We start from the raw sequence: 72,089 nt of genomic DNA, 5'->3' as shown, positions 1-72,089 counted from the left end.
TCCCCGGCGGAGATCGCGGCGGTGCGTTGCGCGGCGGGGCAGAGGAGGGGGATGACGGGGTGGGTCCACCGGTCAGCGGGCGAGCGGCCGAGAACGTGGGCGCGGGCTGCGGGGCGAGCGGAACTGGGCCGCGGTGGAACTGCTGGGCCGGCGCCTCGTGGTCGCGGTTCGGCGCGGGCTCGGGGAAGCGGTTGGCCACGCGGGGGAGGGGTTCGGCCTGCTGGCCAGGTGAGCAGGAGCCGGGCTTGCGCGAGAATGGGCCAAGGTCGGGCTGAGAACCTTCTTTTCTTTTTCCTATTCTATTTTCTATTTCTATTCTAAACCAACTCAACTATTGAATTCAAATGAATTTGAATTCAAAAACTTAACCACACAACCAAAATAAAAGATGCTCCAGCATGAATGCAACAACAAAGTTTTTAAACTATGGTATATTTTAGTTATTTAAGAGCACAAATTTAATTTAAATGCCATCTAAGCACAATAAACCTTAGAAAATTAAATAAAGCCAATTAAATTTATTAATAAATGAAGAAATTTAAATTAGGGTGTTACAGACCCTACCCCCTTAAAGAAATCTCGTCCCGAGATTTAGCTGGGCTGGCTAGCAAAGAGATCTGGATAGGTCTTCTTCAACTCATCTTCTCGCTCCCATGTAGCCTCAGCTTCACTGTGATGACTCCACTGAACTCTGCACATCTTGATGCGCTTGTTCCGAGTAACCCTCTCTGACGTCTCCAGAATCTTCACCGGATGCTCAGTATAAGTCAGATCCTCCTGGACATCGACTCCATCCAGGGGTGCCTGCTCCTCGGGTACTCGCAGACATCTCTTCAGCTGAGATATATGGAAAACATCATGAACTCTTGAGAGGCTGAGAGGTAACTCCAAGGCGATAAGCAACTTCGCCTTTCCGCTCTAGCACCTTGAATGGCCCCACATATCGAGGTGCTAACTTCCCTTTGACATTAAATCTGCGGATTCCTCTCATCGGAGACACCTTCAGATACACATAATCACCGACACTGAAAGTCAGGTCTCTCCGTTTGCCATCAGCATAGCTCTTTTGCCTGCTCTATGCAATCCTCAGATTTTCTCGCACAGCCTGAACCATCTGCTCTGCATCATCTATGATCTCAGGGCCAAAGAGCTGCTTCTCGCCAATCTGATCCCAATAGAGAGGAGTCCTGCACTTTCTGCCATACAATGCCTCAAAGGGAGACTTCTTCAGACTGGCCTGATAGCTGTTGTTATATGAGAACTCAGCAAAAGACAGGCACTTATCCCAACTAGTACCGTACTGAATGGCACAAGCTCTCAGCATATCTTCCAACACTTGGTTGGTTCTCTCTGTCTGCCCATCTGTCTGAGGGTGATAAGCCGTACTGAAACGCAGCTTCGTATCCAACGAATCATGAAGCTGCTCCCAGAACCGAGAAGTGAACTGAGACCCTCTGTCAGATATGATCTTCTTGGGCACACCATGCAAGCAGACAATCCGAGATATGTACAACTCTGCAAGTCTAGCACCGGAGTAAGTAGTGTTCACTGGAATGAAGTGAGCAACTTTCGTCAATCGATCCACTACTACCCAAATGGAGTTGTACCCTTTCTGAGTACGAGGCAATCCAACAATGATGTCCATCGTGATTTCCTCCCATTTCCACTCTGGAATCTTCAGAGGCTGCAATAGACCTGCCGGCCTCTGATGCTCAGCCTTGACACGCTGACAGGTGTCACAAATAGCCACGTACTCTGCCACTGAACGCTTCATCCCATACCACCAGAAACGTTCCTTCAGATCATAATACATCTTCGTGCTGCCCGGATGAATAGAATAAGCTGTATCATGGGCCTCACTCAGAATCAACTTCCGGAGATCATGCACATCAGGCACGCAGATCCGGTTCTTGTACCACAAAGTACCCTGATCATCCTCTCTAAAATGTGGGGCCTTGCCCTTCTTGAGCAACTCACGAATCGCCTGCAGCTTCTCATCATCTTTCTGATGCTGCCTGATCTCTGCCTCTAGAGTCGGTACTGCCTCAAAAGCTGCACTGGAGGTATGATGCAAGAAACCCAGACTCAACTGCTCGAACTCCTCGCATAACTCTGGAGGCATCTGGAAAGCCACGGCCATGTTGACATAACTCCTTCTGCTCAAAGCATCTGCTACAACATTGGCCTTGCCCGGATGATAGTGAATCTCCAGATCATAATCCTTGACCAACTCTAGCCATCTTCTCTGCCGCATATTCAGCTCATTCTGTGTGAAAATGTACTTGAGGCTCTTGTGATCAGTGTAGATATCACACCGCTGCCCATACAAGTAATGCCTCCAAATCTTCAGAGCATGCACAACTGCGGCTAACTCAAGATCATGAGTAGGATAGTTCAGCTCATGGCGACGTAACTGCCGTGAAGCATAAGCAATCACTCTGCCCTCCTGCATCAGAACACACCCAAGACCATCCTTCGAAGCATCACAATATACCGTGAACCTCTTCGTCTGGTCTGGCAGAGTCAGGACTGGCACCGTAGTCAACCTTTTCTTCAGCTCATCAAAGGCCATCTGACGCTCATCAGTCCATACAAAAGCCACATTCTTCTCTAGCAAAGAAGTCAAAGGCTTCGCGATCTTGGAGAAATTCTCAATGAACCTCCGATAATATCCAGCTAAGCCCAAGAAAGACCTGACTTCCTTCACTGTCTGCGGTGTCTCCCACTCGAGCACATCCTTCACCTTGCTCGGATCAACAGCAATGCCTCCCTGAGAGATAACATGACCGAGGAATGGAACCTCGTCAATCCAGAACTCGCACTTGCTGAACTTGGCATACAGCTGATGCTCTCTCAATCTCTGCAACACGAGCCTCAGATGCTCCTCATGCTCTTCTTCTGTCTTGGAGAAGATCAGAATATCATCAATGAAAATCACCACGAAGACATCCAGATAATCCATGAAGACCATGTTCATCAGATGCATGAAGAAAGCCGGGGCATTAGTCAAGCCGAAGGACATGACTGTATACTCATATAGCCCGTACTTCCAGGTGAATGCCGTCTTCGGAATATCCCCAGGACGGATCCTCAGCTGAAAATATCCCGAACGAAGATCAATCTTCGAGAATATACGAGCACCTCGAAGCAAATCGAAGAGATCCTCAATACGGGGCAATGGATGCTTGTTCTTGATAGTAACTGCATTCAGCTCCCGATAATCGACACACATCCTCTTCGAGCCATCCTTCTTATCTACCAGCAATAATGGAAAAGCCCAAGGAGAGAAGCTGCGACGGATATAGCCCTTGGCTAGCAACTCATCAATAGTCTTCTTTACTTCTTCATGCTCTATAGGCGCCATACGGTAGGGCCGCTTTGCAATAGGAGCTGTGCCAGGCAATAGATCAATACAAAACTCAATGGCGCGTTCAGGCGGCATACCTGGCAGATCATCCGGAAAGACATCCGGGAATTCAGACACCACGCGAATACCGTCCGTGGGTCTAGCCTCCATCTGATGAAGAAATCCAGAAGGCTCTACTGCACTGATAACAACCTCTTGGCCACTGGAAGCTGATAGCAAGACTGTCCTCTGAGCACAATCTATCCGAACTCCCCATTTGGCCAGAGTCTCCATTCCCAGAATGACATCAATGCCCTTGGTGTCTAGCACCATCAGATCAGTACAGAACTCTACTCCCCTCAAAGAAACACTGACTCTCGGGCAGTAAGTGTGAGACCTCAACTGTCCTCCCGGTGAAGATACTAACAGGCACCTCTTTAATGTGCTAGTATGAATACCATGATGCTCGACAAAAGACTGAGTAATGAAGGAATGCGTAGCACCAGTATCAAAAAGCACTGTAGCTGGATATGAATTAACCATGAACGTACCAATAACCACGTTGGGAGCCTCGGCCGCTGACTCGGCCGTCACGTGGTTCACCCTGCCCTGTGCTGGCGCCCTGGGCTGAGCTGGGCGTCCCTGCTGTCCCGCCTGCGCCTTCCGGGGGCAAGCGTTGGCGTAGTGCCCCGGCTGGCCGCAGTGAAAGCAGGTGCGAGGAGGTCCCTGAGCCTGCTGTCCGGTAGGAGCTGCCGGACGTGGAGCCTGCGGTGCCGGTGGAGCCGGTGGGGCACGAGTCGGAGGTGCCGGTAACCTCGGGCCCTGACCTGCCTGCTGCTGTCGAGGCGGGTACTGCTGCGGTGGCCTCTGCTGGTACTGCTGAGGAGGTCGGTACTGCTGCTGGTACTGCTGAGGCTGCTGGAGTCGTGGACGAGTGTTGCTGCCGGAAGCAACGGGGACAATCTTCCTCTTCTTGTCCTCCATCTCCAAGTGCTTGCGCTCAGTGTTGAGCGCACTGTCAACCAGATGGTTGAAGTCGTCGAAGCGGAGGTTGAGCAGCGCGTACTGGAGGTAGTCCTCAAGGCCCTCCATGAAGTGCTCCTGCTTCTTGCGGTCATCCGCAACCTCGGCAGGGGCGTAGCGAGCGAGCTGAAGAAAGCGATCACGATACTCCGTGACCGACATAGTCCCCTGAATTCACAAAGACAGATAGATATCGGAAGATTAACTCAAGATTTATAAGGATAGAACAAGGGGGCATTAGCTCAAAAGAAAACGCTGAACGATTATTTTTAAGATTACCTGCTTCAGTGCAAGGAACTCCTTCTGCTTCATCTTCATAACGCCCGCAGGGACGTTGTGGCTGCGAAAGCGCTCCCTGAACTGGAGCCAAGTGAGAGACTCGCGGTCATGGACCGGGTGGGACTCCCACCAGTCCAAAGCTGCCCCTCGCAGCTGTCCTGCTGCGTACAAGACGCGCTCACGATCATCGCACTGGGCGATGTCCAGCTGACGCTCCACTGCACGGAGCCAGTCGTCGGCCTGAAGAGGGTCGGACGTGTGAGAGAACGTCGGCGGGTGACCCCTCAGGAACTCAGCACGCCTGTCGCGAGGCTGCGGCGGTGGAGGAGGCGGAGGCTGAGTGTGAGCGTGCTGAAGAGCCTGAACAGTGTTGTTCAGGGTAGCCATCATCTGCATCTGGAGCTGAAAGTACTGCTCCGGAGTCAAAGGCGGCGGCATCGGGATCCCAGTACCCTGGTTGTTCTGACCCTGCTGCTGGCCAGAACCGGAACCGGTGCTCCTGGTGTTCACCATCTGATTTGAACAAAAGATTTCACGAGTAAGGATATTGCAAGAATAAACTCAGATGGATATGATAACTCTTTGCGGAAAAAGACTCAGCCATGATAAAGCAGACAAGATAGAGTTGACTATTTTACCCCCAACGATCTAACTCATTTTATTAATTAGTTAACTTTAACATCAGAGTGATTTTCTTTAAACAAATTTATACTACAAAACTATGCAATCATTCCAAAAATCCAAATCAAGCATGTAGCATAATAACAAGCAGACAATTTTCACGACTTAGCCGAGTTTAGCAAAAGACTCGACTAACACAACGCGTCGCGGAACGTGCTATCGTTTTATTATAAAAAGGTCACCTAGCTATACTCAAGGTGGTCAGATGACTGATTCAGGCCAAAATCTACGAAACTATTCTCCAGAGAGAGAAATCAAGGCAAGAAGGGTAAAAAGTCAAAGAAGTCAAGGGGTATAATAGTAAAATAGTTGCAGCAGGCAAGGATTAGAGAGAAGAAGTCCTAAAACTCGGTCAGTTCTATCTAGGCTTCATCCTACAGTCGATATGGCTCTGATACCACTCTGTAACACCCGGTTTATAAAAGAGCATAAAGCGAGCAATCATATACGTGCCAGGATCAAGTCACACGTATATACAACAGAATGAATAGTATATCACAGCACATATCACGAATAAGACATAATAAAACGAATACGAATGTTAATTATTACAATAATGACATAAAAGTCTGATACAGCGGAAGCGAAGTACAAAATACGAAAAAGCTCTCCGAAGCTGAAGCAGGGCGCCACAGGGACGTCGACTGGGAGACGAAGCACCTAGAAGTCCTCGTAGTCCTGGTAGCGCTGGACGAACTCCCTCGTGTCGGCAGGAACTGAGCAGCAATAGCGTAGCCAAGAGGAAAAAGTAGAGAAGAGGCAAGGGTGAGTACACAACTTGTACTCAACAAGTATAACACAAACTATGAGGCTCTAGGCTGGCTGACTCAACTGCATTAGCTTTTAAGTGTTGGCAAAATTTTATTAAAGCTATTTACTACGAGTTGATGAATTTACCATTAACCCAGTTACATAGTAATTAATCAGGATTAATTAAGAAACTACTGGGAACCAAACCGAAACCAAGCCACCAAGGTAACCCCGAGAAGCACCTCCCTCGTCGGAAGGAGATAACTCCACTAATCAAAAGGAGGATCTGGGCCGCTCATAACCGTGAGCACGGCTAGTATACCAGTTTTACACTCTGCAGAGGTTGCACATCTTTACCCACAAGTCATGAGCTACGCCAGTTGTTCATCACACTTCCTTAGGTGAGATGGCCAGCGACTCACTACGAGGCCTTTAAAAAGAATCTCGTTGGTAAGGCGTAACCGCGAGAGTTAGGTCGGCGACGATGGGGCCCACCTCCGGGGGTACAAGCACAGGAGCGCAATCCAAGCACAGACCAAGCCGGAGGAGCAGGGACCATTGAAGCTTACTACTCTTGCCCCGCAGGTAAGTTACTCCAAACCAAAAAGATCTAATTATTACGCCAAGTCTATCCCATTCTAGCCTTGTGGTAGCGCTGTTGTCCCAGGTTGTCGCTCTATGAACCGGTCCTTATGGAGAGTGGCCAACCAAGCACTAAGCACCGTGCTGGCCCCCTAAACCATGTTTCTACAAAAACCATCTTTTAACGAGACGTGAGCCACTCAAGCCACACAGAGTGCCACTCTCAGAATTAAGTTCAAGTAAACCATTAATCAATTTAATTAAAAAGGACCAAAGTGTGTTATAGCGCAGCAACCTAGCACAACTAACCAAAAATGCAACCCAAAGGTATATTTAAAGGATATAAACTGGCTAGGAAATCCTTAAAGGCATACAGTATTAAAATGCAGTATGGAAATGTATTTAAAAGTGATGGGTTGATCATGTTATACTTGCCTTCCTCGTACTGCTCCTGCTGCTGCTCAAAGTGCTCAGAAGACGGCTTGCTCCGGGTACTGGTACTGGGGCTCCTCAACTGGATCAGCGTCTACTCACGAACACATGGCCAAAACAAAGCACGAAAATAAGCATACAAACAAACATTAACAAAAGCTAAGAAACAGTACATCAATACATAAAAACAGCAAGAAAAACTAAGCTAAAACTATTCTACTCGTTACAACGATCGCGTGGGTATAAAGAACGCTAAAAACGGAGCTAAAACGCGTAAACTAGGCCAAAAACAAGTTCTAGGGGCTTATTTGTAAGGAAAACAGGGTTCCAGGGCTTTTCTGCTAAAACCGAGGACTAAAACGTAAATAAAGGTTAGATCCAGGGGCTAACTCGTAAAAACGGCAGCAAAGGACGGCGGGTTCTATTTTTAAAAAGGTCAGGGGGGTCTGTGCAAAGTTTTGGGCCGATCCGTAATTACTTTTCAAAAGAAAAGGACCGTGGGTTGATATCTAAGAAAGGGAGGGGCTCTTTAACAAAAACACTGACCGAACCGGTATCTTGGATCTAGGCCCGTTGGATCTGGATCGGGCGGTCAGGATCTGATGCGGCTCCGTTCTAATCGTGACCACAGGCTCAGGATCGGATGGATCAGACTGATTGGGGGCACCGGCGGCGGCGGAACTCGCCGGAGCAGGGTCTCCGCGGCGGAGGGGTCGCCGGAGACGGCAGATCTGGGTCGCCCGGGCTTGGTTTTGGACGGGTTTTGGACTGGAAGCACGAGTGCGGGATGGGTAATCCACTCGGACACTCGGAACAAAGGATCCGGGCTCGGATGGGGCTCGCGGCAGTGCAGAGCGGCGGTGGCGGGGGACCTCGCCGGAGCGGAGCGTGCGGGCCGGACTGGGGGAAAAAAAAACTACTGCCAAAGCGTGCGCGTGCATGTGTTGAGTGAGTGCAAACCCGAACCCGCGTCGCGGGGCGGCCGCTGTGCGCTGCAGAGGATCTCGCCACGGCGGCGCATGGCACGCGCGGCGGAGGAACGCCGGTGGCCGTGTACTGGCGGCAAGGGTACGCTGCGGCCACGATTAACTAGCGTAACAGGAGCAGGGGAGCGCGTGGGTGCTCACCGAGCTTTTGAACCGAAGAAGAAAGGTCGGCGCAGGGCTCGACGGAGAAGACCGGCGGCGAGGTGGGCGCAGACGTCGTGGTCCAGCCGGCGCAGGGCTCCCCAGGATTCCTGGTCGCCCCGAATCGGATCAACAGGGCCCTGCGGAGACGATGCTGGGGATCAGAGGTGCAGAAGCCGCCGCCGGCGAGCGAATTGAGGCGGCGGCGCTCGTTTACCTGTGGTGGGTCGCGGCGATTCCGAGCCGAGAGGAACTGGAGCTAGGGTTTTGGTGAGGCGCGTGGTGGAAGGAAAGGAGGAGGGCCCGGGGTTGACTTATAGGGCGGCGGGGAAGAGTCTGGGCGTGCGCGCCCGTGACTGTCGCGGCGAAATCCCCGGCGGGGATCGCGGCGGTGCGTTGCGCGGCGGGGCAGAGGAGGGGGATGACGGGGTGGGTCCACCGGTCAGCGGGCGAGCGGCCGAGAACGTGGGCGCGGGCTGCGGGGCGAGCGGAACTGGGCCGCGGTGGAACTGCTGGGCCGGCGCCTCGTGGTCGCGGTTCGGCGCAGGCTCGGGGAAGCGGTGGGCCACGCGGGGGAGGGGTTCGGCCTGCTGGCCAGGTGAGCAGGAGCCGGGCTTGCGCGAGAATGGGCCAAGGTCGGGCTGAGAACCTTCTTTTCTTTTTCCTATTCTATTTTCTATTTCTATTCTAAACCAACTCAACTATTGAATTCAAATGAATTTGAATTCAAAAACTTAACCACACAACCAAAATAAAAGATGCTCCAGCATGAATGCAACAACAAAGTTTTTAAACTATGGTATATTTTAGTTATTTAAGAGCACAAATTTAATTTAAATGCCATCTAAGCACAATAAACCTTAGAAAATTAAATAAAGCCAATTAAATTTATTAATAAATGAAGAAATTTAAATTAGGGTGTTACAGTATGTGTGGATACAAAACTTGTTCCTTTAATATTCTTAAACTTTCATGCTCAACTGGTCACAAAAATGTAGAGTAAAGACACACTCATATTCTTTTGAGCACATAGTTTAATTTAAAAAGACTTTTTGCTAATTCAAAATTTAAACATTCAAATAAACAAGAGTTCTATTTCTAGTAATAAGGAAGTTAAAAATAACTTTCAAACTAATGCACTTATGCATAGGAAAATAAATATACATGTTCACCATGTCATGTTAAACAAAAGCCTAGTTGAAGCCTAGGAGTAAAAGTGCCAAAATTCACATGGAATGATAAGTACTTTAAATGACAGTTTTTAAAATAATTAAATAACTCTCAAACCATTGCTCTAATGAAAAAGTGCATAACACAAAAGTTGTAGTTCTCGAAAAACTGAGCAAAAGTTGTATTCAACACTTTTTCATTTGAGGCCAAGAAGAGGGAAAAAATTCGAAATTACAGAAATGGGTTTTGGAACTTTGGTCTAATTACGAAACTACCACTGACCATCTTCCTCCCCTGCCTCCCTGCTCCTTGCCCACAGCGGCGCCGTATGCCGGCGCGGCCACCTGGACAGCCACACGTCGCACCCCGACCCAAACCGCCCTCGTGCGCCCCTGGTATTGCCCCCAAACCACCTTCTCTAGCGCCCCTGAGCTCGCCACGCCCCCTTTCCTCTCCTGCGCGCGCCACGAGGATGGCCGCCGCGCCACGCGCCGAGTCCGCGTCCTCCCCTAGCTTCGCGCCCTGCCCCGGCTACTCCCTCCCCAGCTCGTCCTCCCCCTCTTCCACACCTATTAAAAGGCCGAGCAGAGCCCTTTCTCACGCGCGAGCCAAGCACGGCGGTCGCCATTGCCGTTCACCTCGCCCTCACGCCGAGCTACCTACTCGGCCTCCTCTCAACCCAAATTGACCCTCCAGTTAGCTTCAGCTCGTTCCCAGGAAGCTCCCAGGCCCAGCCACCCTGACCCATCCTCGCCGGAGCGCTGCCGCGCCGAGCGGCCATCATCGCCGGCTGCCCTGCTCCATTGAACCGCCGCCTCCGGGCACCTCCCCGCGCCCTAAGACCACCCATAGGTGCGCGCCGGTCTCCTCATCATTTTCCCCCATGTTCCCTCGCCACCGGCGACTCTCCTCGCCGGGAAACGCCGCGCCCTTCCCTGCTCTATTCTGAACCGTCCGCCAGGGACCTCGTTTGAGAAGAACCAAATCCTCCAGGGACTAATATGCAAAATGTGCTTAAACTTCAAAATAGTGAACTTCAAAAATGCCTAGAAAATCGTATAAAAATCAGAAAAATGCAAACTAAAATGTTTTTGAATCCTTGGAACAAGCTATGCAAGTTTTGTTACATGCACATGTTCATAATCTGCCTACATTTTAATCTACGAAAATGATTAGATTAAATGGGCTATGTTTGTTCTAGGTGTTGTGCTCAGTAACCATAGCTGGTTTTTGGCTAGGTGATGTCTTGCAATGTTTGTAGTACCTGGTAAAAATTTGAATGACTTGTGACACCATTAACTAGGTTAAAATTCTAGGATTCCTAAATCTACTAGTATTGCTCATGTATTAATGCTGGTAGAAATAATAAGGTTCTGTGTATGAAACTTTTTCCTTGTATGGATGTCACTAAAACATTACTGTTTCTCAAGTTTGAGAAATTATTGAACTAATTAACTATATATTTGATTTAATGATTGATAAGTAGGCTTTATTTGTGGTATATAGTTCCTATGCATAGAAAAATCTAGGTTTACTTATGGAACTTTGGTTTAGTATTTAAACCATACCTGCAAAGTTTGAGCACCATTTACTGAATATTCTTACAGTTATAATCCATGTTTGAGATATCATGCTTAGTTTTCTATTTTTGTTCTGGAAGAAATCTATCATATCTGGTCTTCATCTTTGGATATGTTAGTAGATAGAATGAGAACTAGCTATGGTAAAAGTTTCACATGCGGTACTGGTCGTATTAAAGTCCAAGTGAATATGCATGTTCATATCTAGTTTAATGCATGAGTAATTCATCTTCTAGAAATAATGCCTGAAAAGTTTACTGAAGTATGTTTAGCCCAAGTTTAGGCTCTGTTAAATGTTTGAGAACCATATCCCTAGTATAACTCTCTGTAGAATTAATCTTATTTAATAGCTTGCTAAATTTGTTCATTTTGTCACCTCTGATGTATAAGTATATAAAATCTGGAAACATTACGGTACTGAGTAGATGCTTTGTAGACGCTCCCGTAAAATTTGTAGCACCAGAACCCATGTCAAACTTTCTGTGCAAAAAGGTGAAGCAACTAGAGTAATCTACTTACATGCTTTGTTATGGTTAATTGCTTTATGATTAGATATTGAAATTTATGCCATATATGCTAGAGTACCTGATCTGTCTCACATTAATTTTTCATCACTAGCTCATGAGTAAATTGGTTGCTATGAAATAGTGAAAGCATGCTAGGTTTTAATATTGAAAATGAAAACAAACAACACAGCTCTTTTATGAAGTAAAGTGAATTTAAGAACTACTCTATAAACGATTGCCCAGAAAATAAAGTTAACTAAGATCACCACAAGAAACACATGCTATACTGGACTACAACTTTATAGTGAAGGAAAGAAATATGTTTATATCATGTTGTAACAATATCATTTCTGCATGCATATAGAAACGGTAAATCTACTCGACAGTGATTACGAGTTGGTGCCCGCGAATACTACCACTCCGGAGAGTGTTTCTCTTATTTATACTGACTTGAATCAAGACCCAAACCAATGTTCGGAAGAGCCCAAGGCTACCTTTGAACAGTGCCCAAGAAGGCAAGCCCCGGTGTTAATCCCATTATTTTACGCATTTTATTCATCTAACTATTTGTATATGTTGTAATAATTTTATTGCGCATTTACGTTTTCTAGGAGTTGATCGAAAACCTTAGGTGCATGATCCCTAGGTACCTATGTTTGTCATCCGGATCTTTTTATCGACAAGTTGCCATGCTAATTAGGTACGGTAGAAGTCGAGGGGTTTCCTGCCTCTCGCGAGCAAATATGAATTTTAATTCCTGCTGAAAGATAAGGACAACGGGCGGGGTTGTGTAGTTGTGATACCCCGCTGGTGTAGTAAAAAATGGCTAAGGTCACGGTGTGTGGCTCATTTCATTAAGTGTTTGAAAGTACTAGTCACATGCCGAGAAATATGGTAATCGGTAAGCTTAAGTACCTGATTGGACCGGCGAGTGGAACGACCCTTCACCCTCTTAGTAGAAGTAGGTTTTATTTTTGTCAGGACATACGGGTGCAGAGACGTCGGGCTCTGTAGTCGGGGAGGGTGACCCGGATCCACGGACTGGAAAGAAAGGGGAAATGTTGTGTGGGTGACTTGGTTCCCATACGTGTGGTCTAGGTTCCCCTGGCCAGGTTGAAATTCGATTCAGAATCGTCCGCTTCTCACGGCATGAGATTGCTTAATGTTTTCGGTCACACAGAGTAACAAGTGGAACATGATGATGATAATATTGCTGGTTGATTAAATGGTTGCTCTACCATGTTTGTGTAGAGTTAGATGCAAACTTAGAATGGTTAATCCAACTAGAAGATGGCTAAATAAAATCTGAAAATAAGGATCAACCTTTAGTGGCGTTTTTGGCAAAACAAACCCCACCAACCAAAAAGCCTTGTATGTCTAGTTATCGGACTATGTTATATCCGGTGACAGGTCAGTCTTGCTGAGTATTAGTATACTCAGCCTTGCTTGTGGCACTATTTTTCAGGTACTAACTTCGAAGATCTGTTCGCGAGTCTTACTTGGCCGTGTACCTTGCCTCCGGGCTGGTCTGTTGAGTGGGATGGCCCTTCAGCTGGTGCTGACCACCCTCCCACTGAGTGACGCTTTTCGTATAGGCTTTATCGATACGTCACTTTCTTTCGTTAGATGTTTTATTGCTTCCGTTGAGACTATTACACTTGAATAATTTGTGTAGTTTGGAATTCTGTAATACTTTGCTACTCTGAACATGGTTTGTAACAAATTTCTCTTCCGCTGCAATCACTCTGAGATGTATGAAATGTTCTATGTTGTAATCTCTGGGCTCATCTTCGTGTGAGTGTTGTCTGCTGATCCTGGAATAGCGTGGCTTTTATCGAGGCTTCACTCGAGGAACCACCGGTGAGTGCCAATTTGGGTCAGAGTTGCTTAGCAACAAAGATTAGTGCACCCGAGCCCAGTAGTTTTGGGTGGTTCCGCCACACCTGTGCCCGAGGGCGTCTTTGAAAGACGGTTGATGAGACCTACTGCCCAGCCTGCCGAACTGAGTGAAGGGGATCAAGCTAGCACCTCAAAGCTAGCGGTCCCGGCAGCATTCCATCCGTGGTGCCCGCCCAGGGTTGTGTGCGCTGTTGAGGACCCTGGAGACCTCATAGAGTCACTCCTACCTACTCAGGGAGGTCCCGATGCATGGATCTCCGAGATCCGGGACTACCTGAAAGACAATATCCTTCCTGATGACGATGTGTCCGCTGAGCGCATAGTACGATTGGCTAAACGCTACGCGGTGGTAGAAGGGGATCTCTACCGCCGTGACGCCAATGGTATCCTCATGCGGTGCATTTCCCAAGAAGAGGGCTGTGAGTTGCTCGCGGAGATCCATGGAGGCAAGTGTGGAAGTCATTCGTCATCTCGTACGCTTGTTGGTAAGGCCTTTCGGCATTGTTTCTACTGGCCGACAGCACTCCAGGATGCAGCGGAGCTGGTAAGGTCCTGCAAAGCATGCCAGTTCTATGCAAAGCAAATACACACACACACACACACACACACCGGCTCAAGCTCTGCAAATGATCCCGCCCTCATGGCCATTTGCCGTATGGGGCATGGATATCCTGGGGCCGTTCCCCCGGGCCGTCGGCGGGTACCGGTTCCTCTACGTCACCATTGACAAATTCACAAAATTGCTGGAGGTAACCCCTGTGGTGAACATCACCAAAAAATCAGCAGTCACATTCCTCAAGTCCATTGTGTGCAGATTTGGCATCCCAAGCCACATCATCGCGGACAACGGGACCCAATTCAAAAGCAGACTCTTCCAAGAGTACTGCGAGGACATCGACATCCAGCTATGCTTTGCGTCCGTGGCACATCCCCACAATAATGGATAGGTCGAGAGAGCGAATGCAGTGGTCCTTCGGGGACTCAAGACCCGCACCTATAACTGCTTGAAGAAGCATGGTGCAAAATGGGTTGATGAGCTTCCGTGCGTGCTATGGGGCAACCGGACCACACCCAGCCGAGCCACCGGGGAGACCCCATTCTTCCTGGTCTACGGGGCTGAAGCATGCCTTCCCCCGGAAATTCACCTGGGCTCACCACGGGTCCAGGCTTTTGACGAATCCATGCAGGAACAACTGCGGCGTGACGATATGGACTTCGTTGACGAACGAAGGTGGCGAGCAGCAAACCGAAATGCACGCTACAACCAGGCGCTCAGGCGTTATCATCAACGGTTCGTGCACAGTAGGGAGCTCCGGGCAGGGGACCTCGTCCTAAGGCGGATCCTGAACCGAGCAGGGCTCCACAAACTCTCCCCCAGCTGGGAGGGTCCCTTCAAGGTTACAGAAGTATGCCGGCCCGGGTGCGTTCGCCTTGCCACAGAAGAAGGGGTGCCGCTACCCAACCCATGGAACATAGAGCATTTGCGTAAGTTTTACGCTTAGACAGAGCTGGAAATGAATTTTTTCTTTGTAATAAGATAGGATCAGCGTGCGGTCCAGAGCGGTGGGGGTCCGTCCTCGTAAACCCGGCCTCTGGCATCCATCGCACCATCGGCTAGCATTAACGCGCTGCCAGAGCGGTAGAGGTCCGCCCTCATAAACCCGACCTTTGGCATCCATCGCGCAAGCCATGTATATCAAGTTGCAAAGTAAAGATTTGCTCCCTGTTCTGTCTTTTTGTCAAAATTTTATTTCGCATTTCGATTCTCGAGGTTTTCCCTTTCTAACCCCCGCACGGACTTCCACTCTTGTCGCTACAGCTAAGATTTGTATTGAGTTGCCGAACTGCTGTACAGGTCCAGACCCCCTTTCTGCTGGGAGAGGGGTCCGGACCCCTAGAGACCTGCTCTGGAGAGGGGGTGCTTGTTTCCTGGGGTGGTCCGGAGTCCTGTGTAGCCGTTTAGCCAGTTCCATACCCAAAGCCTACACGCTCCACCATACCCGGAGCTGGGTAATTAGGGGCCCGGAGCTTGTTCTAGCTCAAGGGTTGGCTTCCTAAGTCCTACACGGCAGGTCCAGCTCCATATCTCAAAGGATCGAGTATGACAGAATGGCCTCACCCACTGCTAGGGCGGGGTCCGAAACGTCGGAGCCAGGTCTGGTAAAGTTGTGCTGGTTTCCTAGAGTGGTCTAGAGCCCTGTGTAGCAGCTTAGCCTAGTTCCGTACCCTAAGCCTACACACTCAACCACTCTGTAACAAGCATCGTGCTGCCTGGCCCTGTGTATCCGGAGCTCCGAACCTCATACTTGCTTGGGGGCCGGTTCAGAATAGGTCCCGCGGGCCTGCTACTAAGCTTTGACTTTGAGTGGTATGCATGTTAAGCCTTGACAAGTGGTAGCTAGCCTCAAACCATTGAGCCTACCTACCAGGAGGCCCCGGCATCTGCTTTAAGGTTTCATGCAGATCGAGGTCCAGTCTCGGTGGTAGACAGACTCAAACAACTGAGCCTGTCTCCCAGGGGGCCCGGAGCGTTCGCTTTGAGCCAGATACCAAGGATCGATTATGCATGCGTCAAACAGCTAAGTTGCAGTATCATTACTACCATCCCAGCGAGTTTGATTTTCCTTTCTATAGTTTTTCTGCTATTCAGGGAATAAGTCGCTCGTTTGACTTACAATCTGTGCTACACCTATGCCCAAGAACACTTGTTCAACCTCATAGGGGGTCCGGAGCGTCTTCTTGCTCGGATGACAGATTGGTTCTAACAACTGAACCTATCTACCAGGGGGCCAGGGCGCCGGGGTGCTGCATACCGCAAACCAGAGCAACTAACAAACAGCTAAGTTGAAATTTCTTCTATTAAAATTTTAACAAGTACAATGTTTTTACATAACACAAAAAACAAAAGTTCTACTGCTGTGATGGTCCAGCTCAGGAATCTGCAGGCTCCCGCTTGAAATAAGCAGCTACAAAGTCCACGACCTCTCGCATGCTTTCCCGAGCGAAGGCTTCCGTCTAGACCACTGGACCATCGACGACGGGGGCTAGCGAGATGGCAGGGTCGTGGCGTCGGAGGCAGGTCAAAATGTACTCCGCCACCATCCGGCACAGCTCACGGTCCTCGGCTTCAAGGTGGCCAACAAGGATCGACTCCAAGCGCCGGAGTCTCTCTGAAGCAGAGTTCAGCACCGGGTGGGCGTCACCAATTGAAGCTGGCCGCTCCGCCACTTGGATTGGAATCATTCCAAGTGGCACCAGAGCTGAGCTTGCTTCGCCTGACTAGTCGATGATTCGCTGGTCCTCCTGCAGCTTTCGGGCTGCCTCCTGGACCACCTCCTGCACCTGGGTATCCAGTGCCGCCTGAGCCACCTCCAGCTGGCGGGTCTTCTCCTGGAGCGAGGCCACCTTCCGCGCCGCAGACTCCTTCAGGGTCTTAAGAGACTCTCGCTGGCACGCAAGGGCCTGCTCCATGCTGGTGGTGAGGGATTCCCACCGTGCAAGGGACTTCCTCTCCTCCTCGAGCTCCATCTCGGCAACAGCCTGCTGGCTGGCAGTCTCCTACAGCTCCTGGCGCCATCGATGCAGGGACTCAGAGAGTTTGTCGAGCTCCTGCTTGCGGACCTCGAGTCCCTGGCTGCGAGACTCGACCTTGGATCGCTGGGCCGCAAGGCTGGCCTCCTTCTTGGCAATAGCCTCCTCCCGCATCTCCAGGGCTTTCTCCCGTCCCGCCGCCGTGAGCTCCCAAACGAACACCTTCCGGAGCCCTTTCTTGTAGGACTCAAGGTCGGCCTCAAGCTCGGACCAGGCGGCAGTAGCACGGGAGGCCTCGGCCTTCGTGCGCTCCTCCAAGCGGATGTGCCAGTCGCCGAGGCGCTGACACTCGCTCTCTAGAGCTGCCCACTCCCGCCGGAATGCTGCCTCGGCGGTAGAAGTCGCCTCTTCTATCATCCGCCGGACCCAGACCAGCACCCGGGGGAGGGGAACCACACCCTCCTCTGGGGGACCCTGCAAGAGCTGCCTACCAGAGACCACCTCCAGCTCTTCCTCTGCTGCAGGTTGGGAGCTGGGGGTGGGGACATCTGGCATAGACGTCGGGCCCTCGGGTACCGAGGTGCTCGCCGTTGCTGCGTCTGCTGCCGCTGTGCTCGCCGTCGTCAAGCCCGGTGTCGGCGTGTCTGCCGCCATAGCCGGGGCCTCGGGGGCCACCGCGTCGGGCGTTGCTGCGCCTGGCACTGGCGCATCCGTCGCCGCCACGTTGGGCGCCATCGGGATAGCGGAGGTCGCCACACCCGAGGTTCCCACATCTGCCGTCGCTTCCGCCGTTGCCGCCGAGGCACCGGTCGCTTGGACCCCCGCTGATGAGCCAGCGGCGGCGGAAGAGCTGCCAGGGCGAGAGGCCCTGGCAAACAAAGAGAAGAAGCCCTTCAGCAAAAAGCGAAGCACCGGGAATAAGGGGTGTGAACGGAAGAACACTTACCCCGAAGCACCGGGTCTCCAGCGTCCACGGAGGCTGGGCGACCACTTCTGCCGTGGCGGCAGTGGAGGCGCACCTCATGGCTGCTGCTGCTGCCCTTGAGGTGGCGCTGCTGGTGGAGGTTGTTGTTGCTGCTGCTGCTGTCGGGGAGAGGCACCTCCCGGCGGTGGTGGTGGCGGCGCGGCTACTCCAGGGGTCCCGCGTGAGCCAGGGGCCCGGGAGCTACCCTGGCCCGCGTCCTCAGTGGCCCTCTGACGCTTTGCGGCAGGCTCCTCAGCGGCTCTGTCGCTACGGTGCAACCTGCGCCGGCTCGCCTCCTCCGGCGATGCGCCAGAGCTGCTTCGGGCCTGGCTGGGACCGCTCGCGGCGGGGCTACCAGCCATGGCCTGCTTGCCCTTGGCAGAAGGGCCAGACCCCACGGCGCTCGGCACGGCCTGTTCCTCGGACGCACCGGGGATCCGGATCCCATGGTCCGGGTCGCCCCCAGTTTGGCGCGGTGCTAGCCCACCGTCGTCGAGGGTCGGCAGAGTGGCCAGCACCGCAGTCCTCATGCTTGAGCCCTCGCAGAGAGGAACGACACCCTGAGGAAGGATCAGGTGCTCCCGGATGAAGATCTCCCCCATCACCGCCCGCACCACGACCTCCAGGCCTTCCTGGGTCAGATCGCTGTCCTCCCCGCGATGTGTCCTGCTGCAGTCTTGGGGCCCGGTGAAGCACCAGGCAGGATGCGGCCGCCGCTTCAGAGGGGCGATCCGGCGCTTCAGGTAGTCCCCGAGCACATGCAGTGAGGTGAGGCCGCCCTCCGCCAGTGTCTTGATCTTGTTTAGGACGGGGTCAAATGCCGGCGGCACGGATGGCTTGGCCCTCCAGGACGGTCGGCATGGCGAGGCGCTCGTTGGCTTCGGTGGTGGCGATCACCCACTCCTTGCGCCAATCCTCCCACTTTCTGCCAGTAAGCCCGGGGATGTAGGGTGTCTGCAGATCGCTCCTTGTTTGGAAGTAGTACGCCCCCACTTCATCCTTGCTCTTCCTGGACTTCACCAGGATGAAGAAGTGGCGGAAGAGAATGACGCAGGGTCGCACCCCCATGAACATCTCGCATAGGTGGATGAAGATCGACATCAGGAGGATGGAGTGGGGCGTGAGATGCTGGAGCTAGAAGCCGAAATCCTCTAGCAGCAGCAGGATGAATGAAGAAATCGGCAGCCCCACGCCGGTGAAAATGTGAGAAATAAACAGCACAAATTCTCCGGCGCGCAGATCGCCGAGGGGAACCGAGCCTGCTCGAATTCCCCAGGCGGTCTCCTATAGACTCCACCCAAGCAGGCGGCGCACCACGTTCAGTTCCGCCTCGGTTTGGAAACGACGGGGACAAACGAGGGACGCCATCTCGCTGTGGAGGCGAGGAACAATCTGCGCTGAAGAGCAAGGGGCGAGCAGGCTCGAAGACAAAGGGGTGCAAAGGTTGGGAGGAAGAAGACGAATGCGGAAAAGTAACCGCGGCATGCGGTTCGGCCTCTTATGAAGCCTGATCCATCCGGCGCGCCCCGAAACCATCGCTGGAAGCCAAGCGACGATCACACCTGGTGTTAGCCGCCCAGTCCGTGACAAGGGGGCCCAGGCCCGCCTGTCAGGAGAGGCGGGTAACAAACGAAGGTATGAAAAGGCGGGATTCGAACCGTCGTGTGCGCGCGAAGCGAGGCGGAAGCCGAATCGACGCACCTGTACGAGCGCTGATAGGGTCAGACCTTTCGGGAACCGCGCTAGCGGAAAAGAATTCCTTTTACCCCAGCGCCAGTAGTGCCGAGCGACGTACGCGTGACTAGGCGCACCACTGTGCGTGGGGGCCTTGAGTCAGTGAGCCATTGCGTCGTGATGGGCTAGTAGGGAACCCGATGGATGCTCAAAGCCGGACAAGACTCCTGCAGCGCGCACAGTCTGACGCTGGAGGCTTCAAGTTATGCAGAGCTAGATCACAGTAGTGGCCCCACCTGCGGGTTCGTAGCCTTTCCCGAGGTGGGCCCGGGGGCCACTGTCGGTACCCCGTAGCAGGGATACTCACTCCTATTGCAGCAAGGCAGGACTCACGTAGTCATCCAAACTACGTCCTAAGGGGCGGAGCAGCCGGGCCCCAGGGGTCCGGCTCTTACCTCATTAGGGCAACGGCCCCGGACCCGTTCTCCGCTCTGGGAACGGGTCCGGTGACGCCACATGTCCCTGAGGAGGGGAAGCTCCGCGCCAACAGTCGAGGGCTCGGACCCACCTCCCCGCGTCCGTTCGGACCTCCCACGCACGTAGAACCAATATACGGCCGGGGGAGTCCGGGGGCGTCAAGTGTCCCGCGGGCGCAGGTGCGGGCGCGAGATTTCCGCTGGAAGACTCGCCCACCCACCGCATTCAATGCGGGTGGTTGAGGCGTGCTCTGCCCCCGCGGCACGCGGGGCAGCTTTTGTCAGGCCTCACTGTAGACCGCATATTACCGAGGTACACAGTGCAGCCGCATGCACCGCATCCGCGCAGAGCCCGTCTGCCGCATTAAATGGATACGACGGCACGACACCTTTTCATCATACCACCTATGCCGCAAGCTACACGGCCGTTCCGCTACGCGGCAGGCTACGGCAAGCTACGCCGCAAGCTACGGCTTGGCGCCGTTTCGACAAGACAGGGCATAGCTATGCCGGACTGAAGATTCCCACAGGCAAAGTAAGAAAATCCAGGAATAAGATCTCCGTCGACTGCAACGCCATAATGTCTATACAGTATGTTTTTTTATACTACATCGTTGTCCCACCTGTTGGGGCCCCGCTCAGTGTACACGCTCCCCTTGAATATATAAAAGGGGAGCCCACACGTTAGATAGACAAACTCTCTCTACACTCTCTAAGGTCAGGTGAAGCCAAGGCAGACACAACACATGCTCGGATTCACTCCGAACAATCCCGTTCTCAACCTCTTGATAGTAGAAGCAATAAAACACACAGTGGACGTAGGGTATTACGCTCCGGCGGCCCGAACCACTCTAAACCTGCTGTGTTCATCGTGTTCTTGCATCTAGATTGGACTAATCCTAGCTACCCCGAGTACTCACCCTATGGGTTTAGGCGGGTGCACTACGCCACCCGACTGTGGGTTTGCACACCACGACACAAATGATATATCAACCAAACACATCATTATTTGTCAAATTCAACAACTAAAGGCTAAGTGCATCACAACGGAACGGGTAAATGGAGATGTGATTATTTGTGCTTCGCAGTGCCGGACTTCACTTGGAACTTGACGCACGCGATGATGATGATGATGCAGTCGCTTTCTTCTGCGCTTTGTTGCCGCTCCCAGTGCCTGCAGTTGAACTGGTGGTCCCAGCAGTGGAGCTATTCCCAGTGATTTGTGCGGTTTTCGTCTGCTTCTTCTTGTTCGGTGGAAGAAATGCGCTCATGTTGGCCACAGGCGGTTTCGCGAAAACCGGTTTCGCTAAGCGTTTCGCCTGTGCAGGCATGGTTGCGGACCCTCCTAGGTGCAGTTTGGCGCCTCCAACGCGTTGCCGGTGCCGTTCTTCGAGGAGCGCAGCAGTCTTGCATATTTCGAGAAAAGTATTGGGAGAGAACGTCAGAGGTGATGACTTCGGTACAAAGGTGCTGATTTGGTTCGACCGTCAACAAGTGATTTAGGATCAGTAAGTTTGCATACCTTCTTATCCTCTTCAGACCCCATTTTGAGATTCCTGTGGCAGATGCACAAACGAATATCAGTTGAATCACAAGTAAATGATGAGCTGATGAATTAGGTTAAACTGGAAAAATATATGCATACTCAATTATCTTCTTAACATTTGTTTCCTCGTCCTTTCCCACGTCCTCCTGCGAGGTATATATGATGGCCATGTAAAAAAAAAAGGAAATTAGAAAGGCGCAGAGTAGGCTGAACAAATCTGGGTATAGGCAGATATCTCTGTTCGTGTGCCCACAACATTTGAAGAAGAATTTAATGGCACTGCCTGTGGTGCGAGCCATAAGTAGCTCTCAACTTTGCGTTTATTTTTCTCATGTTGCCCTGTTGCTCATTCTAATTCTGTAATAAACTAGGATGTTTATACCTCAGGTACTAGCCGGGAGATTGGTTTTGTGCCATGCAGAGCAAAACAACTAGGTTTTGTTCCATGTAGCAAAAAAGAATAACAAGATTTTCTTAGCAATTTCAATGTCTGGAACAAATAAACTGTCTAACTAATTTTACACAAGCTTACAAATAATTGTGTCGCGCACGATACTATATATAGTTTCCAATGAAATAACCCCAAATTCACTAGCATATGTTATTTCCATTGCACTATAAAACAACAAAAAAAATCTGATATTACTGTTGGTTAACAATCTGGATGTACTTAGAACAAATGTGACTAAATTTCTAAACATGGTTTTATTTGGAATGCGAGAATTATGTGCTTTCTGTGGGTTTGTTCCGAAAAACTGTACCCAAAAGTTTAGCCCCCACCTTGAACAAATAGTCAAATATTACTAAAATTTTGAAGATATTCCATTACAAATAGTTGAATTACTTGGTTTGGTGTTTACCTTGCCATTTCTTGATGTGAGTTCTTCTTTCTGCGTGCATTCTTCATTGGATTCAAGGGCAGTGTGAAGGTTCACCTGGTCCTGTATCGTACTTTGATCACCTGTACTTGGGTTGCCTTCTCCACAGAAATACATATGGAATGAAATCTTATCGTTAGGAAATGAAGGTCAACAATGTAAAATTGAAGAACACATATCCGGTGCATCGATGGCTTTAAAAATTGTTCATTAGTATATATGTCACCCAAATTATAATAAATTCAAAATATGTCAATTTTATGGGTAAAATATGGATATAAAAATACACATTCAGGATAGATATGCTATAGAACCGATTTAATTTTGAAAAAAAACATAACTTTTCTCCCTTGCTGGTTACCTTCTCAACTACATAGTCAGCCATGTATGTGTGCTATCATATAGAAGTTAGCTACGCAGGACTCAGTTGATATGACATCATGGCATTTGGCACGGTGCCAAACAAACTTTTTACCCGGAAGATTTACCCAGACATGGATGATGGTCGAGTCCGTGGATTGATTGTAACACCCAAGATGAATAAGGACAAAATACGCCTTGTACATGGGAATACATAAAGTTGATAGCTAAAATTAAAATTTTTTGATCCTTTGTTCGAATGGATGAATGGACACTGTGGTTGCGTAGAGCTCGTCGAGTACATTTCGTTTCACCATTTACATGTCACATTTGGAGTTCGGATAAAAAAGTTGTAGGTTTTTTTAAGTTAAAGGGGGCGCTATACAGTAGCTCGCTACAGTACCCGACCCCCTCCCCTTCCAAACCCTAAAGTTGTCGTCCCTTCCTGCACCGCCACCCTTTGCCGTGACCAGATCGAGAAAAAAGAGGGGAGAGGGAGAGGAAGAGAAGAGAAGAGAAGAGAAGAGAAGGGAAGGGAAGGGAAACTAGGGCGAAGGGAAACTAGGGCACGTCATCATCGATCCTCGTCATCCCTCTACAAAAACCGGTTGAGATTTCTTTCCTCTCTCCATTTTCCCCATCTCTATGGTTTTTTCTCGCTGTTCATGGTGGTGACACCTTGTGTGGTGTAGCGCAGCGAGGTTGGATGCAAGGAAGAAGGGGAAACGAAGTGAAATCATCGTAGTTGTCGTCATCATCGCCGTCGTCTTTGTTGTTTGCAAGGGGAAACCCTAGGTGAGACTTGCCCTTGATGTAGAACATGTTTTCCCTCTGGTTTTAGAGGTTTTTAGCTCATGGGAGTTGCGGTATTAGTCGCCGTTTGGACTAGGGTTAAAGTTTATCCTCATCGTTTTTCTCAGCACACCATCAATCTGCCTGCGCAGTTTCTGTTCGTGGCAGTTTTTCATATAAACCTTTATATGAGTTGGAGAAGAATTAGATATATTTCCATAGACGCAAAGAACAGCTCAATCGTATTTAAAATGAGCGAGAAACTAAAGTTGGAATCTGACTGTTTTTTAGTCTCGTAATTATGGGCATTGTCTGTTAACATGTAGTTTAGGAAACCTTAATGTCATATTTGGACTTTCTGGTAATATTAAGAGTTGTAGGCTATTTCACAAGCTTTCGACATTGGTAACGTTCATATTCATCTGAATTTTGGAGCTCAGTTGTGACTGTTTTAGTAGGACTATTCTACAGAATCTGTTAGATTATCAAGGTTCAGCTAGAATTTACCCAATGTTGTTGATTTTTTTTCTCTACTTTTGGATAACTTGAAAGTTGTAGGATATGCAGTTGCCTTTCAGATGGCAAAAGATTAGAATTTTTGTCCATCGGGATTGAAGAATAGAAAAAAATAAGCTGTAGTACTACTGTCATGTCTAGATTAGAGTGTTTTGCGTGAGAACGTTGGGTTCTGGCGTAGGAATGCTTTATTCGATGTTTATATTTTGAAGTGTGTTTGTTTTAGTGCTGAGCTATGTTTGTAAATAGATGGTGCACCTTCGGATTGTGCTTAGCTCACTTTCTTGATCTTCGGTGAAGGCAAGTAAATGGAGCGATGTGGTCTACTCGCTTTAATTTTGTTATTTGAATTGCCTCCATTATTATATTTTAGAAGCTCACACTACCTAGAGAAGATATGAATTTGGCTTTATTTCTGATTTATATGTTTATTTACTTATGGCATTACTCTTGTTGAATAAATTTTGGAGGTATATGAAGTTCATGCATTGCAATCACACGTTTGAACTCTCAAATTAAATATGCATATGAAGAAACCGTAGCCGGATTGGTGCGGTACGTACCGGTACAACAACGCACATTGAGATTTAGCAATGTGGTTGTAGCCCTCACTTCCTTGGGATTTGTGGGTAGAAGTGAAGTCATACATTGCATTGCAGCATTTGCATTTGCATTGAAGCTTTGATACGAAGTTTTCATTTATCTCTCTACCTGAATTTATTTATTGTCTCAATATGATACTTATTTTTTGTCAAGTTAATAATCTACTATTTAATCAAATTATGATTTAAATAGCTTGGTTAGAGCAGTTTGCTTGCTGAGGTATTTCCATAAACCTCATACGTTTTTCTCCCTCCGCAGGTTCTTGAGTTGGAGGGTGCAGCGTTGGATGGAAGTAGCAGCATGTGTGCACACACTTATTTATATATGTTGAACAAATATTTTATTACCATGTTTGGATGTGGAGACTCTGATGTTGTTATAAACTCTCTGGTGTGGTTCAGTTTGTAAAATGTTTATTTCACTTCAGAGTTTCTTTTATGTATCTGAGCTTTTTATGTGTTGCTTCCGCTTGCTCTTTTGTGTAGCTCTTTCTTGCTGTTTTCTTTATGTCTGTGCTTGTTTTAGTTGTAGTGTTGTGTGGTAACGCTCCAAAATGTTGCTGCTGTTGTGGGGTGTTACATTGATTATCATCAGCGTGTTCAAATTATCATTCTTGCTTTACTTTTGTAACTGTGTGCATCCCCTGGTGTAGTGCTCGGGAGTGTTTTCTATCAGAATGATATATTCGATTCCCTCTTTTCTAAAATAAGTGTCCGCATTCAAATTGTGTCTGACAAATAGTGCAGATTTAGATTTTAGTAAAACAAATATAATGAAAGCAACACCCACATTAATAAAACAACTATATAGAAGCATATATATAGAGCCAATCAAATGGTCATTTGATGTTGTTTTGCTAGTTCCAATGCATGTGCATTTATTCAGGATCTAGAAAATCAAACATATAACATAGCTATCAATCACAACAAGTATGAGTAATTAGTGGCAACATTTCTCATAACTGCTAATATGTTCAAAATTTACCAAAAATGTGCTTATTTTGACATGGAGGAAGTAATATGAAATCTATAAATCTTCGTCTGTTGAAATAAACGACGAAGAGGCAACAGGGATGAAGACGAGCAAACTGAACCGAGTGATTTATTTGCGGATACCATATTTTATTGGTTGGTGCTTTGGCGCGTCGATAGCAATTCAAAAGGTTTGTAGCAAAAATGAAATTTTCTAATGACACATTTTCCAGAGCCGAGCATGTCTTTTCTGGATGCTCTAGGACGACATTGATCTGAATGCGTCAGGTGAGCGAGCGCTATTTCTTGAGGAGTTTAAACAATTAAACTGGGGTTATTCGCTCTATTTCGGCAGCACCATCGCTGAAGGCATGGAGGAGACATCAAGTATTAATTAAGCGCAAGGTTTTCCAATGACCAATAGAATGCGGGCCCAAAGCAGTCAGGTCCTAGGAAATGCGCGCATTTTTTCTTCATTTTACGTTTAGGTTCATCGAGTTATCGAGAGCATCTTGCGTTCACTTAAGTGTGAAAAGCACACACGTCGAGCATCTGAGCTGCGGCATAGAGGATGGAATCATATTCAATGTGTTAGACTATTAGTTGTACTCCTTCCGTTTCAAATTATAAGTCATTACAAGAATTTTGGAGAGTCAAAATTTTTCAAGTTTGACCAAATTTATATGACAAGATAATAACATTTATGATACCAATTAAATAACATTAGATTTTTTGTTAGCTATATTTTCATAGTGCACCTATTTGATGTCATAAATTTTTATATTTCTCTCTAAAATTTTAGTCAAACTTTGAGATGATTTGACTTTCCAAAATTTTTGAAATTTGACTCTCCAATTTTTTTGAAATACCTTATAATTTAGAACGGAAGGAGTATTAAACTAGAACTCAAACAATGTACTCTGAGTAGGTCCTTTAGATTATTTTATAAGACTAGGACTAGGCCTCTATGAACGCGGACTATATAATGAAAGCTAGAATGACCTTAAAGGTCAAGCCGTGTAAAACAGTTTCAACAATATTTTCTATATAGGAACAGAGACATAGGGACCAACGTCGTTAGATCTTTTGTCCAGCTACACCTTTCGCTCGCGCCACCATTAGGAGATCATCTCCATAATCTCTCGAAATCATAACCTTAAGCATATCATCAACAATATTCTGATTTGACGTGGTCTTCGTCAACAAGCTGCCGCCACTTCATCCACAAGATGGACATCTCGCCTCCTCTAAGGCTGTATTTAGTTCGCGAAAAGATTTAGATTTTGATACTGTAGCACATTTCGTTGTTACTTGACAAATAATATCCAATCATGAATTAATTAGGTTTAAAAGATTCATCTCGTGCTAATCAGTTAGACTGTATAATTAGTTATTTTTTCAACTATATTTAATGTTTTATGCATGTGTCTAACGATTTGATGTGACGGGTACTATAGAAATTTTTTGGGAACTAAATAGGGCCTAACGGACAATTCTGCAAGACGCTTTATTGATGACAGCAACGGCCGTGTCATCTGCATGACGGAAAGACTGCATCAACTTCTCGTCCTTTGACATATACAAGACGCAAGCATATGCTCGGACATATGCAAGATTCAATTGTCCTATGAAATAAGCAAGACTCAATTGTCCTCTGACATATGCAATACACAATTATCTTCTGACAAATGCAAGAAGCTACCAATGGCATGCCCTGTCAAGCGCAAGGTTCCTATTATGATTGCAGCTCTGTATCTACAAAATTGCGTAATATTTTTGCGCCTTTGACTGTATGGGGTCATATCGAGGACAAACCACTATATTGACCATATGGTTACTACATCATTATCTCATTATGATCGGTTATGTCTAAACCAACTCATAGGCAACACCTCCAGTCAAAGCATTCATGTCATCAATGTCCCCAAGACACTTCCGCCATGACGACGAAAGGGGATAGAGGAGGATACAAGGGACGACACCAGAAAGAGCAGAGACGAGAAGGAAGCACAACTCGCTACAACGACTGAGGGGGATGTTAAGTATGAGTTGTATTAAACTAGGGACTCTATCAACATACTTCAAGTAGGTCTCTTAGATTATGTAATTAGACTTGGAGATCCAACAGGTAGTCCCATCGTACAGAGTCGAAGGCTTTGGACACATCTAGCTTCAAGAGCAGAGCAGGCGTTTAGTGGCGGTGAAACCTTCTCGTGATGTTTCACACGTAAAGAAAGTTGTCATGAATAGTATGACCCTTTATGAAGGTACTTTGACAGGGGGCAACTACACTACTACAAAATTCTATTTTGCGAGGCACTTGAAAATTGGCTCGGAGGCGGGCACAATTTTTAACCACCTCGATTAATGCCCAGTATTAACAGAGGTGGTTATTTTATATTAACCGAAGCGGTTACAAAAAACCATCTCGCAAAATCGATTAATCGAGGCGGACGTTGCTAATATGACCGCCTCGGTTAATAAACATTAACCGAGGCGGTCACCTTATTTAACCGCCTTGGTTAATGGCGAATCGAGGTGGCCAGTGTAACTCAACCGCCTTGGTAAAAAAGATCCAGCCCGCTAGCTCGGCCAAATGGCCCAATTGCAAGCACAAGTATATACATAGCTCTTAGAGTTTGGAGTCCACATTTCTCACTCTCTCTCCCTCTCCTTCTCCACAGCCTCCATCGCCCCCTCTCCCTCTCACCCTCCACCAGAGGCAGCCCCGAGGGGCGGCGGCGGCGGCCCCACCAATTGGCGGGACCAACGATGGCAGGGGCACCGGCGCGCGGGCGGGCGGAGGAGCAGGGCACGGCGGCGCCTCTCCTCCAAGCCTTCCCCCCTCCGCCGGTGCCTCTACTCCGAGCAGCGCGGCTGCGGCCTAGGAGGCGGCGGCTGGCGCAGATCTTCTGTCCCGCGGCGCCGGAGAGGCCCTGGAGGCGGCGACCGGCACGGATCCACCGGGCCATGGAGCGGGCGAGGCATAGGAGGTGGCGGCGGGCACGGATCCGCCGGTCCGCGGCTCCGGCGAGGCCCTGGAGGCGGCGGCGGGTGCGGATCCGCCGGTCCGCGGCTCCGGCGAGGCCCCGGAGGCAGCAGCGGGCGCAGATCCGCTAGTCCGCGACTCCGGCGAGGCTGCGGAGGCGACGGCGGGCGTGGATCCGCCGGCCCGCGGCGCCGGCGAGGCCCCGGAGGCGGCGGCCGGCGCGGGCGAGGCCTAGGAGGCGGTGGCGGGCGCGGATGTGGCGGCGGCGGCGGGATGGGCTCGCCGGGCCCGCGATGGGCTCGGCGGGCTTCTTTTTTTGTTTTTTTTATTTACCGAGGCGGGCAGGGAAACCGAGGGCAGGGAAACCTCCTCGGTTAAGTCACAATTAACCATGACGGCGCCTCAGAGGCGGTTGTGCCTGCCCGCCTCGGAAAATGCTTTTCATCCGCCTCGGAAAATATTTTTTGTAGTAGTGCTAGCTCATTGAAAGAAGGGGCCAGCCTAAGCGCAAGTAATTTGCTGATTCTTTTTGTGACGGCATGGATGAGGTTGATCGGCCGGAAGTCGTATACTTTCTGCGCCCTCTTTTTTCAGTATCTGTACGATGTTAGCCTTGTTCAGCAGGTTTAGGTCTGCACATCGCAGGCTGTGAAGGAGTTAACTGCCGCGACCACATCCTGCTTAATAATGTTCCAACAGCTCTTGAAGAAAAGCCTGGTGAATCCATCCGGTCCCGACGCCTTGTTTGATGGCAATTGCTTAATGGCGAGCAGGATCTCTTGCTCAAAGAAAGGGTCATCTAGAGATGTTAAGTTTACGTTCTGTAACTGGAGCGCATCCCAATTGAAGTCTCTGGTCCTTTCCTTCGGGCACACCATTGTTGGAAATATGCCCTAGAGACAATCATAGAGATGATCATATTTTCATGTATTCATGATTACAAAGTGTTCTTTGAATATCCATGAAAGGCAACTTGTATTGTTTAAGTAATGTCACACCCTGAAATTTTTGAATTTCAGGATGTGATTAAAATTAAAAATAAACCAACAATTTTCTCATAGTTTTAAAATTTCCAACATTTATTTTCTTCAAGAAAATATATGTTGGTTGTTTTTCAAATTAAATAAGGTTGTTCTTCTGGTGTTGTATTCATGTTGCTTTTGCATATTTATTGTTTTTTGTTCAGTTTGAATTTGAATTCTTGAATTCAAATTTAAATTGAATGTGTTTGTTTCTTCTCAAGAAAATGCAAAACTTTTCTTTTTGGCCCTATCCCTTTTCAGCCCAGCCGGCCCATATCTTCCTCTCTCTCTCTCCCTCTTTTTCTTTTTCTTTTCCCGCGGCCTGAAACCCCACCGCCGGCCCAGCTTCTCCCGGCCTAGCCCGCCTTCCCGCTTCCCCTCACTCCCGGTCACTGCCAGATGGACCCCGCCTGTCGGGGTCGTCTTCCCCCTCCCGTGGGCGACGCGGACTCAAGGAGTCCGGCCGCCGCACGCCTCTGGCCGCCAGCGCCTTGCATGGCCCGCACGCCGAGGCCCTGCTCCTGCTCCTATTTATAGCGCTGCGACCCCCCAGACCCTTCGAGCCATAGCTGCTATCATCCGCGAAACCCTAGCAGCGCTGCCTCCATTGGAGCTCCGTTCGAGCTCGGTTCCAATCCCGCCGTTCCGTCGCTCTATCGCCTCCACAAGATGCCTTTGGAGCAACACGCCGTGGTGAGGACCCTCACTGGCCCCTTCCTCCCCTCTATCTCGCCGCTGTGCGCCCTGCTCCGCTCATCTAGGCCTTGCGCAGCACCCCTACGTGAGTTAATTGTCGCCTCTGCTCGCTCCCCGTCCAACCCCGAGCATAAACCGAGCCTGGACGGCCATTTTAGGCCAACGCCGGCGAGCCGCCGCGACGCAGTCTCGCCGCCGGTCGTTAGCGTCGCTGCCGAGCCGCCCTGCTAGATGACCCCGTTGGATCTTGATCCAATGGCCCAGATCCAATCTAAACTCGAGTCAAACCTAGGCATACCGATCAACCGAGCCTGTTTTGCAAAAGAGCCCCACTATTTTTTCCAAAATTAACCCACCGTCCTCTGCAGTTCAAAAGGATTTACAAAATAGCCCTTGTTTTTTATGTTTTAGCCCCTGATCTTTTAGGTTCTTCGCAGTTTAGTCCTAAAACCCTGTTTTAGCCATAACTTTCGCGTTTTAGTTCCGTTTTCGATGATTCTTGCACCCACGCGATCCTTGCAACTTGTACAATAGTTTTATAACCTTGTTTTGTACTGCTTACATTGTTTGGTGTACTGTTTCTTATTGTTTGTACTTGTTTGCATTGTATGTTTGCTCGGTGATTGCTTCAAGTAGAAGAATCGTTGTTCGAAGTTTGAAGATCAAGTTTTCCAAGTGAGCAAAAATTGAAAAGCAGTAAGAGTAACTTTTTGTTGGAGCAAGGCAAGTGACCCTAACCATACTTCTATCTATGCTTATTTATGAGAATACTTGATTTAATTGGAACACGAAGAACCACCCAAGAAAACAGTGCAACCACAATACCATATGGCTCTGGTCTTGGCTAAGTAATTAGATGATCTATATGTCGTGCTGGGGTGTTTGATTGGTGGATTTTTGGGTTATCGAGAATTGATGGAGTGGGTGAAAGAAGCTTCGTCTTCTGAGGTACCGCAGAAAGCAAGGGACCAGTGCGTGCATATAGTGATTCTTTGGAAAAGCCTCGTAACATCCCTATGCAGTCATACCTAAAGAAGTGTGATATGGTTCTTGGCCGCACTTGCATGGTTGGATTTAAAGTTCTTTGAACTTTTACGCGAATTATGGTGAAAGTGTACAACCTCTGCAGAGTGTAAAACTGATATATCAGCCTTGCTCACGGTCAAGAGCGGCTTGGACCCTCACATGATTAATTTAACTTAAAGATGGATTTAAATCATATTCTGATTATTTCTTGTGGCCTTGCTGAGTACCAACCATAAGTGTACTCACTCTTGCTTACTGCTGCTCATCAGAAGAAGGTGTATAAAGTCTTTTGAAGATGATGCTGAGTTCTAGGCGTACACAACCACCAATCAATTGCCTGTGAAGTTTGAAGCCTTCGTTTCCAGGATAAGCTGTATAACTCTGACAATTTTTTATTTGCTATATTTTCTCTTTTTTATGATACTGTTACTGATTATTCACTTACAATGTCTCTATATGTATGAAACTTGATCCTGACATATATATAGTTATGCATTCGGTTTTGTCCTTAAAACCGGGTGTGACAAGTAATTACGTGAATTGTTTGTGAAACACTATACTTGTATGGTTATTCTAAAGATGTTCCTAGTTGGAGTTCATAAAAAGAACATGCATGAATATTAAACTAGTACATGTATTAGTTGATGACTATATTTCACAAGTCATGAACATGGAGATGTCAAACTAATAATGTGGGCTCATGTAGGACGTGAGACTGAATTGACCCGACATGATAGATGGTGATTTCTCATTACACAATATGTACGCTGTGTCCTTAGATTTGAGATTGTCGCATGTACTCAAGATGTGAACCGGCTTACTTAGGAGCTATCAAACGCTACTCCGTAACTGGGTAGTTACAAAGGTGGTTTTCGGGTTTGTCAAGAAGCATGCTGTGAGAGATGGTCAATCAAGATGGAATTTGTCCCTCTCTATTTTAGAGAGATATCTTTGGCCCCTCGAGTGTTTCAGATTGAAAGAGCATGGCCATGCAAGGGTTAAGAGTAAACCAAGGATCTGAATCACAGCATTGAGAAAGAGAGGTCAGCTTGGAGCTAGACCAAATATCTTGTGGCAAAAGGAACAGAAACTCTAGATAGTCCGGATAGAGGTCTGGATACTCCGGACAAGGGTTCAGACATCCGTTTTGAAACCCCAGATACTTTGGGTATTGGCCCGGATACCCCAGACTTGGGTTTGGATGTCCGATTATGAGACCCGGATACTCCATTTGTAGGCCCAAAGACTCCGGGAAGTACGCATATTGTGATGGCTCATCTGATTTGATCCTTGTGTGCGTTTAGGAGTTGACATGGGCCGCTATCAACTATTGGACAGAGTAAGATTACTCTAGCCATGACTATTCACACGTGAGTTATAGGGTCACACACTTAAGAGGATGGAAGCCCAACGAGGATGAGATCCGAGTTGGATTTGGGCTTAGGGCTTGGAAGCCCAACTGGGGTGCAATCAGGTCTATATATACAAGGGGTGAGATGCATGGAGATGTACCAGATCTCTCTCTCCTCGCGCCCATGCCTATTGCCTGCTTGTGCGCCCTAGCCCTATGTTGCTCTCGCGGACCTAGTAGTCCGGAGCGCGACGCTTAATCCGCCGTACGTGTGGATAACTTGGAGGTGCTGCATTTGCTGCACAAGTACGGGCTGGACATGAGGAAGTTCTTGCAACTACACTGCCAGCTTCCATCCACACGACATCGATGTGCTACAGAAGTTCAGCACCTGTGCATCTTGCTGTAAACTCGTGACCTATAACAGTAGTAGTTCCTGGTTTATGGGGTAAAATTTTTGTTTTTAGCCGCCCATATCCCTACAGTGGTATCAAAGACGATGCTGCTGGTTATAGGTTCGTGTAGCGTGCATACGAAGATGTGCATAGTATAGATGAAACCTTAATCCTTGTTTCATTTCCTCGCTATGATGGTTGTGTGATGAATTACTCATACCGGTCGGGTTTCCGCCATTTGAGTTAAGTGACACATGTAAATCCAGTCAAAGCATGATGAGATCAATGAGATTGATTGAATTGAAACCTAGGATGGTTTGGTAGTTGCATGTGATTCATGAGGCAGATTGGATCTGCTCACCGAGTTGGTAAAAGGAGGTAAAAACATGCTGTTCAGTAAAAAAAGCCATAACTCGGATTGAGGCGAATTTTGTATGAAAATTCATCTACAGAAAATTTACATGATCCCGACTGCCAACGGCAGTTGCACCGACTTTAGATTTGCGAAATTCAACTAGGAAGATCGAGTTTTTGGCGATTTAAGTTTAGACATCAGAAGCGCTTAACTCTGTTTTGCAGGATCTTGTGATCGGTATGGCCCCTAAGTGTATGTGATGCATGTGTGTAATTGTTTCATGACCTGCGTGTCGTGAGTATAACAATTTGGCAGGAGCCATATGAATTGTTACATTTGATGTAATGGCCTGCGTGCCAACTTGTGATGATCCGTTCTAATAATGTAACTAGATTGAGGTAGTTATAGTTCTTGGAGGTTTCATCACCCGGAGGATGGTGTACATGGTACATGGAGATGGAGATCAACATGGTTAGGTTCTATGGAGATGGAGATCACCATTAGAACTTGTGCTATACTGATTCACAACTATGTGCTTACCGTTCTTGTCATTTTACTTGATTATGTGATAATGAGTTTTATGCATACAGTAGAAGTAGAACGATCCATCCCTCATAAATTTTAAGTTATCATGCCCTACCAACTAAACCTTGCACTGTTCCAAGTCATGTACGACTGGTGGTGGTTCTATGAAATTAGGGCACCATCAATTTTCCTTGACTAGACAGCTTCATATTGGATACTTACGCGCATAGGGGTTGGTCAGCTTGACAAGGTTATCTTAATGGTTAAGAACCTTGGGGCATAAAGATTGGGAGCCGAGACATAGAGATGCCACCCAACAATAAGAGTCATATGAGATATGATTAGCAAGGAGTTGCTTACTGATCTACCTTATCTTCTAGCAGTGATGCTAAAGCTCACTAGTCGACTTGATAGTTGTGGGTCTTGAATCACTAAGAATCAAAAGAGGGATATTGATTTTATTGGGAGCAAATTTTGTTAAATGTTCAATGTCATTTACTCCATCATGAATACGTTTGTCTTAGCATTTTGCATTATAATTTTATTGTAGATCAATGGCCGCACGCACCAACACTTTTTCATTGGGTTCTGTCCTGGAGAAGGAAAATCTAAATGGGACTAATTACACAGATTGGATCCGTAACCTGAGAATCATTCTCAGGGCTGAGAAAAAGGAAGAGGTTTTGGATACCCCATTAACAGATGAGCCTGCTGAAAATGCGCCCGCTGTTGAAAGAGCTGCTTATAGGAGAGCATGTGATGCAACCCTAGAAGTCAATTGCCTTATGCTTGCTTGCATGGAACCCGACCTGCAAATGCATTTCGAAACAAACCATGAGGCGCACGATATGATTGTGGGGCTTCAGGACATGTTCTAGACTCAGGCCAGGACTAAAAGGTTCAATGTGTCCAAGGCCTTTGTCGAAAGCAAGCTAGCAGAAGGTGTAGCCACACGTAATCAGGATGGTTGGTTAGGTTGGAGAAGTTAGGCTTCCCACTTGGACAAGAGTTGGCCGCTGATTTCATTCCTGCCTCTTTACCGCCGAGCTAAGGGAACTTCATCTCGAACTACCATATGCTTGGGGCTGAAAAGGGCCTGAATGAGCTATGCGGCATGCTCAAAACAGCAGAGTGACATAATGAAAAGCGCAAGTGACGGTCATGTGATGACTGTCCAGAATAAGGCTGCATTCAAGAAGAAAGGTTCTTCTTGGAAGAAGAAGAAGAAGGGCAAGGCTAAGGATGTGAACCCCAAGCCGAACCCAACTCCCAAGGCTAAATCTGGACTACCTGCAGGTAGGAAGTGCTTTCACTGTCACCAACCAGGACACTGGAAGAGGAACTGCAAGTTGTACCTAGCCTCGTTGAAGAACCGTTCTTCCAACTTGGGTACACTTGTTGTTCATATTACAAAAATATTTCTCGCTGACTCTCATGTTAATTCTTGGGTATTTGATACCGGATCGGTTGCTCATATTTGCAGTTCGATGCAGGGAATGACAATGAGTAGAAGCATTGAAAGAGGAGAAGTTGACTTCTGCATTGGCAATAATGCAAGAGTTGTTGCTTTGGCTGTCGGGACGATGCAACTTCACCTCCCGTCAGGATTTGTTTTGGAGCTTAATAACTGTTATTTTGTTCCAAGTTTAAGTCGAAATATTGTATCTCCTTCATATTTGATGAAGGATGGTTATTCTTTTGCGAGTGAAAGCAATGATTGTGTGGTCTCTAAGAATAATATGTTTGTGCCTTCTGCGTCCATTAAGAATGGGCTATTTATTTTAAATGTTGATGATTTACCAATCTATAGTATAAGTGTTAAAAATCCTTGGCTTATTGATTTAAATCCTGCCTATATGTGGTATTGTCGTCTCGGTCATATAAGTGAAAAGCGCATGAAGAAATTCCATTCGGATGCACTCCTAACTTCGTTTGATTTTGAATCATACAAGACATGCGAAGCTTGTTTGCTGGGCAAGATGACCAAGACGCCATTCACAGGATTTCCAGAGAGAGCATCAGACTTGCTAGAACACATACAATCAAATGTGTGCAGACCAATGAGTTCGACTGCTAGAGGAGGATTCCAATACTTCATAACTTTATTGATGATTTGAGTAGATATGGATATGTCTACTTGATGAAGCATAAGTCTGAAATCTTTGAAAAGTTCAAGGAATTTCAGAATGAAGTTGATAATTAGCGTGGCAAGAAGATTATAGCTTTATGATCTGATTGTGGAGGCGAATATCTAAGCCACGAATTTAGCAATCATCTGAATAGTTGTGGAATTGTTCCACAACTTACGCCGCCTGAAACACCTCGGAGAAATGGTGTGTTTGAGCGACGTAATCGAACATTGTTGGACATGGTTCGATCGATGATGATCCGTTCGGACTTGCCGTTATCATTTTGGAGTTATGCTCTAGAAATAGCAGCTTTCACGCTAAACAGGGTACCATCTAAATCTGTAGCTAAGACACCATACGAAATGTGGACTGGGAAGACTCTCAGTTTATCTTTTCTAAAGATTTGGGGTTGTGAAGCTTTTGTCAAACGCCTACAGTCTGACAAGCTTACTCCCAAATCGGATAAGTGCATTTTCATGGGATACCTAAAGGAAACTTTGTGGTATTACTTCTACAACCGATCTGAGGGCAAAGTCTCTGTTGTTTGGAATGGAGTTTTCCTAGAGAAAGAGTTTCTCAAAGGAGAGGAAAGTGGAAGAACGGTGCAACTCGAAGAAGTTTGAGATGAGCCAATAGGTCCTGACTCTACAAGTGATGCTAATGTAGCTGAACAAGTGATACTTATATTGTCAAGGTGCTGAAACAGTTCAGCATTGAAGATGCAAAGAAAGGGTTCTTGTCTATGTCACATGGCATACATCTCAGCAAGACTCAGCGTCCTAGGATAGCTGATGAGCGGGAGCGCATGAGCAAAGTTCCATATGCCTCGACAATTGGATCTATTATGTATGCAATGATAAGTACTCGCCCAGATGTTTCTTATGCTCTAACTATTACGAGCAGGTACCAGTCTGATCTAGGTGAGAGTCACTGGACAGCTGTGAAAAACATTCGTAAGTACTTGCGAAGAACTAAGAATGCGTTTCTAGTCTATGGTGGTGAGGAGGAGCTCGTTCTAATGGGTCACACCGATGCTAGTTTCCAAACCGACAAAGACAATTAAAGGTCCCAATCAGGTTATGCGTTCACAATAAATGGTAGTGCTGTAAGCTGGAACAATTCCAAGCAAGAGATGGTGGCTGATTCTACAACAGAAGCTGGGTACATCGCAGCTTCAGTAGCTGCGAAGGAAGATGTTTGGATAAGGAAGTTCCTTATTCAGCTTGGTGTGTTTCCAAATGCATCCAGCCCGCTGGATCTTTACTGTCACAACAGTGGGGCTATTGTGCAAGTAAAGGAGCCTCAGAATCACTAGAAAAGAAAACACGTCATGCGGCGATTCCACCTTATTTGAGAGTTTGTCGAATGGGGTAAGATCAAGATATGCAAAATACACAAGGATTTGAATGTTTCAGATCCATTGACAAAACCTCTTCCGCAACCAAAGCATGAGGTTCACACAAGAGCAATGGGTATTAGATAAATTCTAGATTGACTCTAATGCAAGTGGGAGACTGTTGGAAATATGCCCTAGAGGTAATCATAGAGATGATCATATTTCCATGTATTCATGATTACTATAGTGTTCTTTGAATATCCATGAAAGGCAACTTGTATTGTTTAAGCAATTACGTGAATTTTTTGTGAAACACTTTACTTGTATGGTTATTCTAAAGATGTTCCTAGTCGGAGTTCATGGAAAGAACACACACGAATATTAGACTACCACATGTATTAGTTGATGACTATGTTAATGTGGGTTCATGTTGGACATGGGACTGAACTGACCCGACAAGAGAGATGGTGATTTCTCATTACACAATATGTACGCTGTGTCCTTAGATCTGAGATTGTCGCATGTACTCAAGATGTGAACCAGTTTACTTAGGAGCTATCAAACGCTACTCTGTATAACTGGGTAGTTACAAAGGTGGCTTTCAGATTTGTCAAGAAGCATGCTGTGAGACATAGTCAGTCAAGATGGAATTTGCCCCTCTCTATTTGAGAGAGATATCTGTGGCCCCCTCGAGTGATTCAGATCGAAAGAGCATGGCCAAGCAAGGGTTAAGAAAGAGAGGTAAGCTTGGAGCTAGACCAAATATCGTGTGGTACAAGGAACAGAAACTCCAGATAGTCCGGACAAAGGTCCGGATACTCCGGACAAGGGTTCCGACATCCGTTCCAAAACCCCAGATACTCCAGGTATAGGCCCAGATACTTCGGACTTGGGTTCGGATGTCCAATCATGAGACCCGGATACTCCATGTGTAGGCCCGGAGACTCCGAGAAGTTCGCATATTGTGATGGCTCGTCTGATTTGATCCTTGCGTGCGCTTAGGAGTTGACATGTCTTGTTAGAGGCCGCTATAAACAATTGGACAGAGTAAGAGTACTCGAACCATGACTATTTACACGTGAGCCCATAGGTTCACACACTTAAGGGAATGGAAGCCCAACGAGGATGAGATCCGAGTTGGATTTGGGCTTAGTGCTTGCAAGCCCAACTGGGGCACAATCAGGACTATATATACAAGGGGTGAGGCACATGGAGAAGTACCAGATCTCTCTCTCCTCGCCCCCACGCCTGTTGCTTGGTTGTGCGCCGTAGCCGTAGGTTGCTTTCACGGACCTAGCAGTCTGGAGCATGACGTTTCCTCCGTCGTACGTGTGGATACCTTGGAGGTTCCACATCTGCTGCATAAGGACTCGTGAGGAGGTTCTCGCAACTGCACTGCCAGCTTCCATCTGCACAACATCAACGCACTACAGAAGTTCCACACCTGTGCATCTAGTGGTAAACTCGTGACTTATAACAATAGTAGTTCCTGGTTTATGGGGTAACATTTTTGTTTTTAGCCGCTCATATCCCTACAACCATTATGTATGAGAAATGGTTGACAATGATCGTCTATTTGTCTTGGTGAGAGACAGCCCAGCCTGGTCCATTTTTGAGGCGCCAAAAAAAGTTTTTGCGTCTTCTTGTGTTTGCCTTTAGATGAAAGAATTTCGAGTTTGCATCCCCATCTCTAACGTATGTTATCTGGAGCTCTGCCTTCTCCTTGCCCTTTAAATTGCCACCCAACCCAGAATTCATTCCTTGAGGCTGACCCTTATGCGGTATTCTGCGTCACATAGGCTTCTACTCTCTTGTGCGGTGTCAAATCTATGTAAGACTTCTTGGGCGATGTGCAGCTTGAGTCTGGCATCCGAAATTTGATTTCTACTCCATCCTCTTAAGGCCCTTGCCGTTGTAAAAAGCTTGTGGGCTAACCTGTGAAATGACTCAGTGTGCGGTGTTTGCTGCGACCAAGCCTTCTGCGCCACCTCTTGGAACCTTGGCAGTTTGACCCAGAAATTTTCAAACTTAAAAGGCGACAGCCGTCGCAGTTCGGCAACACGGGCTAGGAGTAGCGGGCAGTGGTCTGAATGTCCTGAGGAAAGTGCATGGAGTACATGGTCATCAAAGGTTGTATCCCACTCTTCATTGTAGAAGAATCTATCGAGGCGGACGAGGGTTGGATGCCGGCTCTCGTTGCTCCATGTATATTTCCAATTTTGTAGGTGTATTTCATTGATCTTGCAGTAGTCAAGTGTTGTGCGGATCTCCTCATTAGCTGCATATTGAGGTTTCTGTTATTTTTGTCTCTTGCTTTGTAGATGATGTTAAAATCTCCCATCACTGTCCATTTGGTGCCTGATGGAGGTTTGATTTGTCTTAGATGTTGCAAGAAGTTTTCTTTTTCCACCCGTCGTGAAGGACCGTATATGGTTGTGAGCAAGAAAGAGGCAGCGCTGTAACGCACCGTGATCGTGGCCATGATGGAGTAGCGTCCAATCTGGATATTTTGCAGGTCTAGAGTGCTATCGCTCCAGAGAATGAGGATGCCGCCCTTTGTGCCTTGCGCTGGTTTATAAGTGAACTGGTTAAGCTTGTAGGCACCAAGGAACCTCGCAAGATTACTGTCCAAGCTTTGTAGCTTTGTTTCTTGGAGACAGGCGATGTGGTAGCTGGTCGATGCGACCATCTCGTGGACTGCAAGGCACCTCTTTGCTGAGTTTGGCCCTCGCACATTCCAGCAGAGGGTGTCGAAGTCATTCTCATGTATTAAAGGTCGTGTGCGCAGGCGGATCAGCACTGTGGGCTGGCAATCACATCATTGCGTTCGTAAATTGTGCTCGAAGGTCGAAGCCAGCAAAACATCAGCACAAGGTAGTCGCCGTAGTTGAGCTCCCGAAGGTCGCAGCCAGCAGGGCAGAAGGTCCACAAGCAATGGAAGGAAGCACAGTATGCAGTAGCAGATACATGAGAAACTAGTTCTCGCTGAGCATAGTCATTGCACGCCGTTTTAGGTGTTCGCCGGCCCGCTATCCTGCCGCAGGTCGTCTGCAGCGTCCCCCGCATGCTCGATGAGAGCGTCGTTGAAGATTTTGTCGTCATCGCCGTCGAGTTCGAAGTGTGCAGTCATGGCATCCACAATGTTCCCCTGCAGTGGGCCTGAGAACATTGCAATGAACTCTTGCGGAATCTCCTTGATGGGCCTTAGCTCATCATCGGAGACCCCCAACTTGCGCCAGAGGTTCCTCTGGGCGCGCTGGAGGAATTGTGCTCGTGATTTTCCTTTGGGCATTGGATCTCCTACAGCGGAGAGGTTTTCCACCGCGCTGGAGGAATTGGATTGCAGCAACACTAACATCTTCTACATCCAAAATTCTGCTAAATGGGATACCCTCCAAGGCCATTCAACATGGTTGCGGGCTGCGCTAAGGGGACCCACTGTCACCCTTACTATTCGTCCTGGCAATCAACCCACTACAACGCCTACTCTCAGTAGCAACTGGTCGACGTCTGCTAAGCAAATTGAGGGGTCAGCCGCATTATGCGATTCATAGTATCCATGTATGCAGATGATGCTGCAACTTTGATCAAACCCAAGAGAAAGGACGTCCAAAATCTCAAAAAAATATTGCAATTCTTCGGAGAAACGACAGGACCGACAACAAATTTCCAGAAAACAAGTGTCACCCCAATTAGCGGCAACAATATCTTGATGATGTGCTGGCAGACCTACCTACGAAAGAGCAACATTCCCCATAAAATATCTTGGTCTACCACTATCAATCGGACGGCTAAAGAAAATCGTCTTCTTCCCACTACTTGAGAAGTCGGGCTGGCACGACAGACATCTTACCTAGGCGGGCCGCGTATGTCTCACCAAGGCAATCCACTCTTCACAGCCGGTGTACATCCTAACAGCCATCATGACAGCTAAGGTAGCACTAGAGGATCTCGACAAATTCATGAAGCACTTTCTTTGGGTAGGGGATGCGGCCCTGACGGGGGCAAATGCAAGGTCAACTGTATTCGTACTTGCCTGGCAAATTAAAAGAGAATGGTGGCCTAGGTGTACTTAATCTAGAATGCTTCACAAGGGTGCTACGGCTTCGATGGCTATGGCACGAATGGTCTCGCCACAAAAAGCTTGGGTTGGGACAGAAACCCCATGTGACACTACGGACAGGTTACTTTTTGCAGCCTGCACACAAATCACAATTGGCAATAGAAGGAAGACAAGCTTATGGAGCTCTGGACGGATGAATGGCTGCAGGCCAAGAGATAGTAGCTAACGCTCTTGCATGAGACGCGTGGATCGGATCAGGGACATACGTCATAACAATGGTCTAACCACTACTCACCTCTTGGAGTTTTGTAAGCTTTGGGAGCATGTGCGGCATGTACGACTACTACCTGATTAGGAAGCCAAATCTACTGGAAATTCACGCCCTCAGGAACATACACAGTTCATTGGATGCATTAAGGCAGTGCTGCCAAATGCACTCTGGAGGACTTGGGCACCGCCAAAATGCAAAATTTTCATTTGGCACATCACCCAAAATCATGTGTGGACTTCGGACAGGATGGCAAGGAGAGGGTGACCGCATTTGCCTTCATGCCCTCTCTGCAGAGGAGTCAGAGAATCGGCACACCATCTGCTCTCCGAATGCAGATACAGTAGAAGGATCTGGCAGCTCGCTGCGGAGTGGATCTTCTATCCAGAGCTCCACCCGAACTGGTGGAGACCGATTAAGAGTGCGCTCACTTGGTGGCTAAACATCGCTACTATGGCTGCTGTGCCAAAGAAGGACGTACGGAGCCTCACCATGTTAATCCTAGGAGGTCTGGAAGGAGCAAAAGAATAGAGTTTTCAATCGACAAGAAAAGTCAGCAACTAGGTTAATGGAGAAAATTAAGACGGAAGCAACCATTTGGGCAAGAGCAGGAGCAAAGGACTTAGCGTCTATAATACCGCAGCCGTAAACTTTTATTACCGTTTCCTCCTCGGTTGTACTCTTCTTCTCTATCAACGAAATAGGCACAATCTCGTGCCCGATCGTTCAAAAAAAAAGTAATTAGACTAGGACTAGAACTCTATATGAACCCGGACTGTATAATGAATGCCAGGGTGACTCTAGAGGTCAAACCATGTAAAGCAGTTGCAATAATATTTTTTCCACGCAATGGTTCAGATAGTACATTAATTTAACCTTATCAACCTCGTAAGAGATAGCAAAAAGATGGGAAGTTCCAATGGTCAATAGCGTATTGTTTCTTGCGTTGCACAACTTCTCTCTCATCTCGATAAAGGATGGAGCCCACTTTCTCTGTATAAGCTACCTCTTGAAAAATTAATAATATTCTGTCGCTACTTATTCTCTCTCTTCAATGTAAATAAAATGACAAGTCGTATTCTTATAAACTAGTTAATATGTCATTGTTGTAGGAGTTCTAGATAGAGGTGAGTTCAGCAAGGCTAACAAGGTCATCACCTCTATCAACTCCCCCGACAACGGTACATATATTATGAGGCAGTTGGATCATTACTCTTGTTATTTTATGTCGTCCTTATCCAGGAGAGAGAAAATCATTTGAAAAGATGTTTTATTTATGTAGTTGGTAGGAATCCAACATCAGCTCGCTCGGAGCTAATTGAGATGTGCTATATATCATTTTTGAGAGATTCGATGTTCTATCATTGGACCAGTACTAAAGGACAAAGTTGGGGAGTGAGCCTCGCCAAGAAGTCCTTATTAAGAAAAAGTCAGGTAGGGTTGATTTTCGTAGATAGTGATGTCAATGTGCAAGACTATTTCTTTCTAGAGGGAGTATCATATAAAGCGAAGCAATATAACGTTAACTTTAAAGCATTCAGCCAGGTACAGTACAAACGAATGGAGGTTGAGGAAATTGATGATGAGCGCTAGCACGCACATGGATGGTTGTGTTCTGAATGATTCTGGAATAAGGGTTGCTGGATTTCAGTTGTTGTCGTGGTCACTCTCCAAAAGGTTCCCTCTAACATAATTAATCAGATTTAAAGGTTTGCTTATCGGAAAAAACCATAGATTAGATAAATTGGCACAGATTATTTCAGTCATTTCCTGAAAAATAAGACAATTAGTCTTCATTTTGTTGCTTTCGTAAATAATCTCTTCGTAATATCCCCAGCCAGGAAGAGTTGAGCTAACTATCTACGAAATTTGGTTTAATAATACTGTACTGAAGTTTCGCGGCCATACCTTGGGCACCGCATGAGTTGACTTGGCTGGCCGCCTCCGCCTGGACGATTATTGCAGTGGAATCAGTAGGGGCTTCTGCTGATTTCTCTGCTGGCTTCATATCCTCCGTCCTGCTCATGGTATGGCGGTAGGGTTTTCTCTCTGTGATTCCAGCAGTGGAGATGTAAGCAAGCCTTGTGTTTTGTGGTGGTATATATGTATGGCTCTGCCCGAGACAGGAACGTCGTCGCAGCTAGCGGGTGACACTGTAACATGACTGACCCACCAGCTCACCAGTCGGGTCAAAATTAAAGCATAAAACAGAAGTGAATATCAAGTTTCATGTAGAAACTCATAGTTTCAAGTTCAAAAGTTCAAGCGATTTCAAAAGATATACAAATTGAGATAAAAATGTGTGAAATAACGGATCCATATATGGCTGCTTTGGAGAAGTCGCAGAAGCCATATATAGAAAGCAAGAAAATTATTGGATACGAAACATAAAAATCCAATCTAAAGAAAATACAATTAAACTTTGGATTGTAGAATCTCCTCATAGCTAGGAATATTATTGGATAGGAAAGTTTCTTTCTTATTTTTGAGGATTTCAAGTATATTAGGTCTACTTTATTTCATGACTACAAATTCATTTGAGGTCATCAGGTCAATGCTTCTTATTTCTTTCTCCTTCCTTTAATTTCCATCTCCAATTATGTGAAACAAGTCTGTTAAATTCATGCTAAGATTGCAATCTTCGGCATGCTAAGTTTCATTGCATTACACAACTATAATGGAAAAATGTTGGTAGTAGATATTTGGTTCGTCTTATGGCCACGCACTCACACATCTTCTGTTGTTTGTTTGGCGGAATGAAGTTTGGGCGGCAATCGACAGTCAGTCTTGAAGCAGTGATCAGTGGTGAAGTGTCACCGACGATCCCGGGCCGGTTGGCAACAACACAGCCGAGCCCATGGTGAACGGCAGAGGAAGACGTGTGGCCCCGTCCAATGCGCGTGTGTTTGGCCCAGATTGGGTTAGCTAGGATGTAGTGCTCCTGCGAGAGCTTAAATACAAGTGGAGAGTGCATGAGAAAGACATGTAAAACCCTAGTTGTAAACACTTAACTCCTCATAATCTGTCCTCTGCCGTTCCCTAAACCCTAAGATCTCGGTCCTCTTCTTCCTCTCGATTCCTCCTTGTACCCTAACAAACTGGTATCAGATTCAACCCGATTCTGGATTTTCCCCACTCCCACTACACCCGCCTTCAGCGCCGCCGCGGCGCCACGGACCCCAACACCCATCTCGCTCTCGACAATCTCTTCACCCGATTCACCACGGAGGTGCGGCGCCAGATCACTGACCTCGACACCAAACTTAAGCGGCGCTTCCCAAACATCGAGGATTAGCAGAACACCCGGGTCAAGGCCCTAGAGGACTCTCTCTTGATGGCGACCACGGAGTTCGAGACATGGCGTCCTCGCGTTGATGGCGCAGTCGCAGATCTCAAGTTGGAGTTGAACAAGCACATGGATCGCACCTTGTTGGATCAATCTCCTGCTGCCGACATCCTCGATCCACCCAAGTCGGCTTTGTAACGAACATGGCACCATTTATGCCATTTCGAGTGATTTTGGTGATCGAATGACAACGCAATCAATGGGACTAATGGTATTGTTAAGTGAACATTTCTAGATCCCAGGGATGAAGTAAAAAGGCTATACAATGCAAAACACGAAGAAAGAACTCAAAGAAACGCTGAATTGGACGAGTTCTACTGAAATCAGTAGCACCGAAAGAACCGATGCTATAGGCATCGGTGCATCCGATGGTTGTCGGATCATCCGACGGCCTGGCTATTGGCACAAGTCTGTGCGCCTCTGGAGATCATGTGAAGATCAAGTGAAGCACCGATTGAACCGACGGCTTCAAGATAGGCATCGGTGCATTCAACGTACCATGTTCCAGAGACGATGTCAAGCGCGCAGGAGCTAAGTCTTCAGCACCGGTTGAACCAGCGAGGCGTCGGAGCATAGCATCGGTGCATTGACGTCAGCAGAAGAGGGAGGCCCAACAGCTAGTCCAGTTGTTGTGTGTGACCGGTTGAACCGACGCCATAAGCATCGGTCTAACCGATGGTCCCTGGAGTCGCTGCAACTGTGTCAGTGAAGCCAACGGCTACTTTAGTTGCTTAGAGTGACCGGATGAACCAACGCCATCCTTGGCAGAAGCATCGGTTCATCCGATGGTACGCAGATTTCTGCTGACCGTTGGAGCAACGGCTCCACGACTTGGAGGCCTATATATATGGCATCCCCCGGCCATTTGAAGTTTGCTGGAGTTCAAGGAAGTCTCATACACATCCAAGAACCACTCCATGCCATCCAAGAGCTTAGTGTTCATATCCTTAGCCCTTAGCACACTTTGAGAGTGTTGTGTAAAGGATTAGCTCTTAGTGAGTGAGATTGCAAGGCCTTGAGCCTTTGTGCTGTGGTTATTTAGTGAACCAAAAGAAGAGCTTGGTGCCCTGGCCTCTTGGAGCTGTGAAGCTCGCCAGCAATGTCATCGACCCTCCGACTTGGTGTGGAGCGGCGACGACACTTTGTGCGGGGGACGTGGAGACCCCCATCCTTTGTGGAGAAGATCCTTAGTGGAACCCGGGGCCAAGGTGACCGTGATTCTGTTCAAGGAAGAGACTTGGTGGCCGAGTAGCAGTACTCTTAGTGAGTGCTACAACAACGTGGATGTAGGTGTGCCTTTGTGGCTAACCGAACCACGGGATAAACACCCGCGTCAAGAGTTTGCTATCTCCTATCCCACTCATTAAGCTTCCGCATTTCTACTAGCAATTTGTATGCCTTTACTTTCATAGAGTAGTTTCTTGATAGGAAAGCCTATAGGTTGCTAAACTCTTTTGTGATAGGGGTTTCACACTAGAACAATCATAGTTGCACATCTAGATAGCTTGTTTTAGTTTAAGTTTTGTGCAAACTAGTTGGAGCCACATGTCTAATTTAATTTGAGTGCCTAATTCACCCCCTCCCCCTCTTAGGCTAGAGCACCCGATCCTTTACAAGTGGTATCAGAGCCGGGACTCACTTCTCTCACAAAGAAAGCCAATTCCATTGGCAAATTTGTGTTTACCGGCTCACTTGATCGGTTAGGCTTCACCGCCTAGTGAGTTAGCTCTTTTAGGGAAAGGGATGGATTCTCTAGGACCTCATCCATGTTTCGATGGCACGGGCTTTCAACGATGGAAGATTTTGATGCAATCACACCTCCAAGCTAAGGGCCTAAATGTTTGGAGAGTAACAAGTGAAGGAACTAAAAGCAATAGTCAACAAGAGAAGCAATATGATGCCATAGCCAAGTGTGCTATTTTAAACTCTCTTGGTGAAAATGTGTTCAACCGTGTGTTTGCTTGCGAAAATGCTAAAATTTTATGGAAAACTATTAGTGAGAACCATGAAGGCACAAAAGATGTTGCAAATGAAAGATATCATGTTCTCATTGATAAACTTAATAGCTTCAAGCAACTTGATCATGAAAATGCCGAAACTATGTACTCACGGTTGAATATTCTTGTGAATGAGATTAACTCTTTAGATGTGAAGAAAATTGAAGATTTGGAACTCATTCGCAAGATCCTTCACTCACTCCGAAGGCCGGACTATGATTTAGTGACCACAATTATATATGAGAAAGATATCAACACAATGACACCAAATCAAGTCCTCAACAAGGTGATCGCTCATGAGCTACGTCATGATATCAAGCCAAGAGTACCACCTTCTTCACCAACACATAGTGCACTTGCATGCAAGCAAGTCAAAAAGTAGAAGGAGATGGCCATCAAAGGTAGCTCAAGTGAAGAGGAAGAAGAGGAGGCATGCCAAAGCTCCTCAAGTGATGATCAAGAGCCAATGAACCCCTACCTTTACAAGCAAGTAAAGAAGATGAACAAATGCTTGAAGGAAATCAACTCCATGGGTTATGTGATCTTCCTCAAAGATGGGCCTCACCATCAACTCATGAAGGTTGAGAAGAAGTTCAAGAAGAACAAGAAAAAGAAGGAGAAGAAGCACAAGCATGAATCATTTGCCATATTTGGTGAATGGGTTAGCGGTGGTGAAGAATCAAGTGCAAGTTCAAGTGATGAATCAAACAAGAAATTCACTACCCGCATGGGATCATCATCCAATACTTGTTTCATGGCAAAAGGTATGGATAGCGATGTAAGTGATGATGACTCCAACTCTCCTTCAATTGATGAACTTCTTGACCTTGTTCATGAGCACTAAAAAGTCATTAAGAAGCAATAAAAAGAAATTAAAAACCTTAATGCTCTCAAGGATTTAAATGCTTCTCTTGATACAAATTTTGAAGATTTGATGTGCAAATTCAAATTGCTTAGCGAGGAGCATGAAGAGCTCAAATTAAAATTTGAGAGCATTAATGATACTAATGACTCTTTGGAAATGAAGCAAACTATCCCTTGTGCAATTCCTATTTCTAGGGTAGATGCTTCAACTTCTTGCATTGATTTAATCGATGAATCTTGCTCTAACCCTTGCGATGAGAAATGCAATGAGAATGTTGTAGAATCATGTGATGATCTCATTGCCAAGGAGAATGATGAGCTCAAGCAAGAAGTGGAAAGGCTCATGAAGGACTTGTATAGATTGAAGGGCAAAGGCATAAAGAGCAATGTCCAACCTTCTCAAGATAACCGTAAAGACATGGTGAAGAAGCTTGAGAAGGGGTCCACCGTGACTTGCTCAAAGTGCCACAAAGAAGGCCACAAGTCCAACAAGTGCCCTCAACCAAGGAAGAAGCTTTCGGATGAGAAGAACAAGAAGAAGCTTACAATCAAGAGTTCTCTCATCTACACCAAGCCAACCGGAGGAACAAAAGCAATAGCACCTCCTATGTGATCAAAAAGAAGACCAATGGCAAGGTGGTTGCTCACAAGGTTGGAAAGAAGGAAAGGAGTTGGAACCACTCCATTTGGGTGCCCAAGGACATCATCACCAATATGAAGGGGTATCAAATGGTGTGGGTTCCAAAGGAGACTTAAAGCCAAGGAAGGCTTCGGGGGATTTGGAGGCTTGGCTTACAAGTTGAAAGTGAAAGTTCAAGCCAAAACAAGTTAAGCTCACAACTTGGTCATTTGTTGCCCAAGTCCCCCATAAGGTAATGGTAGCTAGATTTCAATTCAAGCATCATATAGCTCCATTGCACTTGCTAGGTTGTTTGCATTGCATCACCTAATGTTGTATATGGTGGGTTGCTTGTGTCATGACTCTAACCCATGAGCAACCTACATGGTTTGATAAGTGTGTAGAAAGCTACACAAGATTATCCTTCATGGTACATGGACTTCATGAGGTATGTATTTCATATGTGTACCATGAGCATAAGCTATAGGGTAAACTTCCCATTTGTGTCAAAATCAATGTGCATACATTTGCTTAGGTGATTCAAACACTAAATGCACACATTTAGGGGGAGTTCACTTTATGGTTTGTGATTTTGAGACTAATGTGTTTGCTAGTTTATCTTTTGTAGTCTCATGTGGAGTTAACACTCTAAGAGAATGTTATTCACGATCAATGTGAACAAACAACTCTATAAGAGTGATTATATAAATTGTGCTTTCATGCATATTGAGTCATGCTCTATTGAACTTAAATGCTCATATCTAAGTTCATAGGCTATGTGCTCATACATTTGCTTAACCTTGGTGTACCAAGTGCTCTTCTTTCAAAGACTTTCAATTGGTTTTCAACTTCAATTGGTACCATATGCAAGTCACCTTCAAATTGGTACATGCAAGGTAAACAAATTAAGCCCCCGGAGGTATGCAAGGTTCTAAATTCATTCAATTGGTATCTTTGTCATATCCTATTTATTTTAGAGCTACCTCCGTGCATGATATGGTCTAAGCTTTCTAGTTGAAACATCAAGTTGTACACTTGGTTTTCAAATCATCATGTTGTGTTCACACGTGTGGAAAGCTTAGCTCATGTCATGCCAGTTTTGTGATTTTGTGATCCACCATAGTGAATTTTCAATTTATATCTTCGTTGATATCATACAATTGGATCATGAGTCATGGAACTAACTCCCAAGGCTACTAACTCTATCTTGAGCTATATTGTTTTGCAAGACATTTTTAGGAGAAAGACCTTTTAGGTGATTTGATTCCAAATGGGGAGAAATGTGGATCAAAGCAAGACACTTCCTCAAGGTGAAGAAGCATGCATATTCCAAAGGGGGAGAAATGCCAAGTGAATCAAGTCATGAAGGAGATGTAGCAAGATAGGTGGAGGAACAATGGGGAAATCATGGTTTTAGGGGAGGCCAAGCCATCATTAGATGGTGGTAAGCATCCAAGAAAGTGTAAGTGGTTTCAATTGGTTTCAATTGATATCAAGCGATTAAATTTGTCAATTTTTGCAAATATTATGCTTGCTTTGATTGTGTTGTCATCAATCACCAAAAATGGGGAGATTGTAACGAACATGGCACCATTTATGCCATTTCGAGTGATTTTGGTGATCGAATGACAACACAATCAATGGGACTAATGGGATTATTGAGTGAACATTTCTAGATCCCAGGGATGAAGTAAAAAGGACATACAAAGCAAAACACGAAGAAAGAACTCAAAAAAATGCTGAATTGGATGAGTTCTACTGAAACTAGTAGCACTGAAAGAACCGATGCTATAGGCATCGGTGCATCCGATGTTTGTCGGATGATCCGACGGCCTGGCTAATGGCACAAGTCTGTGCGCCTCTGGAGATAATGTGAAGATAAAGTGAAGCACCGGTTGAACCGACAGCTTCAAGATAGGCATCGGTGCATTCAACGTACCATGTTCCAGAGACGATGTCAAGCGCGCAGGAGCTAAGTCTTCAGCACCGGTTGAACCGACGAGGCGTCGGAGCATAGCATTGGTGCATTGACGTCAGCAAAAGAGGGAGGCCCAATGGCTAGTCCAGTTGCTGTGTGTGACCGGTTGAACCGACGCCCTAAGCATCGCTCTAACCGATGGTCCCTGGAGTCGCTGCAACTGTGTCAGTGAAGCCAACGGCTACTTCAGTTGCTTAGAGTGACCGGATGAACCGACGCCATCCCTGGCAGAAGCATCGGTTCATCCGATGGTACGCAGATTTCTGCTGATCGTTGGAGCAACGGCTCCACGACTTGGAGGCCTATATATATGGCATGCCCCGGCCATTTGAAGTTTGCTGGAGTTCAAGGAAGTCTCATACACACCCAAGAACCACTCTAAGCCATCCAAGAGCTTAGTGTTCATATCCTTAGCCGTTAGCACACTTTGAGAGTGTTGTGTAAAGGATTAGCTCTTAGTGAGTGAGATTGCTATGCCTTGAGCCTTTGTGCTCTGGTTCTTTAGTGAACCAAAAGTAGAGCTTGGTGCGCTGGCCCCTTGGAGCTGTGAAGCTCACCGGCAACGTCATCGACCCTCCGACTTGGTGCTGTGGTTCTTTAGTGAACCAAAAGAAGAGCTTGGTGCGCTGGCCCCTTGGAGCTGTGAAGCTCACCGGCAACGTCATCGACCCTCCGACTTGGTGTGGAGCGGCGACGACACTTTGTGCGGGGGACGTGGAGACCCCCATCCTTTGTGGAGAAGCTCCTTAGTGTAACCCGGGGCCAGGGTGACTGTGATTGTGTTCACAGAAGAGACTTGGTGGCCGAGTAGCAATACTCTTAGTGAGTGCTACAACAACGTGGATGTAGGTGTGCCTTTGTGGCTAACCGAACCACGGGATAAACACCCGCGTCAAGAGTTTGCTATCTTAAGCTTGCGCATTTCTACTAGCAATTTGTATGCCTTTACTTTCATAGAGTAGTTTCTTGATAGGAAAGGCTATAGGTTGCTAAACTCTTTTGGGATAGGGGTTTCACACTAGAACAATCATAGTTGCACATCTAGATAGCTTGTTTTAGTTTAAGTTTTGTGCAAACTAGTTGGAGCCACAGGTCTAAGTTAATTTGAGTGCCTAATTCACCCCCTCCCCCTCTTAGGCTAGAGCACCCGATCCTTTACAGGCTTCCGTGCACTTATCTGCTGGAGTTAACGCCGACGGCGCCGATGGGCACCGCCATGATTCACACCACCGGGATTATGGGGCGGGGCTAGTTTTCATCCACACCCATGTCCCGGTCAATGGTATGCCTGTATACCAACCTCCTCCTCCCAAGCAACCTCCCCACCCTCCTGAGACTGATTCGTATTCTACTCATGTTACTTCTGATTGAATTGCCTTTGGTCGTTTGCCTAAACTGCACTTTGCCGAATTTGATGGTCCCAACCCTAAATTGTGGATTTCTCGTTGTGATAATTATTTTGAGATGTATGCTGTTCCTTCGGATAAGTGGATCTGCGTGGCTGGTCACTACTGTAAGGGCCCTGCAGCGCATTGGCTCCAATCTATAGATAGTAGGCTTGCTAGAATGTCTTGGAAAGATTTTTGCTCCCTCTTGTTAGATCGTTTTAGTCGTGATGAACATGATGTTTTACTTCATCAACTCTTGCATATTAGGCAAACCACTACAGTGTCTGAATATATTACCCAATTTGCTGAGTTGATAGATCAATTAGCAGCCTATGAATCACCTGTGGATACTAGATACTATACCATGAAATTCATAGATGGTTTGCGCCCTGATCTTTGGGCCATAGTTCTTTTACAACGCCCCAAGGATTTGGATACTGCTTGCTCCTTGGCTGCCTTGCAGGAAGAGGTGGATGATCGAACTCGACCTAAAGAAGTTAAGAAGTCTAGTTTTACTCCATATCCAGTCTCAGCTGCAAAAGGGGCTCATCCACTTCCCTCACCACCATTACCTGACAAGAGAAAGTTCTCAATGCCAAGTATTACTGAGCAGCATTCAGCCACTACCAAAACTCAGTCTGAGTCTGACAAGCTTGTTGCACTAAAAGCTTATCGCAGAGCAATGGGTCTTTGTTATAAATGCGGTGAAAAATGGGCTCATTAGCACAAATGCCCTCCAACAATTCAACTTCATGTGATGCAAGAAATCTGGGAGTTATTTCAACTCAATTCTGAAGAATCGTCTCAATCTGAAACATCTGAACTGTGTATGGCATTGTCTCAGGCTGCAGTTACAGAATCTTCCTCACCTAAGACTATGAAATTGATGGGGTTTCTACAGGGCCATCCGGTGGTTATTTTAGTGGACTCTGGGAGTACTCATACTTTTGTCAGTGCTAATTTGGCTGCCAAATTAGCCGGTGCTTCTCCTGTTTCTTGCCCTATGAATGTTCAGAGAGCTAATGGGACTCAGTTGTTATGTGACACTGAATTTGTTGCTATGCAGTGGTCAATCCAGTCATATACCTTCACTTCTAGACTGAAAGTGTTACCATTGCAACACTATGATATGATTGTGGGGATGGACTGGCTGGAAAAGTTCTCTCCCATGCAGGTGCACAGGCTGGAAAAATGGCTATTGATCCCTTACAACAATACTATGATCAGAATTCAAGGTGAGCTACCTGTAGACTATGAGATCACTTCCATTGAACTGTGTGTCATTTCAGAGGACATCCAGCAGTCTGACATGCCACCACTTATCCAAGTTCTATTGAACAAGTACACCTCTGTCTTTGATCCACCAAATGGGCTTCCTCCATCTAGAGTGTGTGATCACTCCATACCCCTCACCCAGGGAGCACAACCATTTGTCATCAGACCATATAGATACTCACCAGTCCTTAAAACTGAGATTGAGAATCAAGTCCATCAGATGCTCAAAGAAGGACTTATCAGACCTAGTTCTAGCCCTTTCTCATTTTCATTTGTCACGACTAAAAAGAAAGATGGAACCCGGCATTTCTGTGTTGATTACAGATTCCTAAATTCTCTCACTATTAAGGGCAAGTTCCCTTTGCCAATCATTGATGAATTTCTGGATGAACTTTCTTGTTGACGCTCACTAACGATCATTTCCAAGCGTCAACTTGATCAGAAAATCATGAGAGTTTGCATTTCTTACACGCATCCTTATTCAATAAAGTCCCTAAACCACACTTTACCTTTTAGAAAAATGCAAGTTATATTTTGGAGCTAATATGCAGGTTGCAAGCACACTTTGGCCTGACATAAAATCATAGAAAATATTAGAGCAACGATTCAGGCTCAAATGGACCAAGTGTAGCCCAAGAACCCAATTAAGACATGTCAAGACAGGCCAACCCCAACGTGGATCAGACAAGGAGGCCCAGGACAGCCTGCCAGAAGAAGTTGGGGGCGGTTGGTGGCTCGGACAGGCCGACTGACCTACCAAGTCGGACAGGCCAATCTAGATAAAGTTCATCAGCTAGTCTATATCTCTTCACTCACCGCCTTCCCTGCGGAAATATAAATGACACTCCGGTATACTCCCGGGTAAAATGCTACAACGGTATTCCGTGCGCTTGCGGATTTATTCGTGGTTCATAAAATACCTGCCACCCCAATTGGCGTCTGCGGGCGTCATCGCTATTTCTCGGTGGTGATGTTGGTAGGCGCCAACAAGCATTTTTGGCGCCGTTGCCGGGGAAGGCACAGATTGAAGTATATAGACAAAGTTATGAACAAAATCGAAATTTATATTCGCTTGCTAAACAGGCTAACTTGGCTTTATTTTCTTGTCTTTGTTGATATGAAACAGGGTAGTGTATGACCCGGTTTCGACTTGCCGCAAAACTTTCATTCCGATCTAGAGTCACTTTTGAGGAGGACCCGAGCTCGTCTCATATCACCTCGGAGATCACTCTCGGCAGCCAAACCAGTCATCGCATCGTCGTCAGCTCCTTGTTGGTGGAGAGTGTCTCCGGAATGGGCAAACACTACAACAGTAATGAATGAGCACACAAAGACAAGTAGGGAATGTTCTCTCTCTATTCAATGTGTCCCGTCAATGAACATTACAAGGGGTATTTATAGGTGGTGTTACGCCTCCAGTGTACAATTACTCTTTTACACCCTTAAACGGTCATATTCTCGGAATATTCCTAGACGCACACGTAATTTTCTCGTTACGGTGTGAGTGCGCTACAGCTCAGCACCGGGCCCGCAACCCTAGGCAGTCCTCTTCATCCTTACCGACGAAGATCATGGGGTCTGCTTCTCACTCCTCGCCACAAGACTTGCGTCGCCAGGTCCACGCCCGTCTTCGTCTTCCGACCCAAAGACCGGCGAAGACGGGCATCTTCTGCGCTCTTTCCTTTTGTTGACTTGTGTTCCTGACGTCTTATCTTCGCGTACCTTCGGCGACCGGACCGAAGGTGGTGCCCCCAACAGTAGCCCCTCGGAGCCTCGGTCCGATCTTCGAGAGGGGCGTGGCTTCGACTTCGTGGGCGCCCTCGGCGTCCCGAAGCACAGTCCTTGTTCACCTGCAAAAAGTTGTACTCCGACCGAGGAAGCAAAATTTTCATGTTTAGACCATTATTTCGCACCTAAATTATCAGATTCAACTTTCGACGGGAATTCTTACGTTGCCTCATAGACTTGAAAGGACAGAGTTACCCCTTGGTCTCTCAATCTTGGACGTGCAGCGCGGGGCATGGGTGTCTTTCCACCTCGCGGCGCTGCCGGCGCTGGGCTTATCGCGATTGCCCCCCCTATAAATAGTGGCGCCGTGCACTGTGTGTATTACCTATTGTCGCACTTTGCTTTCCAGCCTCCTCGCTTCTCCTTTCACGAAGGTTCTTTCTGAGCTCGCTCTTCTTCGAACTCCTTTTGTGCAACCCTTCAAGAGTGGCGACCTCGGAGCAATCTGCATCTTCGGAGATGGCTCTGAAGAAGCATCAGTCAAAAGGGCCAACGACCACTGTACTTGGCCTGTCGAAGATGATGCCATCCCTGCTCGACGACCTGGCTTGTCGTGGCTTCATCTTCGCAGACGATGTTCGTCTGCCTCCGGCGGGCGAAACTATCGCTCATCCTCGCGCTGACGAAGTGGTCGTCTTCTGCGATCTGTTCACCGCCGGCCTACGGATGCCCCTCGACCCCGTTGTGGTGGACATCTTTCGGTTGTTCAAGGAATATTTGCATCAAATGACTCCCACTTCAATCGTGCAGCTCATCCTGTACATGTGGCTGGCGAAGACCTGCCGCCTTTCTCCAAGCGCCGAAGGCTTTGCTCGTGCATTCAGAGTACATTACCAACTGAAGAAGATTTCCGTACAATCGACGGGAGGTGCGGAGATATCGGCCATTCCTCAGTATGGCTGCTATACCTTCGCCTTCCACAAGAACCTGCCATCTCCAATCGCTGCAAGCAAGAACAAGTGGGCCAATGATTGGTCGTCCCACTAGTTCTATCACAAAGTGGCGTTGGATCTAGAGACAAAGACCCATCCCCTTGTCATCAACCACATCCCCGCTCTTGGCGATGTGCCGAAGGTCGCTTCCCGCGCCCGAGCCGAAGATGAGGCGCTGTTCGCACTGCTCCGGAAGCTGTCGAAGACCTTCAGCACCTGGGATCTCATCGAGGAGTTCGTCGCATGCGGCTGCTTCCTTGTCCGGGCCGGCTGGACGATCTCCAGCTGGATGACCGAAGATCGATGGATAGAAGGCATTCCACTACCTGATTTTGTGTCCATCTTCAACCTTCAGGCGGACCGTGAGTTTTCGTTCCTCGCTTCCTTTTCTGCAGAAGCTAGCGCCCCGCTTTAGTGCTTACATCTTGTGCTTCTTCGACCTTGCAGGAGTTGACCCTATTGTGATCGAGAGCCGGGCCGACGAAATGGTCGGACCGGTCTCGAAGGACGAGTACAAAGCTTTGGTTAGTCACCTCAGTGGAGTTCAACGGAACTGGGTGTTCCACGCTTTGGGCCTCTCTGCTCCTCAGCGGGCAGCCTAGGCGAAGCTTGCCGAAGGCCAGGGCGCTGCCCCCACGAGTGCCTTGTAGAAGGCGAAGAGGAAGCGGGCGTCTTCGACGGCGGCGCCGAAGAAGAAAGGTCGGATTCTAGATGATATCTTGCAACAGTCTCCTTTGCGCAGCAAGGGTGACTTCGAAGATGGTTTGAGCGGAGATAGTAATCGTCCCTCCGCCGAAGCTCCCCCGTTCACTGCAGAGAAGGTGTCACCACTGAAGGCTTTCCCCCAAGACTAGACCTTGAGTTCAGCACTGCCTTGGAAAGTGACGATGAGGGGGGCGACGAAGAAGTGAACATTGATGCTGAATCCCCCTATCCTCGCCAGCTGCACATGAAGCATCTGCTTCTAGCAAGGACACCAAGGCGCCGTTGCCGAAGGACGAAGGGAGTAGTGGCGAAGCGCACTCTGTTGGCCGAAGCTGGGGGGTCTTTTTGCTTTCCGATGATGGAAAAAGATCTAATGGAAACTGGGCTGAAGGGCATTTTGGAGAACGCCCAAGACTTGTCCCTCAAGGCCTTCGTGGCCGCGCGATGTCAGCTAGAAGTCTGCTGTCACGGACCTCGAGGCGAAGGTGGCCACCCTCGAGCAGGAAAAAGCTGCACTGCTACAACGCCTCGAGAAATCTGCCATGGAGAGGGACACCCTCGCCTCGGAGCTCTTGGCGACGGCCGAGCGGACTGTTAAAGCCGAAGACGAGGCGAAGGCTGCGAAGAAGCTGGCCGAGGATGCGCAATCCTCTCGTGAGGTGACGCGTACTCGGCTTCGCACATTCAAAGAAGCGATAAAGATCGGGTTGGAGAAGCTACAGGAGGAGCTTCCGGACCTCCTTGCCAAGTATGGGCTTGTGGCTCCAGACATCTTTCCAGAGGGCACCGATATTGTTGGCCTGGAGTCGTTTTTCCAGTGGCTTGGCACCTGCATTGCCATGGTCGACGCCGGGGCGCACTTCCACGAAGACATCAACGCAGTTGTCACCGTCCGCACCTTGAGCGCCGCGGTATATGGGCTCTTTCCCGCCGAGGCCGGCGGCACAGGCAGAGTGACGAAGGCCCAGCTCCGCTCCCTCCGTGACGCAAACTTCCGCTGGTCGGGCGAGGAGGCGGTCCGTCCGGAGACGCTGCCCGCCTTGGCCAAGAATATTGCCAAGAACTTCATGGATCACTTCTTCAAGCGAGAAGGCTATGCTATTGTGCGGCGCGAGGTCAAGCGCATGAAGCCCCAGGTGACCATTCATTTCTCCTCTATTTTGTCGCTACTTCGTCTTGTAATATGCTCACTGTTTTCTGGTCGTTGTTCAGCTTCAGGCCAAAGCCGATGCTATCGCGGAGCCCATCCTCAAGGAAGTTGCGCCGAAGCTGGCTGCCGAGGAAGGACCTGTGGGCGGGGGTGGTCAGCCTGGCGGTACCGCCGTGCTACCTTCGGGCGAAGACGGTCGCGGAGCTACCGATGGAGCCCCGGTGCCCGAAGACCAGACAAGGGCGTCCTCTTCTCGTCCTTCGGCTGGCGAGGTGTGAGGGTCGTTGTTGGCAATTTTGTAGAGGTCTTCTGGTTGTAATTAATGCTTTTGTAAGCTAACACCTTCGGTAAGCTAATCGAGTTCTGAAATGAGGAGACTTTTATGTTGCTGGTGCGTCTTGGGCAAGGTTCCATGCCCGTCAACCCTGGCTCTCATTTGAAGATTTTTGGGCAGATAGGAAATGTATTTACGAGTTCCGCAATGCCGATACGAAGCACTTTTTTTGCTGAGTTCCAGTGCGATCCGGAGAAGCTCGCGAAGATTCTTGCTGACCGTGCTCTTCGTCGCCAAATAAAGTGAATTCTTGACACCGATAGGCCGTATAGTGCTCTCGCTGGTCTCCTCGAACCCAAACCGGAGCCAGTAGACGAAGAGCCGCTATCTCCGCTCGAATTTATGTATCGTCGCAGAGGTATCTTCGACGAGAGCTCTGGTTAATGTTGCGTTGCCCTCGATTTCAGGGGGCGACTTCGAAGCGTTTCTTCGACGGACAGCCGAAGAAATAATAGATGTGGTGGTCCGAGAGATCATATCTGAGGTGGACCGCCTTGTCTTCGAGGAATAGGCCTCAGATGTAACTATGTAATTTGTGTCTTCGCGCTTTCGCGTGAAGTGTATCTCTGCTGTAACAGAAACAGGACTTGTATTTCGTGCATGATTTGTAATGGATGTATGCTTCTTTCCCGTTTGTCCTTCGACTATGCAAAATTGTATGTTGTGAAGCGCCACCCCCCCTTTGCGTGGGCGAGGGGACAAACATGTTCTGTTTTGTTCATCGGCAACGCCGTCGCGTGTGAATTTGTTTTGCGAAGCGCCACCCCCCCCCCTTTCGCTCGACTGGCGGGGATGATGAGCTTGTGCGGCGATTTTGAGCCCCTTCGGCCTTTTGTTTTGATCATGCGCACCTGGGCTTCGGTCTTGCATGATGAAAATTTTCTGCCTTGGGCTTTTCACACCTAAGGACTTTGTTAGGGGACCTTCGGCTCTTTTAGCCGGAGAGGGTCGCGCCTAGCCTTCGGCTTTCGCGCGACAGGACTTTCCGTCTTAGGCTTTCGCACGTAAGGACTTTGTTAGGGGACCTTCGGCTCTTTAGCCGGAGAGGGTCGCGCCTAGCCTTCGGATTTCGCACGATAGGACTTTCCGCCTTAGGCTTTCGCACGTAAGGACTTTGTTAAGGGACTTTCGGCCCTTTACCCGGAGAGGGTCACGCCTAGTATTTGGCTTTCGCGCGACAGGACTTTCCACCCTTCGCGCTTGCGAAGGGATTTCTATCAAATTCTTTGGAATTGAAGCTGTGGGGAGCGAAGCCCCTACTCAGGATTGCGCCCCGTGCTTACTTCTTTCAAGCGTTATGGCTTGCAATTTGCGTCGATGACTCCCCTTTTCGCTTTGACAAGGAGGGATAGACGCTTCGGCGCCTTCCCAGTGTACCTGTTCGTTCAAGATTCTTTTTATGGGGGCCTTGTTTATATTTCACAAGGGGTTACATAGGGTTCCGCCTCGTTAAAAACCTCACACCTTCGGCACCAGTTTGGACACGCGAAAGCTTCCCCCGTGAGCAAAAGAGTATGGGCCCTTCGGTACAACGTGCGAATCTTCGCAAATGTGAAAGGAAAATACATGAAAAGAAAATCTACTCTATGAGCCCCTTCGGTTATTTTCCTCCGGTGGCTCTTACACATTTCCTAGACATAGTACTTCTGTAGCATGTCCTTGTTCCATGAATATGGGTCTTCGGTGCCTTCCAGTATGCGGAACCTGCAGGCCTCCGGTCTTGCCATGGATGCGACGATGAATGGGCCTTCGCACTTGTTGTGCATCTTGCCTTTCTGCTTGTCCTTCGGTATTCTCCGAAGCACTAGATCTCCTTCTTTGATATCTCTGGGCCTCACTTTCTTGTTCTTCCACCTTCGCGTTTCTTCTTGATACTTGCCCAAGTTGATCGCTGCTTGTATCTTGCCTGCTTCGATCGTGTCGATCGAAGGCTTCATGTCTTCTTCAATATTGTCTGCCCCTTCGGCTATTCTCCACGACTTGAGCTTGATTTCCTTGGGTGTTACGGATTCCTCGCCATACAAAAGCTTGAACGGGGTAAACTTCGTGGTCCTAGACTCTGTTGTGATATGAGACCATATGACCCTCGGCAATTCATCCGCCCATTTCCCCTTCGGCAGTTCAGTGACATTTTTCTTGATGCCTGCGAAGATGATGCCGTTGGCCCTTTCCACCACGCCATTTGACTGCGGGTGGTAGACTGAAGCGAAGCATAAGTTGGTGCCCAGTTGAGTGGTGAACTCCCTAAAAGTTGTGCAGTCAAACTGCTTGCCATTGTCCACAGTGACCTCCTTCGGGACTCCGAAGCGGCAGATGATGTTCTGCCAGAAGAATTTCTATAGGGCTCGGGTCATGATATCCCCGCCACAGCGGCGTACTTGTAGTTTCCTGGAGCTGTAGGTAGCGGCCCAACGATGTCGATGCCCCATCATGCGAGGGACCATACCGGAGGCAGTAGCTGCACCTCATCGGGGGGGGGGGAGGGAATTTGCTGTATGGCGCAGGCTTCTGGCAATTTGGACATGTGCGAACCACATCATGCGCGTCCGCCACATCCGAAGCCCAATAGAATCCTTCGCGGAAAGCTTTGCCTACTAGGGCCCTCGTCGCTATGTGCGAAGAACACATCCCTGCATGTATCTCTTCGAGCAGCTGTTTGCCTTCTTCATGTGAAATGCACCTTAGGAGTGGTGCGCAGACCCCCCTCTGTATAACTCTTCGCCTATGATTCTGTAATTTCTGGCGCGAAGTGCCATTCACTTCTCTTCCTTCTCATCCTCCGGGACGAAGTGTCCTCGGAGATAGGCCATGATGGTGGCCCTCCAGTCTTCGCTGGTTATGGCATTGATGAATTTTGCGGGCTCTTCAGCGCAATTGACGGAGGCTTGCTTTAATGTTTCAAAAAACACATCTGGTGGTAAAGGGTCAAATTGTGCTGCTGCTTTCGCCAGCTGATTGGCTTGCTTGTTCTTCGTTCTGGAGAAACTGCGGATACTGAACCCAAGGAAATACTTCTCCATGCTTCGCACTGCTGCCAAGTACTTCGCCAACTCTGGCGTGAGAGCTCTATTGGACTTATTGATGTGGCATGTGATCAACTCTGAATCCGATCTGATTGACAATATTCACGCGCCCAGCGCTCTTGCTTTGCGAAGGCCCAAGAGAAGGCCTTCGTATCCTGCGACATTGTTGGTGCACCCCTTGAAGTCAAGTCTGACTGCATATTTCAGCTGTGTGCCCGAAGGCACTATCAATACTGCCGAAGCCCCCGCTCCATCTCTCTGGTAAGCCCCATCACACCCAAGCTGCCATATTATTTCTATCTTCGGCTGTTCCTGCGAAGGTGTTGCAAGAGTCCAATCTGCGATGAAATCTGCCAAGACTTGTGATTTGATTGCTGATCTGGAGACAAAGTCAATGGTGTGTTCGGCAAATTGCATAGCCCATTTGCCGATTCTGCCGGAGGCTTCTCTGTTTTCAAACATATCTCGAAGTGGGGAAGAGGTCGGGACCTTGATCTTGTGGCTCTGGAAGTAATAGCGAAGCTTTCGCGCTGCCATGACCACCGCATATGCCATCTTCTCCATTTCTGAATACAACAGTTTTGATCCGTTTAGGGCTTCGGAAATGAAGTATATGGGTACCTGTGTTAATGCCCCTTCGATCGTGCGCTCTTCGACAAGAGCAGTGCTGACGGCTGCGCCTAATGAGGAAATGTATGGCGCTCTTCGACGAGAGCGGCGCTGACGGCTGCGCCAAGACTTGCAAGTCTGACGGCATATTTCAGCTGTGTGCCCGAAGGCGCTGTTAATACTGCCGAAGCCCCCGCTCCATCTCTCTGGTAAACCCCATCACACTCAAGCTGCCATATTGTTTCTATCTTCGGCTATTCCTGTGAAGGTGTTGCAAGAGTCCAATCTGCGATGAAATCTGCCAAGACTTGTGATTTGATTGCTGATCTGGAGACAAAGTCAATGGTGTGTTCGGTTAATTGCGTAGCCCATTTGCCGATTCTGCCGGAGGCTTCTCTGTTTTCAAACATATCCCGAAGTGGGAAAGAGGTCGGGACCTTGATCTTGTGGCTCTGGAAGTAATAGTGAAGCTTTCGCACTGCCATGACCACCGTATATGCCATCTTCTCCATTTCTAAATACAATAGTTTTGATATGTTTAGGGCTTCGGAAATGAAGTATATAGGTACCTGTGTTAATGCCCCTTCGATCGTGCGCTCTTCGACGAGAGCGGCGCTGACGGCTGCGCCTGATGAGGAAATGTATAATAGCAACTCCGCCTTCTCTGAAGGGCTAGACATAACTGCCAAATTTTCAATGTGCTGCTTGAGGGCTTCAAATGCCTTCGCCTATTCTTCGCCCCACTCCATGTTGCCGGAGCCTTTCAGTGCTTTGAAGAATGGAAGGCACTTCTCTGCTGACATGGAAATGAATCGTTTTAGTGAAGCCAATCTGCCTTTTAATTTCTGCACACCCTTCTTTGTAGTTGGCGGTTTCATCTGCCTGATAGCTTCTATCTTCTCTGGATTTGCCTCAATTCCCCTTTCGGTGATCATACAGCCCAACAATTTGACCCTGCGAATGCCGAAGATGCATTTTTCTGGGTTCAGCTTCAGTCCGTGACGGCGAAGGTTTGCAAACATTTCATGAAGGTCTTGGATATGATCCTCCCTCTTCCTACTTCGGACAACCACATCGTTGACATATGCGGAGATGTTTCTCCCCAGTTGATCTCCCAGTACCTTCTTGATCATTCTGTTGAAAGTGCAACCGGCGTTGCGAAGGCCCTCTGGCATTCTTACATAGCAGTACGTCCCGAAGGGAGTGGTGAAGCTTGTTTTCTCCTCGTCTGCCTTGTTCATGAAGATCTAGTGATAACCGGAGAAGGAATCCAACATACTGACCATCTTCGAGCAAGCTGCCGCATCGACCAATGTGTCAATACGTGGTAATGGGTATTCGTCTTTTGGGCACGCCTTGTTCAGGATTGTGAAATCGATGCACATTCGCCACTTCCCGTTCTTCTTCGGCACCATGACAACGTTTGCCAACCATTCTGGATACTGGACCTCGCGGATGACGCCCGCATCCATTAGCTTTTGCACTTTGGCCTGAGCAGCTTTCTGCCTTTCTTCGGACATTGTCCTTTGACCTTGCTTTATTTTCTTCGCCTTTGGGCTCACCCTGAGTTCATGCTCAATGACTTCTCGACTAACTCCTCGCAAATCCGAAGAGGACCAAGCGAAGACATCTTGATTGTTGCGGAGGAACTGTATAAGTCTGGCCTCCTCGGACCCTTTGAGCCCCTTCCCGATGATTACCATTCGGTCGGGCACATCTTCGCATAATGGAACCTTCTTCGTATGTTCCGCCGGGGATACTCCTCCTAATTCCTCCGGCTCTTTGCTGATTGTAGCCTCCTTGTCCTCTTCTGGTGTCTCAATAACATGGACATTCTTGTTTGCGGTAGACACATTGTCTTCGCACCTTCTTGCTTCTTATTGGTTGCCGAAGACTGTGATAATCCCTCCGGCCGAAGGAAGCTTCATGCACAAATACGACTGGTGAATTACTGCTACAAATTTTACCAAGGTGTTGCGGCCGAAGATAGCATTGTAGGGGTAGTTGATGTCGACCACATCGAAGGTGATTGCTTCGGTTCTCTGTGCTGCACCTTTGCCAAATGTGACATTAAGCTCTATCTTGCCCAGAGCTTCGATTCTTTTGCCTCCGAAGCCAATGAGAGGGTATTGTGACTTCTGCAAGGCTTTTTCGGTGAAGCTCATTTTCACGAAGCACTGCCATACTAGAATGTCTACAGAGCTCCCATTGTCCACCAAGATTCTTCCTACATCATTTCCTGTGAAATGGACAGAGTTCTTGCCGATGTTCACCCTGATGACGAGGGGTTCATTATGTGGGTAGTGTTGGAGCCGAAGGTCTACCTGTGTGAATGATATCGGGATGTGCGACCAAGTTGTGTGGAAACATCTTCTTTCGCTCACATGAGAGACAGTTCGGAAGTACTCTTTTCGTTGCCTCTTCGTCTCAAGTACTGGTTCGTTGGATCCTCCGGAGATGGCATTGATGATGTTGACCCTGCTGTTCGAAGGTGCATCGATTGATCGCTCTGGAATCTGCCCTAGCTCAAGCTTCAGGGGTGGAGGTAGATTCGTTGTGTCATAAGACAGTGGTGTGGAACTCCTCGACCATGTCTGACTGTACTGCAGAGGTGGTAGCATTGGTACTGACTGTTGCGGAGGTGGTGCATACGGTAGCAGATTGTAATTGAAAACAGGGTATGACACTAGCCAATTTGGCGTGGGAGCCCAAGTGGTTGCCGTTGCCGAAGACTGTGGTGGTAACTACGAGGTATGATTGACTGGCTTCGCTGGCTGGGAATTCTGCCGATCAAACTCTTCTTTTCTTTCAATGGCGAAGGGGAATTCATTTGTCCAATGGCCCTTGTCCTTGCCGTGGAAAAAAAAGAATGGAATTTTCTCTCTTCGACCGCCGCTGTCCCTTCGGCCTTTGTTGTGTCGTTCTTCGCGATGGTGACGATCATCGCGGTTGGGCCTTTCTTCGTGGCGGTCCCTCTCGGCTTTTCCCCAGTGATGGTGTCTGGACTCCCGGGGTTCTTCTTCGGAGACGTTGTTCACTTTTCTTTTCTGCTTCGGCTCGTCAGTGTGCCACGGTTTTGAATGGGATCTCTCACTGCTTCGTGACTTCTCTGCTCGTTCTTCTCCTCGAGCCTTCTCCTCTTCGCACGATCTGATATGCAATACTCTTGCATTATCTCGAACACTTCATCACTGTCATTGGCTTGCGCCGGGATATGTATCCTCCGCATGGTCCTAGGTTGATCCCCTTCACCACTGAATCGATGATGCTCTGGTCGGCAACATTTGGTGCTCTTGCGCGAAGCTTCATGACACTCTGAAGATATTCTTGCAAGGGCATGCTTCCTTGCCTCAGATCGTGAAAGTCACAAGATGTGACTTCATCGGGCCTCACAGCGCAGAAACTTGCACATAGTTCGAAGCGAAGCTGCTTCCAAGACATAATGGTTCCTGGTGGAATGTTTGCATACCAACGCTGTGCCAAGCCCTTCAATGCGAGGACAAGCACCTTCGCCTTACACGCTGTACCTCCTCCTAATGCTTCTATGGTGGCTTCGTATTTGAGGAGGAACTCTTCGGGATCTGACTCCCCATCGAACTGCGGCAGTATTGCTGGGCTGAGGCGATGAGGCCACTGCACCTCCTCCAGTTCTTCGGATAATGGTGATATTCATTGTTGCCTTCTTCGGTAGTGCTTTGCGCCATCTGACTCGGAACGGTTAGAGATCTCTTCGATCGGTACGAACCTTGGGCGGAACCTTGGTGGTTCGTGTTGCCGCGGGTTGACCACAATCATCTCCTTCTGTGGTGGTGGTGGTGGTGGTGTTGGTGCCTGCAATTTCTCAAGCTGCAGCCGCTGCGCATGGAGCCTCTGCTTTAGTGAGCATGGTCTCCTTCCCCTTCGCTCTTGTTATCATCTGTCACTCCGAAGGCTCTGCTTCCAAAGCCTGCTGCTAAGCTCTCCGTGCCTCTTCGATGCGGGTGTCTATGCAACACATCGACGCGATATCTTCGGCTGAGACGCCGATGTACAGAAGGTTGACTTCAAGCTGACCATTTGCGACTGTGTCGACGGAGACTCCGTCGATGCTAGTCCCGTTTTCCTGCGCTGCTACTACTTCGTCTTGCGAAGGCGTTGTCGTCGTCGTCGTAGTCGTCGTGTCCGTCGAAGTGGCTCTGGTGGCTCCTCTCTTCTTCGTCGCCGCCATGTGGTGTATCGAACCGACGGGTGGGCGCCAAACAGTTGGTGGAGAGTGTCTCCGGAACGGGCGAACACTACAACAGTAATGAATGAGCATGCAAAGACAAGTAGGGAATGTTCTCTCTCTATTCAATGTGTCCAATCAATAAACATTACAAGGGGTATTTATAGGTGGCGTTACGCCTCCAGTGTACAATTACTCTTTGACACCCTTACAACGGTCATATTCTCAGAATATTCCTAGACGCACACGTAATTTGCTCGTTACGGTGTGAGTGCGCTACAGCTCAGCACCGGGCCCGTAACCCCAGGCAGTCCTCTTCGTCCTTACCGATGAAGATCATGGGGTCCGCTGCTCACTCCTCGCCACAAGACTTGCGTCGCCAGGTCCACGCCCGTCTTCGTCTTCTGACCCGAAGACCGGTGAAGACGGGCATCTTCTGCGCTCACTCCTTTTGTTGACTTGTGTTCCTGACGTCTTATCTTCGCGCAACTTCGGCGACCGGACCGAAGGTGGTGCCCCCAACACTCCTCGAGCTATGGCCCAGAAGACACTCCGTGATTACTCTGCTCCGTCTGCTAACCAGGTCCCTACCGGGCCCGAGGTTAATACTAGAGGAGAAAATTTTGAGATCAAGACGGGTCTCACTACGATGGTGCAGGCCAGCCCTTTCTGTGGCAAGGCCAATGAGGATGCCAGCGCTCATCTCCAGCAGTTCCTGAAGCTCTGCAGTACTTTTGTTATCAAGGGTGTATCGCAAGATGCAATCCGGCTCCGTCTGTTTCCGTTCTCTCTCCTGGGGAGAGCGAAGCAGTGGTTTTATGCTAACAAGGTTGCTGTGGATACTTGGGACAAATGTGCCAAGGCGTTCCTCTCGAAGTTCTTCCCGACGGGCAGAACCAATGCTCTTCGTGGTTGGATTTCAAACTTCCAGCAGGCATCAAATGAGTTAATTCCTGAAGCTTGGGAGAGACTTCAGGAGTACATTCTGGCATGTCCGCGTGACGGAATGGACAATTGGCTCATTCTACAGAACTTCTACAACGGGTTGACCCAGTCATCCCGTGATCATGTGGATGCCGCTGCGGGTGGAGCTTTCTTCTCGCTGACCATTGAAAGAGCTACATCATTGATCGAAAAGATGGTGTCCAACCAAGGTTGGAGCGATGATTGCCTCCAACCGCGCCAGCGAGGTATGCACTCCGTCAAGGAGGCCGACATGCTCGCTATGAAGATTGATCTCCTCCTCAAGAAATTTGAGGATTATTCCCAAGAAAAGGCTCAAATGCAAACTCTTCAAGCCTTGGAAACTCGCATGACGTGTGAGATCTGCGGGAATGTTGGACATTCGGGCAACAATTGCCCAGAAACCCAATAAGAAGCTCTATTTCTCAATGGCAGCAATGGGTTTCGTCCACATGGAGGTCAGGGGTGGAATCAACCACGCCCATACTTGAGAGATCTTGTTTACGGCCAAGCGAAGATCAATGAGTCCATTCAGAAGAAGTTGGCTGCTATAGACAAATCTATGGAGACTATCCATAACAAGATGGACGGATTCTCCACTGAAGAACCAGATGAGTTTCAATAAGGCGCTAGAAACTCAATTGGCTCAATTAGCTGCTGCTACACCTGCTGCTGAAATAGGGAAGATTCCGGGGCAACCCGAATCAACTCTAGAGAGCGTCAATGTCATCAATGCTATGTGGAAAGAGCCACTTAGCAGGACACCCCTCAGCTATGCAGAGAAGCTCACACGACCAAGAAGAGGTGCATGGGGCGAGTTAGCAGCTACAATAAGAGAAGATCCCGGAACCCCAGTGATCAGCTGCTGCAATCTTTGATTGTGAATTTGATCATGCCCAAGGTAACTTTCGACAATCTAGGCTATCCATCAATTTCTCCTACCACTATGTGTGTTCAGCTGGCGGACTCCACGATAAGATATCTAGAAGGAGTTGTGGAAAGGTTAATGGTAAAAGTCAAGAATACCTACATATTAGTGGACTTCATAGTCCTTGATATGGAAGGAGATCTTGGAACCCCACTCATACTTGGGCAACCATTCCTCAAGGATACAAATGCCAGAATTGATGTAGGGACAGGAAGAATCAGCCTCCGTATCATGAGAAAGACCATGAAATTCAAGTTTCAAAACAAGAAGGAGGTATTCCTGATTCATGAGGATAGTGAGAAACAGGGGTTATGGGCAGATCCCGGTTGGGATGATCAAGACTATCACGCCCCTTCCAAGCCAGGTTGGGAGGATTGGGAGATTCATACTTCACCAACCGAGCCAGTGGAAGACGACCAGAAGATCCCTGACTTCATCACCAATATAGTATGGGAAGATCTGAAAATCGTCTATCCAACATCCGAGGATCCTGTTCCTGCGCTGACTACGCCAACAAAGAAGACCAAGAAGGTATGGCGCAAGAAGAACAAGACGTCATTGACCGCTACTACTTCTCCAGGTACGGACGAAACAACCTCAACCTGATCAGCTAGCTTGGGGGAGGTTCCCTCCCCTAAGTCAACTGTATCCCTTTACTTGCTTTCAATAAAATTTGATAAAAACTTTTCAAAAACAAAATAAAAATTTTCTACTTTATTTCCCTTTTCCATCATGCGCGATAAGAATGTTTTAACTTCTTATGATAAGTTGAAAGGATGAGTTTTGCTTTGTTCTACCATGTCTGTTGTGCCTAGTTTGAAACTAAGAGTTCTCTTAAGTTTAAATCTGTTGGTTATGCAAATATCTTGCCAATGAACCTGAAAGTTCCGTGGGTTGCATATACTTGATCCAAGTCTAAGTTGTTGTGAGTATAGATATGGTAAATAAGGTTGTGCAAGTTTGTTCTAGTGATGCTTGAAGTCTGGAGTTGTTTTCAATTTTTTTTTTAAAAAAAAAGCAAGTTCCCCAGTGATATGCAATGTCCTACCAGAGCCATATGTCATATTTCATGAAAAACCCTACACATATGCTGCTTGTTGTTCTATTGAGTTTTGTCAAATTGTGTGACCCTAGTGAGATGCTTTTCATGCTTTCTCGATCATAAGCACGTACACGTCCCATCCATTTGCTACATTCTTACACTGGGAGTTAGCACCACCATCCATCCATTCCACATTAATAAATGCTCCTTGTCTTGATGATCTCTCTCGTAGAACATCCCTGAAATAAAATAAAGTCGGATTATGGTTGCCCCAAAAAGAAAAAGATAGTATGCCAAAGAAGCATGACCAAAAAAAAAAGAGAGAGAAAAAGGGGCAACCATGTCTCAAAAAAAAGAGAGACAGGGATGATTCGAGAGAGAAGAGTCATTACCTCAAGGAGTAAGCCACATCTATCCATCCATCCATCCATCCATCCATCTACTCATACACTTGCACCTTTTGATCGCGATTGCATGACTTGTTTCTTCATGGATCATCTCTTTGACTTTACAACATATAGAATACAAGTGTGCCCGTTCTTATACTACGTTGAGCTCCACAAAGGCTTGTAGTAGTAGGAAAGATCAAAGGCAGATACTGCCCTAGTAAGGAAATACAAGTTGAGTGCCTCGAGAGAGTTATCCTGGGAACTTTTTCATATTTTCGAAAATCTTTCAAAAAGTATCTCCAGATGGATTGCAGATCTATGAGCAAGTAAGTACTACTCTATGCACCGTTCTGACTCTCAACAGCCCAAAACGAGGAGACAGCCAAAAAGCCCCATGAAGGAGTAAGGTAATTGTGCAAAGGTATGGTAGCCAACTTATTTAAGCTTATGGATGAATCTTTTTGCTTCAGACTATGACATGACATGTAAGGTACGAGTCAAAGTAATTTTCTGATCAACAACCTGATTTGTCCTGCTTTGCTTGGGGCGAGCAAAGGACAGCTTGGGGGATCTTGTTGACGCTCACTAATGATCATTTCCAGGAGTCAACTTGATCAGAAAATCATGAGAGTTTGCATTTCTTACACGCATCCTTATTCAATAAAGTCTCTAAACCACACTTTACCTTTTAGAAAATGTAAGTTGTATTTTGGAGCTAATATGCAGGTTGCAAGCACACTTTGGCCCGACATAAAATCACAGAAAATATCAGAGCAACGATTCAGGATCAAATGGAAAAAGTGTAGCCCAAGAACCCAATTCAGACAAGTCAAGACAGGCTAACCCCAATATGGATCATACAAGGAGGCCCAGGACAGCCTGCTAGAAGAAGTTGGGGCGGTTGGTGGCCCGGGCAGGCCGACCGACCTACTAGGTCGGCCGACCTAGCCCGTGGGCCCCACCGCCTCAACCAGGGCACGTGGTGTCTCCCCCATTGGTCCTTTAGGTCGGTTGCAGAGTTTCTCACCCGTGGCGACCTGCTATAAATACAAGGGGGGGTAGAGAATGAGAACACACACACCTCACCTCACTCACCTCTTGCATAGTCTTTAGGCTTAGTGGAGTTTAGGAGAAGTCTAGGAGTCATCGAGTCGCCGGAGTTGCTCGAGAGTTCTGGTATGGGTTCATCTCTAGCTCTCTCTCTTGTAATATTCAGTTGTTTGTAATAGAATTAGACTATGGTTACCGATATCTGCTTGAAGTATGTTCTGAGTTATCGGATATATACGTCTTGATATGGTTGTGTTATTATTCAATGCTTATATTGCATGATCGCCATGTGCTGGAGATGGTTAGTCTTTTGTTCTTAGAACTCTATCAACTGCTCCAGTATTCGTATGATTGCTCTAGTGTGATGTTTGTCCATCTGGAGGGTGGGGGCTCCGCGCAAGATACTAGAGTATCTCTTACTAGTGTAGACATGGTGTCTAGATTAGCTATGAGTTGCTGGATGTCAACTATGCCCACGGTTTGTAGAGGTAGCCGGCAGGTGGTGACAGCCTTATCCGAACCCAAGTAACCCTCCACATTCGGTATGGGGATTAGGAGGTACATAAAGTCGCAGGGGTATACGGGCTCCTTCCATTGCTTCGATAGCAATTTCCCTGTTGTGTAGTTTAATCTCTGACGAGCTAACCAATGAGAAAGTATAGATATAGCTAGCCTAGCATAGTTGACTCGAGCTCTAACTTCTGCCTTGCTCCCAGCCTAGAGCATCTTTTATCTTTCTTGTATTTATTTATCCAAGAGGGTAGTTTTGTGTGTGTCACACTACCTCCTACCATGTTATTATCTTACCCCTGTTTATGCATGAGAATATCCAATCTAGATAAAGTTCATCAACTAGTCTATATCTCTTCACTCACCGCCTTCCCTGCGGAAATATAAATGACACCCCAGTATACTCCCGGGTAAAATACTACAGCGGTATTCCGTGCACTTGCGGATTTATTCGTGATTCATGAAATACCTGCCACCCCAATTGGCGTCTGCGGGCGTCATGGCTGTTTCCCGGTGGTGACATTGGTAGGCACCAACATTTCTCAAGCCAGCTGGTTTACAAAGTTAGATCTTCGCTCTGGGTTCCACCAAATTCTGTTAAAAACTGGTGAAGAATACAAAACAGCCTTTTCAACACACTTTTGTTAGTATGAATTTTTGGTGATGCCATTTGGAGTTACTGGAGGCCCTGGTACCTTTCAATCTGCTATGAATGCTACTCTGGCACCCTTACTTAGGAAGTGTCTTAGTTTTCCTTGATGACATTCTTGTCTATAGTGCTACTCTTGAAGACCATCTCTCTCACCTTGAAGCTGTTTTGCAATTGCTGGATCAGGATGGTTGGAAGGTTAAACCCAGTAAATGTTCTTTTGCACAACGGAGTATTGCTTACTTGGGCCATGTCATCTCAGCAGCAGGTGTAGCTACATACCCATCCAAAATTTCTGCAATCCAGTCTTGGCCTACTCCAACCACTGTCAAAGAACTTAGAAGTTTCTTGGGTCTTTCTGGATACTATAGAAAATTTGTCAGACATTATGGCATTATCAGTAAACCACTGACTAACCTGTTGATAAAGAATGTGTTATTTGTATGGACATCTGAAGCTGAACAATCCTTTTAGGCACTTAAACATGCCTTGGTCACAGCAGCAG

General features: G+C 47.6%; 1 protein-coding gene and 1 long non-coding RNA gene across 2 annotated transcripts; one reads left to right on the top strand and one right to left on the bottom strand.

Moving 5' to 3' along the window:
• Positions 1-20,982: 20,982 nt before the first annotated feature.
• On the bottom strand, positions 20,983-43,922 carry LOC120677349. Its single transcript, XM_039958500.1, has 5 exons — positions 43,750-43,922; positions 22,427-22,542; positions 21,666-21,712; positions 21,543-21,576; positions 20,983-21,426 (listed from the first exon to the last, which is right to left on the bottom strand). The coding sequence occupies exons 1-5, from the start codon at positions 43,865-43,867 to the stop codon at positions 21,118-21,120; spliced, it is 624 nt and encodes a 207-aa protein (XP_039814434.1). The 5' UTR covers positions 43,868-43,922; the 3' UTR covers positions 20,983-21,117.
• Positions 21,407-25,181, top strand: LOC120677350. Its single transcript, XR_005676280.1, has 2 exons — positions 21,407-21,528; positions 24,974-25,181. It is a non-coding gene; the product is annotated as an uncharacterized LOC120677350 (long non-coding RNA).
• Positions 43,923-72,089: the final 28,167 nt, after the last annotated feature.

The sequence above is a fragment of the Panicum virgatum genome, chromosome 6N (genome assembly GCF_016808335.1).
Source record: "Panicum virgatum strain AP13 chromosome 6N, P.virgatum_v5, whole genome shotgun sequence".
Taxonomy (NCBI): domain Eukaryota; kingdom Viridiplantae; phylum Streptophyta; class Magnoliopsida; order Poales; family Poaceae; genus Panicum; species Panicum virgatum.
This window is presented reverse-complemented; position numbering and strand designations above follow the sequence as displayed.

What these genes read in the sequence shown, in the direction of transcription:
- LOC120677349 (XM_039958500.1), bottom strand. Translation starts at nt 43,867, where the DNA reads ATGAGCAGGACGGAGGATATGAAGCCAGCAGAGAAATCAGCAGAAGCC. An exon ending in CAACTCATGCGGTGCCCAAG is followed by an intron (nt 22,543 to 43,749) that starts GTATGGCCGCGA and finishes TCTGTGGAGAAG; the next exon opens with GCAACCCAAGTACAGGTGAT. An exon ending in TCACATCAAGAAATGGCAAG is followed by an intron (nt 21,713 to 22,426) that starts GTAAACACCAAA and finishes TATACCTCGCAG; the next exon opens with GAGGACGTGGGAAAGGACGA.